The sequence below is a fragment of the Dioscorea cayenensis genome, chromosome 6 (assembly GCF_009730915.1).
Source record: "Dioscorea cayenensis subsp. rotundata cultivar TDr96_F1 chromosome 6, TDr96_F1_v2_PseudoChromosome.rev07_lg8_w22 25.fasta, whole genome shotgun sequence".
Taxonomy (NCBI): domain Eukaryota; kingdom Viridiplantae; phylum Streptophyta; class Magnoliopsida; order Dioscoreales; family Dioscoreaceae; genus Dioscorea; species Dioscorea cayenensis.
In genome coordinates, this window is record NC_052476.1 from 3,556,010 (window position 1) to 3,628,098 (window position 72,089).

The 72,089-nt window shown below is 36.5% G+C and overlaps 1 protein-coding gene and 1 long non-coding RNA gene across 2 annotated transcripts; both read right to left on the reverse strand.

Annotated features, from left to right (window-relative positions):
* Positions 1 to 16,468: 16,468 nt before the first annotated feature.
* On the reverse strand, positions 16,469 to 19,685 carry LOC120263057. The gene is made up of 5 exons (XM_039270978.1): positions 19,656 to 19,685; positions 17,618 to 17,651; positions 17,082 to 17,161; positions 16,929 to 16,991; positions 16,469 to 16,724 (listed from the first exon to the last, which is right to left on the reverse strand). Exons 1-5 carry the CDS (start codon positions 19,683 to 19,685, stop codon positions 16,626 to 16,628), a joined length of 306 nt encoding a protein of 101 aa, XP_039126912.1. The 3' UTR covers positions 16,469 to 16,625.
* Positions 19,686 to 40,382: 20,697 nt separating this feature from the next.
* Positions 40,383 to 41,286, reverse strand: LOC120262820. The gene is made up of 4 exons (XR_005537001.1): positions 41,265 to 41,286; positions 40,729 to 40,808; positions 40,576 to 40,638; positions 40,383 to 40,448 (listed from the first exon to the last, which is right to left on the reverse strand). It is a non-coding gene; the product is annotated as an uncharacterized LOC120262820 (long non-coding RNA).
* Between the last annotated feature and the right edge of the window lie 30,803 nt (positions 41,287 to 72,089).

Sequence of the window (72,089 nt, forward strand, 5' to 3'; positions counted from 1 at the left end):
TTGAACTTTTTCCAATAATTCTATAAACAGCTTTGTTTAATGATGAATTAACCCCTATTTTTTTTTTATTTATATGATAATTTGGACAAGCCATGAACCCTCAACCATTATAGTTAATAGGAGTCAAATTCTCATTCTATCCCTTTCTTCATTCTTTTCACTTTTTTGTGAAAGCGTATTGACAATGTAAGTGGAAAATTGTCAAACATAAGAATTAAAATTAGAGGAAAAAAGAAGGCAAAGGATCGGGGAATATAATGAACATTTTGAAAGTAGGACCAAAAGTGAATAATACTACAAGGTAGAGAGATTAGGTTGCACTAAAGCTTGCAACCAAATGAAACTGTACATGTTATTTTTCAAATGAACTTATCTATCACTTCTATTAAAAAATATCCGCATCTTCAATCCACAACCCCTAAAATTTCTACCCTTAAATCCCAAATTTGATTCCGCTACAGAGAATTATACTCCAACCACAAACCCCAAATTTTACCCTAAAAAGCATATTCTCAAAATATTTTTGATAAAGTGGATAAACCACAATTATTAATAAACAACACAAACAGGAAATAAAAACTGCAGAGCCTACAAAAAGGGCAAGGTCCATTTGAAGAACTAGATTCTGACAATGAGTGGATTACTAAATAAAACGATCAATATGTTTCAACATCATTAAGTCAAAATTGGGTAAATGTGCTTAATAGTCAAAGAAGTGAAGAGAGTAGAGAAGATGGAAGTGATGGAAAATGAAGTAGCATTTAATGATATTGACAACTCATGATAAAGATGTAACTCCTCTTGAAATTCATGACTTTGAGCCTTCGAATGTTGGAGATGATACTGATCTTGGATTTCAAATTGGAGTTAGTGATGATGGCGATGATACCGGTGGTGATGATATGGATGGTTTTTGTTTGGAGAAAAGTTGAATGATTTTTTTTTAAGTTTCACTTTTCATTTATCATTTTGATTGTTGTTAGTCTTTTATGTATTTTTGTTAATGTTGGGAACTTGTTAATGTTGTGAACTCTCAAATGACTAAATGTTGTTATTGTTAATTTTTTTTTGGTGGTGTTAGTCTTATTAATGTTATTTATTTTGTTTAGTGATTTAATTTTATATGCAAGCGTCATATCTAATTTTTGGTTTTGCATATATCTAGAGAAGTTATTTCTATATTTATATATTAGTAGACACAAGGAGGAGAGCATGTACTTTCCTCATTCATTCGGCTTTGTAGGTCCATTACATATTGTAAGTATTTGAATTTTATTTTCTTTGATACTATGCCTTTTGAAGAATTTGAATTTATTAATAAATTCAGTTGTGCCCATTTTAATTGTGGAAGATCATTTCCAAACCGGTTGATTTTTTTAGTTTTTATTTTTAATATGTGTAATTTTAGTTCATAAGTATTTGTGTGTGTGTATTAATACCAATTTTTAGTATAAGTAAGATCTTATGATTTTACGATTAGATCTTACGATACAATTTTATGGACCTCTTACTGATCCTAGTAAAAAAAGCAAGTTTGACAACCTTGAAGGTACCGCCAGCTCCCTCAACAACTTTTTGACTGAGGTCTAGTCACCGACTTTCTTGAGAAGGGTGGTAAGATTAATGATAGAAGCACTGTTGGTAATGAGGAGATCACGGAAGATGATCAAGAGAGAGAGAGAGAGAGAGAGAGAGAGAGAGAGAGAGAGAGATGACAAAGAGATTGTATGGGGACTTGTTTGATGGATTTTTATGTAGGTGGCGCTAGCATGGAGCCGTTAGTGATGGAGGTGAAGGCGACCTTGCCACTAGGGCGTTTTAGAGACGGTAAAGATGTCACGTGGATGTCATACAATTTGTGATGTGGTTACCGCAAGAAATGTTTTCTAGAAAGATATGAGGGACAAATGGTTACTCAAGGTGCATCCCTTGTAATACTAAATCTTAAATGAGTAATGCTAAAACAAACTTAGCAACCTTAATGAAATCGCAGATAATGAATACTCGTGGCATCCACATCATCGATGACATGGAGTCCCCTTCATATACACTCTCTACTAAACTTAAAAATTAATCTCCATCGGGCTAAAGAAGAAGGGATGGCAAGATCCATAAGGCTCTCGATGGAGAAAAAAAAGGCAATGGGGGTTAGATATAGCTTATTCCTTATGATTGCTCTCGGCTGGTATCCCACTGCTTTCTCCTCTTCTCATACACCCCGTAACCGGCACACGGATAAGTGACCATAGTTTTATAGGGTGTGAACCCATTAAGCCTGTAAGGCCTCGAATCTAACCTCGAGTGAACAATGTAACAAACTAACAGAAATACAGAATACAGGTACAACTTAAGAAATACATCATAGGTTCAAATAAAGAAATAGCCAAAATAAAGGAGTCCAAAATATAGGATCATATGTCCCGATAACACAAACAACAACTCAAGATACAATTCCCAAAGGAAAAATACAACTACCGGTAGGTTGCTAAGAAGTCCCCGGATCTCATTACTCCCCGATCCGAAAAAGGTTTAAAAACAATTTCATGAGCTCACTAGCCTAGTAAGTAACCCAAATTTGGAAAACAAAACTCGAATCTGAAAATATACTAGAATAATTATGACCAAAAACATCAGTTTGCACAACATTTTTTAAAAAGAAAAGGTGTAGGTAGCATAATCAGTCAAATGTAATCATTAACCTACAAATATAATAATCGGGGAATACTTAAACTAGTAATGCAAAAACATAAAGGTCACATATTTTTAAATCAAAAAGAATGCCTCCAAATTCACTATAGATGTCAAAGGTCATTTGTTTACCCATAGTGACTCAAGCCAAAAATAATGTAGAGGTCATATATTTATCGTTAGTGACCCAAACTAAATATCAAAGGCTGTTATTATTTCACTAATGGACCGACCTCATCTTTCTAGAATTTCTTGTTGACAAGGTTAATGTTCAACCCCCACTTGAAAGGGTTAAGCACAAAGCTCACTTGGAGACATCATAATTAGAAAAATTTTATGCATGTAATCCAAAAATTATACATATATTCCAAATAACTAGGTGAATACTTCGAAGCAATTTATGTAGGTGCATAAATTGACACAAAATTATGTGATATACATACAAAAATAAGGGAATAGATTAAGGATAAATAAAAAAGATAGACAATTTAATAATCATAAAGAAAAAAATTTGAATTTAATGTTTAGAAATCCAAGATACTGCAGATAACACAAACTCACAATTAAAAATTAATTAAATAAAAGAATAATAAAATAAATAAATATTGTGAGATCAAAATTGCCAATAAATTATTCAATATTTAAAAGAAATAACAACAATAATGAATAATGAACAATTAATTAAGAGGCTAATTATTTTTTTCCAAATTAAGTAAATAAACAAATAGCCCAATAATAGTTGAAAAATGAGTATAGTTTACCCGAAATTAAAAAACACAAAGGCGCTTTAAGTGGATTACTTATCTGAGAAATGTTAGATCTCAACAAAAATTTTCCAATTTGAGCCCCAGAATTAGTCCCTTTGGAGGGTCCTATAAGCAAGTAATGAAATCAACACTAGGCCAAAACACAACAAGCAAATCTACTTGCATGATTAAACAAAGAATCGTGGTGTTTTTGAAAGAACCTCAAGGCTAATTTTATTAAGAAAGAAAGAAAAATAACAACAGCAAAGTTTCAAAAGACTGAAGAGAAAACTGAAAGAAACAAAAAACAACTAGAAAGAAAAGCCAGTAGTGGAAAAAGTCTTCATGACCCAGAATGGTAATTGCCGACCCGACAAGTAAAGAGAGAGAGTGTGGAGGTTGGCGCCAAGAACAGCAAGGTGAGAAACAGGCTCCATCCAAGACAAAGGAATGATGGACACAATCTGTCACGCAGCCAATTCTAGCAAAGTAATAAGATCATGGAGTACAAGGGTCAGGCACCAGATAACTCTGTTATCAGGTTGATTGAGAATAGAGAGGATCTCAGGATTGCTGCTGAAGATATATTGCACATGAATTGATTTCTCGATCAGGAAACGAAGGACTTTGGTCATAGCGTGTAGATCTAATGCAAAGCTAGAATCAGAAGACACTGGACTGCACCCTACAATTGAAATAGAATAGTTAGAATTTGCAATGAAAAAACCCATAGAACCAGACTGGCGATCAGGATTCCAGCGAGTAGAAATGAAGAGGAAAGGGCCATCGGCAGCAAAAAAGTTATTAAGAATGAGCCTTTTGCCCACCATTGTAGCATCTTCCTGCAAAAAATCAGTGACATGGGACATTGCTTTAATGGCAATAAAGTGAAATTCGGGGAGATATTCCTAAAGATAGCATCACACCGGGCTTTCCATAAGAACCAGATTGTGGCAGCTATGATAGAGATAGTATAATTGGGAAGCTCATAATCACTAATCCAAGCACCATAGCAGATATTGTCTGGAAAGAAAAAGTTTAATCCAGTGTTAGTACAAAGGAAATTCCAGACAAATTGGGCTTTGGAGCAGTAAAAAAATAAGTGTTCAGCAGATTCCAGATTGATATTACAAAAGATACAGGTACTCCTAGATTAAGACTGTGAAGATAATCAGTAGTTGCAATTCTCCCATGGAAGAGAAGCCAAAAAAAATGTTTTACTCGAGGAGCCACTGAGATGTGCCAAAGTTTACTCCATCCTGACCAATGCTCAGTGAGGGGATCATTAAGATTGAGTTGGAGATAAACAGTTGATGTAATTTTAAGAGAAGAGGGTTTAGGGAACTAAACCCAATGGTTAACATTTTTAGCATCAATGGATGGCAACCTGGTATTCAAATGAAGCACTGTGTCGCCGAAGAAATCTTGCAAAGCAATATAATTCCAATGGCCCGCCGTGACCAAGTTAGCCGTAAAAACATTCTCAAAGTTGGAATTAACATTAATATAGGTGGGATTGAAGGCAATGGGGATATCGAAGAGCCAGGGATCATAAATAAAAGAAGTATAGGAAGGGTTTATCGATTTGATCCAGCAGAAAGGTTTCATGACAGCAGCAGTACGCCAGAGACCGCGAAAAAACCAGGAACAATTAGGAGGAGCCGAGTCCAACCAAACCTTTAAAGAACCATACTTAAGATACAAAATATCCACCCAGATTGCACTATCTGAATTTAAGTATTTGAAAACATTTTTGGTCATAAGAGAGTGTTTAGCGTGCACAAGATTACGGAAACCAAGGCCCCCTCAGTTTTATTTTCGGTAATACAATTTCAAGCGACATCGTGGGTGCCCTTTGTACTACCACCTTTGAACCAAAAGAAGTCTCTAACGATTTTAGAAATCTCATGGAGGACAGAATCAGGGATTGGATATACTGAGAGGTAGTAGGTGGGAATAGAGAAGATGGAAGATTAGTATGGATTTGGCAGCAGCCGAGAGATTATAAGTTTTCCATCGGGCACAAAGCTTGTGAATTTTATCTATCATAGAATTGAAAATAGAAACCGCAAGTCATTTAGGAGAAATGAGAATGCCTAGGTAGGTCAAAGGGAATGAGGCAATAGAAAAGCTCATGATTGAGCAAATTTTAGAAGAAACTTTTTTGTTGAACCAAAAACGGGTATAGATTTTGGACTTGGAAGGGTTGGGATGTTGGCCAGTATGGTGAGCATATATTGAGAGGTAGAGTTTAATGTTACGGGCAGCTAGACAAGTAGCTCGAGTGATAAGAATGAGGTCATCTGCAAACATCAAATGGTCAAAGTTGGAGCTGAGATTACAATCAAACCCAAGAATCATATCATGAGAAAGGGTGAAATTAAGTAAAGAGGTAAGATTTTGAGAAATGAGGATAAAAAGGAAGGATGAGATAGGATCACCTTGGCGAACTCCACGCGAAGAGGAAAACCAAGGTAAGGGGGTACCATTAATAATAATGGAGAAGGAACTAGATGAGAGACATGTTCTGATCCAGGAAATCCAAACCAAAGGAAAATTCATTCTGGTTATAGTGGCAAGAATTGCACTCCAGCTTAGGGTATCATAGGCCTTTTCTATATCAATTTATATTAACGTCCTAGGGATGCCAGAGCGATCAACCTCCATCGAATGAACAATTTCTTGCACAGCTAAGATGTTATCATAGGAATTTCTATTCGACACAAACCCAGCTTGTTCTCTACCTTCCAATTAAGGAAGAACAGGCTTAAGGCTGTTCGAAAGAATTTTAGAGATGATTTTATAGCACACATTACAGAGGGATATGGGACGAAAGTCCGAAACCAAGCGGGGATTGGGGAATTTAGGAACAAGCATGACATAAGTCTTACCCCAAGAGGGAGGGAGAACAGAGTTGGTGAAGAAGTAGGTGATGGCAGTGACAACCGGGTCACCAACTAACGGCCAAAAGAATCTGTAAAATTCAACATTAAAGCCATCGGGTCCAGGGGACTTACCAAAGGGAAGATCTAAGAGGGCTTTGAAAGATTTCGCCTTTTGGTAATCAGGACGAATGAGGAGAGAACCATCACCTCGTAGAGAGTGGGAAGGTCGGAGGGTAGGGCATTGCGCATAGATCGATGAAGTCCATACCACCAGAATTGGTCCAGAGACCTGTATAGAAGTTAAGAAAAGCTTACTCCACATCGGAGTCATCACTAAAAAAGTTGCCATGAAGATCAGAAATTTGAGAAATATGATTGATATGAGATCGAATACGTACAGAGCTATGAAAAAAAGCCAGTGTTTTTGTCACCATCGTTAACCCATTGTAGTTTCGCGCGTTGGGCCCATTTGATTGATATTTGGCATTGGAGAGCTACAAGATTGGCGTAATGGGCCAGTAAGTTGATTTGAGAGGTACAGGTCAGATTGTCTAACTCTAAGTTGTAAATTTCCGATTTAGTTTTGAGTAAAGATTTTTCAATTGAATTGAGGCCAGAGGAGCACCAGGAGGAAAGCCGATGTCTAGCCCTAGAGAGGAGGTGGGAGAATGCTTGTAAAGGATTGCCGTTGGTGGAGGAGATCTAGGCTTCAGAGACGGCAAAGTGACAGTTAGTATATTCAAGTAAGAAATTTTCAAAGTGGAAGATAGAGTGGGACCGGGATAAATGCCTGCTAAAGGAAAGAAGTAGTGGAGCATGGTCAGAGAAATAGAGAGAGAGAGAGATGTTTAAGTGAGTAATATCTAAAGAAAGAAATCTATTCCAGGTTAACAACACATCGATCAAGCCTTGCCCAATGACTAGCAGAGCATCTTTGATTGTTGCACCAAGTGTAAGGAGAACCTATGAAATTCAAATCAAGGAGATTATTAGCATCAATAAAATTAAGGAAGGAGAGAGCTTTTTGAGAGTAATAGGAGAAAGAACCCCCTTTGTGTTCAGTACGATGAAGGACAGTATTGAAGTCACCTATGATAATCCAGGTGATACGAATATGGGAAAGGTTAGACATCTTGTCCCAAACCAAGGCTTGGGACCGAATCCGACATGAATTATAAACAACAGAGATGAGGAGGTTGACATGTTGGTTAGGAGAGACAATAATATGAAGAACTCAACGAGAGTAAGCAATGAGAGTGATCAGACCAAGATTTTTGTTCCAACAAACCATAATACCTCTGGAGTACCCATCAGCATGAATGGCAGCCCACCCCCAAGAGCAAGGTAGTTTGGAACAAAACCTGTCAAGTTGCTCAGAGTTAGCACGAGTTTCTATAAGACAGAAAAGAGCTAATTTATGTTGACGAATAAGTCAAAAATACACGAGAGAGCGTATCTCTCGTAAGGAGGCTTCTAAAATTCTAGCAAATAATAGTTTTACTCATAAAAAAGAGTGAATGAGAAGATAAAGAGAAGAAACTCCCTGTAAGGAAACAAGGACGTAGGGTAACAAGAGCAAAGAGGAGAACACGGTCAAAAGTTGCCAGTCTCCATACGTCCCTTCTTGTGGGACTCATCAACAATGATATGCCCTTTCCTAATCAAAGCATCCCTTCGAACACCATCTTGATATTGGTTTTACATCATCATGTTATCTGCCTCAAACTGATTTTCTTCTCCGTCTAACATCTGATCATCTGAATCGTCAAGTTCATCGTCTTCACATTCACTGCTTTCATCCATGTGACTACCATCCATAGCCTCAGAGACTTTATCCACCAACAAGGAGTGGGGGTTGGTGGAGGGAGATTAGAAGAGGAAGGGGAATTTTTCTCAAGTGAGGACCTAATGACCAGGGGAGGGAAGATAGAGAGAGAATGTAGAGGGGATTTTCCCTTGTCTTGGGTTATTTCAATGGGAGAGGGGTTAGTGGAGGTAACAATATAGGTAATAATGCTTTGTGGAGAGTTCCGAGGCGAAGCAGTGGGAGTGACGTTACTAGTTGGTGAGTTCCGAGGGGGAGCAGAAGTGATAGTATCTTTAATGGTTGCGTCTTTGTTAGGGTCCCGAGGGTGATTAGAGATATGAACGGGATGATTTGAAGATTCAATGCTGACAAACAGTATTGGCAGGGTCGATGTGACATCAATAGCTTGGGAAGCGGGAGAGAGGACATGCCCCCCGCTGGCACCCCCGCGGAGACCGCTACACAGGCTCATTACAACAGTACCTCGGGTAACATGAGGCCCACTCGTTTCTTCGGTTGTTGAACCAGCTGCCACATGGCTGGCGCGAATGCTACCACCATAACCACGCTGAAGACCTCGCCGGTGAGAGACGAGCAACCAGGGCCCAAATTTGGAATCCGGCATCAAAGGAGGAGATGAGGGAGTGTTTTCATGACCAAATGGATCAGGACGGGGAGGGGGAGGAACTGGACCTGAGATCTCATTACCGTCGTCCAAAGAACACCTAGAGTCTACCGCCGACCCTTGCAAAGAGCAAGGGAGTGGAGTGACTCCGGCATTTCCTGTCATCAGTCTTTGAGAGCAGGCATTAGTTCCATGACCCACCATACCATAGGTGTAGCAAAATGTTGGTAGCTTCATTAAAAACTGATGGATCTTCTCGACTTCTTTCTCTTTCATGTATCTTGAGCAGCTTCACACGTACAAGAAAGTGGTTCAGAGTAGTCATCAAGTTCATCGTACAAACACTTGAGGGTCGTGAAATATTCGGTCACGGACTTTCCCTCTTGTTGTAGAAGACTTAGCTCGGTCTTGATCTGATGCATTCGTGGTGCATTGCCTTGGGAATAGTGCTGATTCATCTCCTCCCAAATGGCCTTGGCGTCACTCGACATGATGCTATTTTGCAACGGCTTGTCAAGCGAATTGCAGATCCATTCCGCTACCATGTTATTGCAGATAATCCACCAATGGCGGTTTGGGTTATCAATTCCCAGTGTCTGGATCGAGCCGCCCATGAACCCAAGCTTGTTTTTCACCACCAAAGCACATCGGATTGTCCGTGACCATCCCGCATAATTGTCTCCCGTGAGCAGCTGTGTGGTCAGTATCATTCCTGTATAATCAGACGGGTGGACGTAAAAAGGTGAGAAAATAGCCATAATCTTGATGTTTTGCTCGACGGCCATGGTTTGTGTTTGATGACAGCTAGGGTTGGCTAGGGTTTCGTGGTTCAGGCAAAAGCTCTGGTACCATATGAAATTCAGAGATTGGTGGAAATTTCACACCTCCGTAGAGGCCGAGGTTACGTGTTAAATAATGCCGGGAACAACCCACGACGTGGCTTACAAGATGGAAGTTACTTGAGAATCAAGCAATATAAAAAACAATACAAGAAAATCACTATTTTCTATCTTTAACAGTTATATTCCTTGAGAATCAAGGAATAACTATAGGATCATGCTATCTCCTAATATGGTACAAATGATAACATAATTACAATTAATTACAACTGATTGATTAATTGATATAATGATGAATTCATTCCTTAATACTCCCCTTCAAGTTGGAGCATGAAGATCCCGAATGCCCAACTTGCGGAGAAGAGAGTGTAAACGATCATGACCCAATGCCTTCGTAAAGATATCAGCGAGCTGGAACTTGGTAGGCACATAGGAAGCAATAAGCTCACCAAACTGAATACATTCCCGAACAAAATGACAGTCAATCTCGATGTGCTTAGTCCATTCATGAGTTTCTATAAGACAGAAAAAGCTAATTTATGCTGACAAATAAGTCGAAAATACACGAGAGAGAGTATCTCTTATAAGGAGGCCTTTACAATTAAAGCAAATAATAGTTTTACTCATAAAAAAGAGTGAATGAGAAGATTAAGAGAAGAAACTCCCTGTAAGGAAACGGGGACGTAGGGTAACAAGAGCAAAGAGGAGAACACGGTAAAAAGTTGCCAGTCTCCATACTCCCTTTCTTGTGGGACTCATCAACAATGATATGCCCTTTCCTAATCAAAGCATTCCTTCGAACACCATATTCATATTGATTTAACATCATCATGTCATCTGCCTCATCCTAATTTTCTTCTTCGTCTAACATCTGATCATTTGAATCGTCAAGTTCATCGTCTTCACATTCACTGCTTTCATCCGTGGAACCACCATCCAGAGCCTCAGAGACTTTATCCACCAACAGGGAGTGGGTGATTGTGGGGGAGGTTAGAAGAGGAAGGGGATTTTTTTCTCAAAGTGAGGACCTAAGGACCGAGGGGAGTGGAGGTAGAGCAGAGAATGTAGAGTGGGCTTTTTCCCTTGTCTTGGGTTATTTTCGATGGGAGTGCGGGTTAGTGGAGGTAACAATATGGGTAATAATGCTTTGTGGAGAGTTCCAAGGCGAAGCAGTGGGAGTGACATTACTAGTTGGTGAGTCCCGATGGGGAACAGAAGTGATAGTATCTTTAATGGTTGCGGCTTTGTTAGGGTCCCGAGGGTGATTAGAGATATCAAGGGGAGGATTTGAAGATTCAATGTTGACAGACAGTATTGGCAGGGTCGATGTGACATCAATAGCTTGGGAAGTGGGAGAGAGGACATGCCGCCTGCTGGCACCCCCGCAAAGGCCGCCATGTAGACTCATTGCGACATCACCTCAGGTAACGCGAGGCCCACTCGTTTCTTCGGTTGACGAACTAGCTGCCATGTGGCTGGCGTGAACGCTACCACCGTGACCACGTTGAAGCCCTCGCCGGCGAGAGACGAGCAACCAGGGCCCAAATTCGGAATCCGGCATCAAAGGAGGAGACGAGGGAGTGTTTTCATGACCAGGTGGATCAGGACGGGGAGGGGGAGGAACTGGACCTAAGATCTCATTACCGTCGTCCAAAGAATACCCAGAGTCTACCGCCGACCCTTGCAAAGAGCAAGGGAGTGGAGTGACTCCGGCATTTCCTGTCGTTAGTCTTCTAGAGCAGGCATTAGTTCCATGACCCACCATACCACAAGTGTAGCAAAATGTTGGCAGCCTCTCATAGAGCACAATTACAAAGACGCGATGCACACCATCTCCTACCTAGAAGCCCTTACACAGAGGTTTGGAAAGGTCTATCTTAATACAAACACAGGCGTATTTGGATCGAGCGAGAGAGCTAGTTAACTCATCAACCTTCAGGAGGTTTCCAAGGTGTCTAGTAATAGAGTCCAGCGTTTCACCGTGCCAAAGTTCCACAGGGAGGTTGTGGAGTTGAACCCAAATGGCTGCAGTGTTTATCTTAGAGAAAGCTGGTTCAAAGAATGGACGCCAAGGGGTGAGCTGTAGGATGATGCCATTGATAGTCCAAGGACCTTCTTGTAGAAGATGATGCATCACCATTTGCGAATCACACCTAATTAGAAGGTATTCATTGGGAAGATCGGAGAGATGGACTTCGCCGATTTTGGCCCATTTGGAAAGCAGAATTAATTTAACTTGCTCAAAGGTCGTTGGTTTTCCAAAGAATTTGCCAAAGAGGGAATGTTGGAAACGTGATCTAGCCCAGGAAAGGGTATCACTATCGATCTTGACAAACTCAGTTGTGGTCTCTTTTTTTTTTTTGAGAACTTGGACATTATGGAGGGGAGATTGATTAATGGAGCGAGTGAGACTGGAGGCGATTTGGGCCCAAAATGGAGGAGAGGGATTCACTAGTGGCTGGGAAGATGGCTGAGAAGATGGCTGTCCCCCACTTGCCACATCAAGGGGAAAAGAGGAAGATTTTTAGCTCTAACAGTAATCGTGTGTTAAACCTAAGCATGCTCTCGAGAGCAAAATATAAGGGCTTGTTTCTCAATATATATATATATATATATATATATAAGTGCCTGTAGGTCAACTCTTAAGTGCAAGTGCAAACCCAAGTGGGTTGCAATTCAAATTATAAGTATATATAAACACACATCTCTCTATTCAAGCCTAAACAATAGCGTATAACATAACTTATACATAAGTACGTACCCCACGGACATTTTAAATATAATGGTTTCCAAAGCATAAACGTAATTAATTATACCCAAAGCTACATGTCATAATCATAGGTGTGTATATATATATGTTCAATAATACATCAGTTAGGTGGCCACGGAACACACATATGATTTGTGAAAGTGGCTGTAGGTTCTCATGCGAGAATCTAATATATATATATACACATATATGATATATCAAACACCTATGCAAGGTTTACAAAACAAAATCACAACAAGCAATTTTGGGGACAACAATGGTACACACACACACACACACACACAACATAATCACTATATAAAGAGTTTGAAAGATAACAGCAACCAATTATACCACTAATGAATGGTTAAAAGGTATGACCTCCACTCAAACTAAGATGGTAGTTTGAAAACAAGGTAGAAGTGCTAAGCTTAGAATTAAGGGATACAAGAGTATTAAAAAATCACAAGTTGCAGTAAAAACACAAGATCAAGCTTCAGAAGAAGCTAACACTAAACCAACAGAAGGTAATGTAGATTTTGAAGGTGCTAACCTTAAGCACTTGCTGATGAACTAGATGTCACTCCGCCCTCACTTCATCATCAACGACTTCAAGGAGCTGCGTCAATTAGTGAGAAGAAACCAAGCCCTCCTCTCGAAGCACTTTAAATGTAAGCAACAACCATTTCGGGAATAAAAAATTCTCATGATTTCATAGAGGTAAGAGAAAGTTCGAAATCCCACTGTTGTCTCTCATAACAAGAGGAAGAAACAAAGGTGGGGTCTACATCTTCCTCCTCCCCTCTTTCTCTAAAGGATGTGAGATTCTTCGACATGTTTTGATTCTTTAGCAGAACTAAGGTTTGTTTTTTTATTTTCTTGATTTGTTTGTTTCCTAGTGCTTTTTAGTGGGATCAGGAAAGAATTGGTTCTGGTGATTCATATTTAATGAAGTTTGTTATGAAAAGTTTTGAATTTGGTGATGAATCATATTATATTTCTAGAATTTGTTGTGGTGAAAGAGATTTTGATAGAAATAGCTAAAATTGTGTGTGTGTGTGTGTGTGTGTGTGTGTGTGTGTGTGTGTGTGTGTGTGTGTTTTATAAAAGTGGATAAACCACTGCTTTATTGAAAATAAAAAGAGTCAAACGAGAAAACATAAGCGGAAAAAGATAACACCACTAATCGAACACAGAGGCTCTCACTAGAGGTGAAGCACTCTTAGGGAAAAAGCAAACAGACATGAAAATAAAGAAAAAGAAAAGCGGAAAGGCTGGCGAAGTCCACCGTCTGGTAACTCAGTCCTACCTAATCTGAAACATGGAGTAGCCTACTCCAGAGCAGTATCTTGGTTCATCTCACCTGCGAGATTCAAAGCCCTTACGCTCATGAAGTCGAGGTAGCACTTAATCCTCTCAGTAGCTTCACTTGGCAGTTGTTGTCATGAGTTAGAAGCTATGGAAAACCAAGATATAAGCATATTAGCAATCTTACAAATAATCGAATTGACAAGTAAAGCGGTTAAATTAAAAACCTGATTATTTCTTTCAAACCAAATGTTCTAAAAGATAGCTCTTGAGGTGAAGCCCCAGAGGGTTCGAATCTAAGAGTTTAACGACGGTAACCAAGAGGTCCATAACTTACTTTTTTTGTTCTTATATGAGTCTTAAATTTTTTGTTTTAATTTTAGAATTTTGTTGAACATGTGAGTAAACTCAAATGTGAAGCTGACAGTGTTCAAAGAAGGCACACCAAAAGAGAGAGACATCTCGATGGTAATTAGTTTTTGTTTTTGTTTTTGTTTTTTTTTTTTTGGAGAAGTTGACTAGGAGAGAGTGTATGTGAAATAGAATCCACGTCTTCTGTCTCATGGTAATTTGGGTTAAAACTCATGAAACTAGAAATAATCAACGCTCTATGTGGTAGAGAGGGTAAAATTGTGGCTTCCTCCCTATTCAAATCCAAATAATAGAAAATAAACTGATTACGGAACTGTTTGTGAATCAAAATTGTGCATTACATTTTTTTCCCATAATTCTATAGATAGTTTTGTTTATTAACCACTTATTTTTATTTCTTTCTTTATTTATTTGATAATTTGGAGAAGCCAAGAACCCTCACCCATTATGTTAAAAGGGAGTCAATGAAAAAAATTTTGAAAGCATGTCGACAATGTAAGTAGAAAAATGTCAACACAAAAAAATAAAAAAATTAAAGGGGAAAAAATAAGGCAAAAATATACGGGACTATAATGAAACATTTTGAAAGTAGGGACTAAAGTGAACAACACTACAAGGTAGAGAGATATTAAAAATAAATAAACAAATAAATAAATAATAATAACAATAATATTAATAAAATGAAATAAAATTAAAAGTTACACTAAAGCCTGCAACAAAACGTTACTTTACGTGCTATTTGCCAAATAAACTTATCTATCACTCCTATTTTAAAATATCCTCTAAGAACTCAAGCCGGCAATAACCTGAACATATGTTTTAGACAAGGCAAACATCGCACAAATTATAATACACTTCATCAGACAACTTTTTATTGACTCATTACAAAAGAAATAACAAGTGTTAACCTTAGCATCCATCTTCCACAAAACAATAACGCAACAAAGGTATAACAAAATACCAGTATACATTCAAATAACAAAATGCACAATAGAGAAAAGCAAACTCTGAGCACCAAACTAATCAGAAAGAATGCAAGAATTTTTTTTTGGGCAATGCATTTCAATGTGCACAAGAAAAAGTTGTTCAGATAAAGGCCTTAGTGCACATCAGATATGTTTGAAGAGTAAAATAGGATAGTCTCTATAATGCAAATTATAACAAATCCTAGGGCACAAAAAAGATGCTAATGTACATGCAACTGAAGAAATGGCTTTCTATGATCCATTCTCCAAATGCAACAGATAAGCAAAACCTAAAATTATACGGCCCCAAGCTCCCGTCACTTAAAGTAATGGTGCAATTGGTGCACGTTAGATATTGTTGCATTCAGGCCTATATGAGAAATGTACAAGTTACATATTCTGAGTCTTTGTCCAGGATATTCGGCATCATAATGTATCTTGGTCACTACCTCTTTGATTGTGTTCAGTATCTCATGTTTTCTATCTGATAGATATATAACAAAGTGTTCACCTGCATGTTAAATTTTCAGGGAATGAATTTCAGTAATATAACACAATGATATTAAACAAATCAAAGGAATTGAAATCAATTACGGTACACTAATGCATTGTAATTATGAGTTTATAGGCCACAAACTCAATTATGCAGGAATTAGGGAAAAAAACCTCACAAGCTACCTGCAATTTGAACAGTAATCAGTTAATTACAAAATACAAATTAGAGGGAAGAAGAGAGTATCCTTAGTTTGTGTCAGATCTATTTCAGTTATAAATTGATTTACTGACATATCGTCAGAGATATACCAGCACAAGAGGAGAAAATGCATTTATTCACCTGAAGAAACAAATTAGATTTTTAGAATATAAGGCATAATTAGCAGAAGGAACAAAGAAGCTTACTTTTGTAGTTCAATCATACAGATGTTAAAAAAGTACAATTCATTTCTAAAGATTTATATAGAGATTAATCATGAACAATGGCTTCCATAGATGTTAAAAGGTTAACATTCAGCGTGTGTACTAAAATGCCAGAAAGGAGATGTGCCTGAAGTTCTCAACATGAAGGGCTAAACAAGATATTGATATAATGATTGTTTCATTTTAAACCACTGAAGGGAAATTCTATTTCAAATCGAGATGCTATTACGACAACCTTGAATATTTAGAATTTCATAAGAATGTGTTAACCTATGAACCCAAATTCAACTTTAGCAAATCATGATTGGGAACACTATTTTCAGAAAGAAAGTCACATATTATGATCTACAAACCAGAAACAATTTACCTTTTTCTTTGCAGGAAAATTAGATTTGGAGTTAGCTCCTTTTTCTCGGTCTGACTTCTTCTCAACCATCATCTTCCTCAACTTCAATAGTTTTTGTATCCTTTGAAAAATCATCATCTTCATAATCTCCATTGGATATAAAAATCATCATCATCATCATCATCACCAAGTACTTCATATTTGCAATAAGAAATTTAGAGAAAGCACCATAAGAACACCAGACTCCCTCAATTCCTTCCCTCCCTTATTTTATTTATTCAATAATTTTTTGAGTACATCTTTTACTGGAGAACATTACAAATATGCCTCATACTACTATCCAAAAAAAGCTTGACTATTTCTATGTTTGTATAGTTTTACAAGGTAACAAATAATGGTGGAATCCTCAGATTTAGAAGCTCCAGCTTGCCTTCCAGGATTTGCATCACCTTCCAAAATGGCATTCCCCAGATCATCTGAAAAATTGCATTCTCATCCATGTCATTGACAGCAGGTAAATCATTGCCACCAAGTTCTTCTAGCATCTGCAGAACTGCATTCTCATCCATATCATTGACAACAGGTAACACATTGTTAGCAGGTAAATCAACCATCTGAATATATAACACTCGCCTGATCAGAAAATCAAAACTATCACCACAAATAGGAAGAAAAATTACCTCCTCTTGAGGACCCCATAAAAACCCAGAGAAATCTAGTATATTTCTCTTTAGATCTTTGTCCTGAAAAGAAATAATTCCATAAAGAATAGCAAACTTGAACAAAATTAAGCAACAATTTTACAAGAAACGCAATCATAATAGAAACTCTACCTTCACCTTCACCCCATAAAGAATAGCATGAAAAATTTTAAGAGCAGCATCAATCTCTCTCTTTCTCAAATTTGAAGACACTAAAGAATTCAATAATATGAACAACATCAAGCCAAGAAAAATCAGAACCATTTTGCAAATATTCAAACTATTATAAATCATACATTCTATGAAAAGATAAAAAGAGAATAACATGAAAAAGCATCAGTCTCTCTTTTTCAAATTTCAAGACACTAAAGAATTCGACATTATGAACAAACATCAGGGCATAAAAAATCAAATCTTTTTGTTAATATTCAAACTACCAAGAATCATCAACTTTGCGAAACGATTAAAAGAGAGTAACTTGAAAAGATCAAAGATCAGCATCAATCTTTCTCCTTTTCAAATTTAAAGACACTAAAGAATCCAACAATTAAGAACGAACATCAGGGCATAAACAATCACATAATTTTGATAATATTCAAAATACCATGAATCATACATTCACGAATTAAAAAAAAATAAAAAGAATTAATCCACAAAGATCAATGTACCCTTCTTGATGTCCCTCAGCTTAATTCCTTTGCCCTAAAAAACCACAAGAAAGATTCCAATTTCAATAGAGAACCATATAACAAGAAAACCATAAGCGATTCACATAGAAAAGAAAACATCAAGAACCCTAATTTACCTCCGGGATGTGAAGGGGCTTCTTCTTCTTCTTCCGTAAATCATCCGTTCGATAACGATCGACGGGTTTTCTCCTTCACTTTGGCCTACCCAGCGCCAGTGCTTCGTTATCTTCAAGATTCTGGTCTCCTTCGTTGGAAATCTTCACCACCTCTCTCTCCTCCGCAGTATTGGCCTACACTTGTTGAGATATCGCCGGAGCTCCGATCATTCATTCGCCGGAGAAGAAAGAGAGAGAGAGAGAGAGAGAGAGAAGGAATTGGTTTAAATAGATGGCGGGTTTCGGTATTCATATCTCGAGGAGGCCCACCAAATGATCTTAACCGTCAAACGTTATCTTCATAATTTGTAAATTTTTTTGGATTTTTTTAATAGCCCCTTTAAAAAAATGGGTTATTTGGACTTTATTCCTCTGAAGATAATATTTTGTCAATATATTCCCCTATTAATCATTTTTACTTATTTACCTATTTAGTTATTTGTTTAATATTTTTTTTCTTTAAATTTTTTGTAAGGGTATAAGGTAAATATGAATTTTTTTATAAAGTTTTATTAGCAATTCACAGTGTTAATAAGGTGTACAAGCTTTCTTTTTCCGCTCTGAAAAAAAAATTTTCATTTAACCTAGTAGTAATTAAAACTTAATTGTAAATAAAAATGTCAATAATTACAACCAGTGTATAATTCTCGAAAATCTTGTTATCAATTTTGTTCGGTTATGGACAAGTTTGTAGAACATTGCAGACCATATAAAGAAGTTTTCAAGACATTGTAAATTATAAAAAGATCCGCACTTTCTCCTTCATCAAACATTGTTCGGTTGCAAACAATTGCATTTGAGTTTTCAAAATGAATTTTGACTCTCTTAATCAAATGTTATTAAGGATCATTGGATTGTTGACACATGCGTTAGAGAAAACTAAAGTAAGTATAGTAACTAATAAAATTCGTGAAAAAACGCATATAGTTCGTTATTTTCCCTCTAATGATGGTTAGCACCAATAAGCAATTCCTTATTTCACCTCTAAAGATAGTAGTCAAAGCATAGAAGTAGGGTAACGAGGAGATCAAGGAAGATGATCAAGAGAGAGAGAGAGAGAGAGAGAGAGAGAGAGAAAGAAGGAATTGGTTTAAATAGATGGCGGGTTTGGGTATTCATATCTCGAGGAGGCCCACCAAATGATCTTTACCGTCAAACGTTATCTTCATTTTTTTTTTAATTTTTAAATTTTTGGATTTTTTAATAGCCCTTAAAAAATGGGTTATTTGGACTGTATTCCTCTAATGATAATATTTTGTCAATATATTCCTATAAATCATTTTTACTTATTTCCTTATTTGTTTATTTTTTTTTCCTTGTAAATGTTTTGTAAGGATATAAGGTAAATAGGATTTTTTTATAAAGTTTTATTAGCAATTCATTGCGTTAATAAGGTGTACAAGCTTTCTTTTTCCGATCTAGAAAAAAAAAATTTCATTTAACTTAGTAGTAATTAAAACTTAATTTTAAATAAAAATGTCAATGATTACAACCAGTGTATAATTCTTGAAAATCTTGTTATCAATTCTAAATAAAAATGTCAATAATTACAACCAAGAGAGAGTGTATGTGAAATAGAGTCTAGGTGACATGGATTTCGTGTCATTCAGAGGTGGTTTTCAGGAAGGTTGTTGGATTTATTTAGCATTACTCATCTAAAAATGTGCTAAGACTAGTAAGAAGACCTTGCGTTCTTGTACAACGCCATGGCCTTCTTGCGACCGTCATCAACCTCTTTGGCTTTCCTCTCCCACTATCCAAGCCCCCAACTAGGATTATGGTTTCAAGCTCCTTGTTCTCTTTCCCCGAAGCTAAATCTGCCAACATTCCTCCCCTCCGCTTCCACCAACGCTCTATCTCACCTCCTCATCCACCACCACAACCCATTCCATGCCAAATTACCTTATTAGTCTAAGGAATTGTTGTAGGCCTAGAAAATGGCAGTTTTGTTGCACATAAAAATATCCTGTTTAGTCTAAAAAAATTATTGAAAACTTGTTAAGGTGTGGTACTTGTAGTTTAAACTCCTGAAATTAGAAATAACTGACTCTCAATCCCTTAAAGATGGTAGAATTGTAACTCCCTCCCATGCAAACCCAAATAATAGAAAATAAAATGATTAAGGTGTTCGTGAATCAAAGATGTGCATTGAACTTTTTCCAATAATTCTATAAACAACTTTGTTTAATGATGAATTAACCCCTATTTTTCTTTATTTGTTTATTTGATAATTTAGACAAGCCATGAACCCTCAACCACTATGTTAACAGGGAGTCAAATTCTCAGTCTATCCCTTTCTTCATTCTTTCACTTTCTTTTTTTCTGTAAAAGAGTATTGACAATGTAAGTGGAAAATTGTCAAACATAAGAATTAAAATTAAAGGAAAAAAGAAGGCAAAGGATGGGGAATATAATGAACATTTTGAAAGTAGGACCAAAGTGAACAATACTACAAGGTAGAGAGATTAAAAAAAAAGGCTGCACTAAAGCTTGCAACCAAACGAAACTGTACATGTTATTTTTCAAATGAACTTATCTATCACTCCTATTAAAAAATAGTTCATTAAAATTTATGAAAGAATATATATAGTTCGTTATTTCCTCCCTAATGATGATTAAAAAAATTTTGACAAAAGAAAAACCAACAAATATAAACACCTAAATACAATAGTAATACTAAAGAAATTAAGGCACTTCAACTTACATGAATGCATCATTAATTATAGAGCGTTTATTATTTGATAATAATTAAAAAAAAATATTAAAACAAACAAGCAGAAAGACAAAGTGTAATTTACAAGCATACTCCAAAAAACACTGATAATAGGTCAAAAGTATAGAATAAATCAGACATGTGCAAAGACGTGAAGCTCTCGCATTCACAATAAAAGAAAGGCAATCAAATGAAGTTACATTGTTGTAATGAGAGAGAATGGAATTTGGATATTTATATAAAAAAAATATAATTGATTTTACTTTGTACAAACATTAGCAGCAACAAACAAGACATGAGACATTGAATACTATTATCTAGAGGTGGATTACATCATTAGTAGGTAAGATCCGTTTTGATAATAGATTAATTAATTTGAAATTAAAGACACAGAAGGCTCAACAACTGGTCTAAGAAACCCACTAATCTCTAGAAAGGTAAGTCAAGGTTAGTAAAAAGAAAGCATTTCTGATGTTTGTAAGAAAGTAGATTAATAGATGGGAAATTAGGGACACAGAAGGCTCAGCAACCAATGTAAGAAACCCACTGGTTTCCACATAAGTAAGTCAAGGTTAGTAAAATCTAAATAGAAAGCAATTTGATCTTTGTAAGAAAGTATAAAATCAAATAAAAAAGAAGCCACGGTTTATAGTGGAAAACACCTCACTTTCTATATCGGTAGATATTAGCAGATAATGACCGTAGGGCACTCGATGAAGAAAAGAAGGGCGATGGAGGTTAGATATACCTCATTCCTTATGCTTGCTCTCAGTTTGTATGCTACTCTGTTTCATCTTCTCCTCTTCCTCCTTCTCCTTCTCTCTCTCTCTAAGAGATTTGAGATTGTTCAACATGTTTTGATTCTTTAGTAGAATTAAAGGTTTTTTTTAGTGTTTATAATGATCTTTGATGGGGGTTTGCAAAGCTAGAACAGTTGGATGGCTTATTAGTGAAATCAGGAAAAAATTGGTTCTAATAATTCACATTTTGTTTGATTTTGTTATGAAAATGTTGAATTTGGTGGTGAATCATACTATATTGCTAAAATTTGTCATGGTGAAAGAGATCTTAACATTATGTGTTTTTTTTTCCTTTTGCTCTTATACAAGTTTAAATTTTTCTATTTTAATTTTAGAAATTTATTGAACATGTGAGTAAACTAAAATGTAAAGATGATTGTGATCGGAGAAGGGAGATGAAGGAGGAGAGGCATCTTGATGGCGGTTAGTATTTTATTTTATTTTATTTATTTATTTTTTGAGAAGCTGACTAGGAGAGAGTGTATGTGAAATACATGGATGTCGTGTCATTCAGAGGTGGTTTTCAGGAAGGTTGTTGGCTTTCTTGCGACCTTCATCAACCTCTTTGGCTTTCCTCTCCCACTACCCAAGCCCCCAACTAGGATTATGGTTTCAAACTCTTTGTTCTCCTGCCCCAAAGCTAACTCTACTAACATTCCTTCCCTCCGCTTCCACCAACGCTCTATCTCACCTCCTCATCCACCACCACAACCCATTACATGCCAAATTACCGTATTAGTCTAAGGAATTGTCGCAAGTCTAGAACATGGCAATTTTGTTGCACATAAAAATATCCTGTTTAGACTAAAAAAATTATTGAAAACTTGTAAAGGTGTGGTACTTGTAGTTTAAACTCTTGAAATTAGAAATAGCTGACTCTCAATGCCTTAGAGAGGGTAGAATTACAACTCCCTCCCATGCAAACAGAAATAATAGAAAACAAAATGATTAAGGTGTTCGTGAATCAAAGATGTGCATTGAACTTTTTCCAATAATTCTATAAACAGCTTTGTTTAATGATGAATTAACCCTTATTTTTCTTTATTTATTTATTTGATAATTTGGACAAGCCATGAACCCTCAACCGTTATGTTAACAGGGAGTCAAATTCTCATTCTATCCCTTTCTTCATTCTTTTACTTTTTTTTTTTTTGTGAAAGCGTATAGACAATGTAAGTGGAAAATTGTCAAACATAAGAATTAAAATTAAAGAAAAAAAGAAGGCAAAGGATGGGGAATATAATGAACATTTTGAAAGTAGGACCAAAGTGAACAATACTGCAAGGTAGAGAGATTAAAAAAAGGGTCGCACTAAAGTTTGCAATCAAACAAAACTGTACATGTTATTTTTCAAATGAATTTATCTATCACTCCTATTAAAAAATATCAGCATCTTCAATCCACAGCCCTAAATTTCTACGCCAAATCCCAAATTTGATTCTACTACAGTAAATTATACTCCAACCACAAACCCCAAATTTTACCCTAAAAAGCATATTCTCAAAATATTTTTTTTTTGATAAAGTGGATAAACCACAATTATTAAGAAACAACACTAACAGGAAATAAAACAGCAGAGCCTACAAAAAGGTCAAGGTCCATTTGAAGAACTAGATTCTGACATTTAGTGGATTACTAAAGAAAATGATCAATGTGTTTCAACATCATCAAGTCAAAATTGGGTAAATGTGCTTAATAGTCAAAGAAGTGAAGAGAGTAGAGAAGATGGAAGTGATGGAAATGAAGTAGCATTTAATGATATTGACAACCATGATAAAGATGTAACTCCTCTTGAAATTCATGACTTTGAGCCTTCTGAATTTTGGACATACTGACCTTGGATTTGAAATTGGAGTTAGTGATGATGGCGATGATACTGGTGGTGATGATATGGAGGGTTATTGTTTGGAGAAAAGTTGAATGATTTTTTTTAAGTTTCACTTTTCATTTATCATTTTGATTGTTGTTAGTCTTTTATGTATTTTTGATAATGTTGGGAACTTGTTAATGTTGTGAACTCTCAAAAGACTAAATGTTGTTATTGTTGATTTTTTCTTGGTGGTTTTAGTCTTATTAATGTTATATATTTTGTTTAGTGATTTAATTTTATATGCAAGCGTCATATCTAATTTTTTGTTTTGCATATATCTAGAGAAGTTATTTCTATGTTTATATTTTAGTAAACACACAAGGAGGAGAGCATGTACTTTCCTCATTCATTCGGCTTTGTAGGTCCATTACATATTGTAAGTATTTGAATTTTATTTTTTTTGATTCTATGCCTTTTGAAGAATTTGAATTTAATAATAAATTCAGTGGTGCCCATTTTAATTGTGAAGATCATTTCCAAACTGGTTGATTTTTAGTTTTATTTTAATATGTGTAATTTTAGCTCATAAGTATTTGTGTGTGTATATTAATACCAATTTTTAGTATAAGTAATATCTTATGATTTTACGATTAGATCTTACGATAAGATTTTATGGACCTCTTATTGATCCTAGTAAAAAAAAGCAAGTTTGACAACCTTGAAGGTACCGCTAGTGCCCTCAACATCTTTTTGACTAAGGTCTAGTCACTGACTTTCTTGAGAAGGGTGGTAAGATTAATGCTAGAAGCACTGTGGGTAATGAGGAGATCAAGGAAGATGATCAAGAGAGAGACAGAGACAGAGACAGAGACAGAGACAGAGACAGAGAGACAGAGACAGAGATAGAGAAAGAGACAGAGATGACAAAGAGATTGTCTGGGGACTTGTTTGATGGATTTTATGTAGGTGGCGTCAAGCATGGAGCCGCTGGTGATGGAGGTGAAGGCGACCTTGCCACTACGGGTTTTTTTGGAGAGGGTAAAGATGTCATGTGGATGTCATATAATTTGTGATGAGGATACTGTTTATATAAAATAAAATAAAAAATAAAAAAAATTTGCATGTCCTAATTCAAATCAAATTAAATTTTTTAAAACCACATGTGACCCAATCATAATCAAATTAGGACAACATGTGGATAAGATAAATAAATTTTATAATATATGGATATATTCAAGATCACCCAAGAATACATATCCTGAGGCGATCTAAATATTAAAATCCAAATATCAGCCTAGAGCACAGATCTCAAGGCGATCTAAATATATATATATATATATATATATATATATATATATATATATATATATATATATATATATATTCAAATTCTGGATAAGCTAAGAGCACCCGATCTCGAGGCGATCTAAAATACTCAAATATCAAGATCTGCCGAGAGCACCGATCTCGAGGCAATCTAAATATTCAAATATCTGGATCAGCTAGAGCACAGATCTCCAAGCGATCCAAAATATACAAAATATCCAAATATTAAGATTAGCTGAGAGCACAGATCTCAAGGCAATCTAAAATAGTCAAAATCCCAAAGATTAGTCGAGAGCACAGATTTCGAGACGATCTAAAAATACTCAAATCTCTAGATAAGCCAAGAGCACCGATCTCGAGACGATCTAAATATTCAAATCTCCGGATAAGCCAAGAGCACCGATCTCGAGGCGATCCAATATACTCAAAATATCAAAATTTGCCGAGAGCACAGATCTCGAGGTAATCTAAAAATATTCAAATATCCAGATCAGCCAAGAGCACAGATCTCAAGGCGATCCAAAATATACAAAATATACAAATATCAAGATCAGCAGAGATAACATATTTCAAGGCAATCTTAAATATTCAAATGCCAGCCGAGAGCATAGATCTCGAGAAGATCCTAAATACTAAAATATCAAGATCTGCTTAGAGCACAGATCTCAAGGTAATATAATAAAGTACTCAAATTTTCAGCTAAGAGCACCGATCTTGAGGCAGTCCAAATTTCAAGACTAGCCTATAGCAGCGATCTTGATGCGACCACAATACCAAGATCAACGGCGAATACAAATCATGAGGCAAATATATATATATATATAACAAATATAATAAATTAAAAGAAAATAAAAATAATAATTAATAAAATAAAAATAGGATAAAAGATAAAAAAAGCAACTAAAATAAAAAAAGCCAATTAAATAATTCAAATCATAAATATATATATATATATATATATAAGATAAATTAAAATAAAATCAGGCAAAATATATATATATATATAATTAAAATAAAATAAAATCCGATAATAAATTAAAAAAAAATCAATCAATCAAATAAAATAATAATCATAAATATATATAAATAATAAATAATATAATATATATAGATATGGATATATATATATATATAATAGCAAATCAATCAATCAAATCAAGTAAAATAAAAAAATAATATAATATATATATATCTTTAAAAAAATAAAATAAATAAAATAAAATAAAATAAAATACATATCTTATAAAACTCAAATCAGATAAAAAAAAAGGATAATGTATAATAATATAAAATAAATAAACAAAATGATATATAATAATATGCATACATAAACCAAACCAAATAAATAAAGTAAGTACATAAACGTATGTATAGATGATAATAATTATATTAAAGATTATAATACATATATAATAAATTAAAATAAAATAATTTATATAAATATATATATATATATATATAATATAAGAAAGGATGACGCGGTCACCCCATGATATGGATAACTTCACCACGTCTCTCCACGATCTGGAAACCGTTCCACGTCGCCACGAAGACATGATGGCTTTTAAAAGGGACAAGGCGGTTCAAAGAACGAGAGGGGAGAAGATCCTGGGGTTCTCTCGGCAAAACATATTATGAAGGAGACGAAGAAGACCTACGGGGAGAGACGGAGATAATAAAGGAGAAGAGGGGATTCTGGGCTTCTCTCGGCCAAAGATATACTCAAGAAGAAGAGGACGGGGACTGATGGGAGAAAGACGAAGGAGAGGTGAAGAGAGGCTGGTTTTCTCTGAGCTAAAAAAATGTATTCAGATAATAAAGAAGAAGATCCCCGTCTAAGGTTGTCTCCTTCGGGGAGAAGAAGCTTCAGAGGAGGAGTCTAACCGGCCAAAGAAGAACTGAAGAGAGCGAGGAAAATAAGAAGAAGGAAGAAGAAGAAGACGACGAGGATGAGCCAGCGGAGGAACCCGCCGGAGAAAAAAAAATTCTCCCTAGAAGAAAAAGAAAGGAAAGAAAGAAGAACGGAAAGACAGAGAAAACTAGCGAGGAAGCGACAAAGAAAGAAGACAAAAGGAAAGAGGGACGAAAGACAAAGGAAGGAGGAAGCGGGAGACTCTGGGTGGAAGAAGCTTCAGTGGAGGCAGAAGCTCAAGATCGAGAAGCATCTCCCGTCCAAGGATGCCACCCTTGTTACTGTTGATGTTGTGCTGTTGCTGCTGTTGTTGATGTGCCACTACTGTTGCCGCTACTGTCATTGTCGTTGCCTGAGATGGAGGAAGGAGGCTGAAAGCAATTAGATTCTTGTCACGAGATTTCAAGAGCGTCAATCGAATGATCCAAGTCAGTGCTTGTTCGTCTTCGTGAAGATCTTCAAGGATGCTGCTGCCGGTGATGGAACTACCTCCGTTATCGTCTCCAACTACCTCCACAAGCTTTCCCTCTCTCAAAGCACTTGAGATTGCCCAAAATCTATGGCGATACCGGTCGAACTCTTTGATCACAAATCCTTCAACAAATTCGCTACAATATCCCTCAATAGCAAGATTGTTAGTCAGTACTCATTTCTGCTCGTGCCTCTTGTTGTCAATTCGGTTCTTCTTGTCGTCGATCCATGCTCAAATCCGATTCTGGAGAAGCAAAGAAGTGAAGGAGATCTTTATGCTAGCAGCAAATAAGTGAAGGAGCACTACGCGGAGGGTGTTGAGCTTATTGTTCGGCGCTTGATGTCGTTCGCAAGGAGGCCAAGAACTGCAATTTCCTGTAAGGTTTCCAAGTATGCTATTTTATGGGAGGAGTATCCTGACCGGATGATGTTCATTTTCTGGGTCTTCCCTTGTGGGGTTATACAATGTTGTTCTTCCTATTCAACAAATGAAGAACTCGCAAGCTTGTTGCGCAACCTATTGTTGATCTGAAATATTCTTTGCTAAGTTTGCTTTGAAACCGATCCCATGCACTCTTGTTTTGGCGATCTCGTCATTGCTTGAAGGAAATTTCAGATGCACATGTGAAAATGTGATGTGAGTTCTTCGAACGCATAAAGATAATGCCATAGCGACGATGTAAGCTTTTGTGCATGATCCAATCATAAATGGGAAGCTTTTCAACTTCAATGAGTCTCGGATCATCAGCATCAAGACCAGTTCCACGCAACAAGTAGCAATTCATAGTCCCTTAATTTGTGATGATACACGTTAAGTAGACCACGAGTTATTTGTGAGGCTTTAAAACTATTTCAGGTGGTGTCCATTTTGGTGAACCCAAGAAGATTTATAAATGGTGTGCATAATGTGCTGTATATACAAGCCTCATGTTTCCTAATTTGAGTGTGATGTGTTTTAGTTTTGTTATGTAAGCGAATGCAGAGCTGAAGATTGGCTTGGTCACCATCTTTGTGCTGGATAATAATTGAAGGTGCAACATTATGGATGTTACTAGATACTAGTAAAAATTATGAGTCTGAGAGGTTGATATAAATATATATATATATATATATATATATATATATATATATATATATATATGTCCAAACAAGCTGGTGGAGTCTCTATCACCCAAATATGAAAGAATCAAAGCATTTATAAAGACACCAGTTTCTCCATATTGTATATATATATATATATATATAAAAGAATGCATTTTTGACTTAAGCATTGAAGTAAATGAATAATAAGAAAAGAATGAGGACCATGCTATAGTATGCATGCATGTTCATGATGTGCAATACCCAGGTGCATGAAACTTTGCAAAGAGGACATTAAGCTTATAAACTTTATCAAGTGGGCCTCCTCTGATGCAATGAAAGCCAAGCTATGACTTATGTCCATGTTTTCACTTAATTAAATATATATAATGACATATCAAAATGATCAAATGTAGGCATCCCTACCCGTATAGCTCATATTAGAAAGAAATTAAAAAGCGGGCCCCACCACGAGATGAACAAATGATAATGAGAATGAGAAACATGCAACGTTCTCGTTCATTAAAAATATATATATATATATAATAGAGCGGGTCCCACCATAAGGGAAATAAATTAAAAGAAAAAAAGGCCCACCTTATACATGGGTATGAAATATGAATATGATGTATGTATATATATATTCATCCCAAAGCAACACCAAGAAGATTCATCTCGAGGCAACAATTAAATTTTTTGTGAGGGGTAATGAGATATATATTTCAAAGTGGCAAAGAGATGCAACGTGGTAACAAGGCACATGCAGCAGTATATCATTATATATATAAATTATATATCCACATATATTTGTATATGATGTCATAAGAAATATATATATATATATATATATATATAATGAAGCAAAAATCAAAACCAAAGCAATCAAGTCAAGATTCAAGATATGAAAAGAGTCAAGGCTTGAAAATTCATACAAATCGACAATTGAACTCAGCAGTGTCAAGACATCATAAGTCGAAAACCTAAAGAGTTTCACAAGTCAATATTCAAAAAAATCCATATAAATCGACAATTGAACTCAGTAGTCTCAAGACATCAAAAGTTGAAGACCCACAAAGTTTCACAAGTCAATATTTGAATATATATATATAAATCGACAATTGAACTCAATAGTTTCAAGACATAAAAAAAAAGTCAAAGGCTCAAGAGTTTCACAAGCAAAGACTGGAAAAAAGCTGCACAAGCATAAAAGTTGAAGCTTATGGAAAGTCAAAAGCAAGTTTATGGTTCATCAACATAGAGAATCAAATTCAAGATAAAAATCAAATTTAGGGCGCAAAACGTCCAAAACACAAGATCACAAGTTTCTAAATCATGTACAAGATTCAAATTCTCAAAATTTGATGAAGACTAGATGCCGTCAAGAGTTAAAGCACGCTTTTTCAGCAAAATAGTTGGAGCGAGATAAAACACTTAATCATTGCTTACTTAGGCCCTTAAACCTAAGTGGCATCAAGATGGTTTCAAATTCTTTCTATTAACAACAAAATCTGTAAATTCATATTTATTGAAATGAATGAAATTTATTATCACAACTTGTTTCCTTTTCACACTTATTTCTTAATCGGAGGTTCCTGCGACAATGCCCAGGGTAATTAACATTAAGGGCTTGCCCCTAATGGAAGTCACGAACCCATAATCTCTTGAAGTCATAAAAAATTAAATTTGATTTGTGATCCATTTATTTTAACCGGTCTAACCCTAATTAAAGGTCTGGTGAGAAAAAAGGAGTCCACAGATACCACAAGATATGTTTTTGAGAAAGCTATGAGGGACAAATGGTTACTCAAGGTGCATCCCTTGTAATACTAAATCTTAAAAGAGTAATGCTAAACAAACTTAGCAACCTTAACGAAATCGCATAATGAATACTGTGGCATCCACGTCATCGATAACATGGAGTGCCCTTTACATACACTCTCTCTACTAAACTTCCAAACACATTAATCTCCATCGGGCTAAAGAAGAAGGGATGGTAAGATCCATAAGGCTCTCGATGGAGAAAAAAAGGCAATGGGGGTTAGATATAGCTTATTCCTTATGATTGCTCTCAGTTGGTATCATACTCTGTTTCTCCTCTTCTGTTACACCCCGTACCCAGCACACGGATAAACGACCATAATTTCACAGGGCATGAACCCATTAAGACTGTAAGGCCTCAGAACCTAACTCGGAGTGAACAATGTAACAAACTAACAGAAATACAGAATACAGGTACAACTTAAGAAATACATCATAGGTTCAAATAAAGAAATAGTCAAAATAAAGGAGTCCAAAATACAGGATCATATGCCCCGATAACACAAACAACTCAAGATACAATTCCCAAAGGAAAAAAAAATACAACTACTGGTAGGTTGCTAAGAAGTCCCTGGATCTACTACTCCAGATCTGAAAAAGGTTTAAAAACAATTTCATGAGCTCACTAGCTTAGTAAGTAACCCAAATTTGGAAAACAAAACTCGAATCTAAAATATACTAGAATAATTATGACCAAAACATCAGTTTGCCAACATTTTTAAAAGAAATCAGGCAGGTAACATAATCAGGTCAAATGTAATCATTAACCTACAAATATAACAGTCGGGGAATACTTAAACTAGTAATGCAAAACATAAAGGTCACATATTTTCAATCAAAAGAATGTCTCCAAATTCACTATAGATGTCAAAGGTCATTTGTTTACCCATAGTGACTCAAGCCAAAATAACAGAGGTCATATATTTATCCTTAGTGACCCAAAACTAAATATCAAAGGCTGTTATTATTTCACCAATGGACCAGTCTCATCTTTCTAGAATTTCTTGCTGACAAGGTTAATGTTTAACCCCCACTTGAAAGGGTTAAGTACAGTTCACTTGGAGACAAAAAAAAAATCATAATCAGAAAATTTTGCAGACAGAATCCAAAATTATACATATATTCCAAATAACTAGGTGAATAATTTCATAAGCAATTTATGTAGGTGCATAAATTGACACAAAATTATGTGATATACATACAATAATAAGGGAATAGATTAAGGATAAATAAAAAGATAGACAATTTAATAATCATAAATAAAAATTTGGAATTTAATGTTGAGAAATCCAAGATAACCAGACAACACAACCACGATTAAAAATTAATTAAATAAAAGAATAATAAAATAAATAAATATTGTGAGATCAAAATTGCCAATAAATTATTCAATATTTAAAGAAATAACAACAATAATGAATAATGAACAATTAATTAAGAGGCTAATTATTTTTCCAAAATCAAGTAAATAAACAAATAGCCCAATAATAGTTGAAAAATTGAGTATAGTTTACCTGAAATTAAAAAAAAAAAACACAGGCGCTTAAGTGGATTACTTATCTGAGAAATGTCAGAACTCAACAAAAAATTTCCAATTTGAGCCCCAGAATCAGTCCCTTTGGAGGGTCCTATAATTAAGTAATGAAATCAACACTAGGCCAAACACAACAAGCAATCTACTTGCATGATTAAATAGTAATCGTGTGTTTTTTTTTTGAAAGAACCCCGAAGGCTAATTTTATTAAGAAAGATAATAAAAAACAACAACAACAAAGTTTCAAAAAGACTGAAAGAAAAGCCAGCAGTGGAAAAAGTCTTCATGCCCCAGAATGGTAATTGCCTACCCGGCAGGTAAAGAGAGTGAGTGTGTGGACGTTGGCGCCAAGAACAGCAAGGTGAGAAGCAGGCTTCATCCAAGACAAAGGAATGATGGATGAAATTTGTCGCGCAGCCAATTCCAACAAAGTAATAAGATCATGGATTATAGGGGTCAGGCGCCAGATAACTCTGTTATCAGGTTGATTGAGAATAGAGAGGATCCCAGGATTGCTGCTGAAGATATATTGCACATGAATTGGTTTCTCGATCAGGAAACGAAGGACTTTGGTCATAGCATGTAGATCCAATGCACAGCTAGAATCAGAAGACACTTGACTACACCCTGCAATTGAAATATTATAGTTAGAATTTGCAATGAAAAATCCCATAGAACCAGACTGGCGATCAGGATTCCAGCAAGTAGAAATGAAGAGGAAAGGGCCATCGGCAGCAAAAAAGTTGTTAAGAATGAGCCTTCTTCCCACCATTGTAGCATCTCCCTACAAAAAATTAGTGACATGGGGCATTACTTTAATGGCAATAAGAGTGAAATTCGGGGAGATATTCCTGAAGATAGCATCACAACGGCTTTCCATAAGAACTAGATTATGGCAGCTATGTAAAGATAGTATAATTGGGAAGCTCATAATCACTAATCCAAGCACTAGAGCAGATATTGTCTGGAAAGAAAAAGTTTAATCCAGTGTTAGTATGAAGGAAATTCTAGACAAACTAGGCTTTGGAGCAGTTAAAAAATAAGTGTTCAGCAGATTCCAGATTGATATTACCAAAGATACAGGTACTCCTAGGACCCAGATTAAGACTGTGAAGATAATCAGTAGTTGCAATTCTCCCATGGAGGAGGAGCCAAAGAAAATGTTTGACTCGGGGAGCCGCAGAGATGTGCCAAAGTTTACTCCGTCCTGACCAATGCTCAGTGAGGGGATCATTAAGATTGAGTTGGAGATAAACAGTTGATGTAATTTTAAGAGAAGAGGGTTTAGGGAACCAAACCCAATGGTTAACATTTTCAGAATCAATGGATGGCAACCTGGTAGTCAAATGAAGCACTGTGTCGCCGAAGAACTCCTGCAAAACAATATAATTCCAATGGCCCGCCGTGACCAGGTTAGTCATAAAGACATTCTCAAAGTTGGAATTAACATTAATATAGGTGGGCTTGAAGGCAATGGGGATATCGAAGAGCCAGGGATTATAAATAAAAGAAGTATAGGAAGGGTTTATCGATTTGATCCAGCAGAAAGGATTCATGACAGCAGTAGTACGCCAGAGACATCAAAAAAGCCAAGAACAATTAGGAGGAGCCAAGTCCAACCAAACCTTTAAAGAACCATACTTAAGATGCATAATATCCACCCAGATTGCACTATCAGAATTTAAGTATTTGAAATCATTTTTGGCCATAAGAAAGTGTGCAGCATGCACAAGATTACAGAAACCAAGGTCCCCTCAGTTTTATTATCGGTAATACAATTCCAAGCGACAGCGTGGATGCCCTTTCCATTGCCACCTTTGAACCAAAAGAAGTCTCTAACGATTTTAGTAATCTCATGGAGGACGGAAATATAGAAGATGGAAGAGTTGATTAGTATGGATTTCACGGCAGCCGAGAGATTATAAGTTTTCCATCGGGCACAGAGCTTGTGAATTTTCTCTATCATAGAATTGAAAATAGAAACCGCAAGTCGTTTAGGAGAAATGAGAATGCCTAGGTAGGTCAAAAGGAAGAAGCCAATAGAAAAGCTCATGATTGAGCAAATTTTAGAAGAAACTCTTTTGTTGAACCAAAAAGGGGTATAGATTCTGGACTTGGAAGGGTTGGGATGTTGGCCAGTAAGGTGAGCATAGATTGAGAGGTAGAGTTTAATGTTACGGGCAGCTAGACAAGTAGCTCGAGTGATAAGAATGAGGTCATCTGCAAACATCAAATGGTTAAAGTTGGAGCTGAGATTACGATGAAACCCAAAAATCATATCATGAGAGAGGGCGAAATTAAGTAAAGAGGTAAAATTTTGAGAAACGAGGATAAAAAGGAAGGATGAGATAGGATCACCTTGGCGAACTCCACGCGAAGAGGAAAACCAAGGTGAGGAGGTACCATTAATAATAAGGGAGAAGGAACTAGATGAGAGACATGTTCTGATCCAGGAAATCCAAACCAAAGGAAAATTCATTCTGGTTAAAGTGGTAAGAATTGCACTCCAGCTTAGGGTATCATAGGCCTTTTCTATATCAATTTTTATTAACATCCTAGGGGGGCCAGAGCGATCAACCTCCATCGAATGAACAATTTCTTGCACACCTAAGATGTTATCATAGGAATTTCTATTCGACACAAACCCAGCTTGTTCTCTACCTACCAATTGAGGGAGAACAGGCTTAAGGAGGTTTGAAAGAATTTTAGAGATGATTTTATAGCACACATTACAGAGGGATATGGGACGAAAGTCCGGAACCAAGCGGGGATTGGGGAAGTTAGGAACAAGCATCACATAAGTCTTACCCAAAGAGGGAGGGAGAACAGAGTTGGTGAAGAAGTAGGTGATGGCAGCAATAACAGGGTCACCAATTAACGGCCAAAAGAATTTGTAAAATTCAACATTAAAGCCGTCGGGTCCAGGGGACTTACTAATGGGAAGATCTAAGAGGGCTTGAAAGATTTCGGCTTTGGTAACAGGACGAATGAGGAGCGAACCATCACTCTCAGAGAGAATGGGGAGGTCGGAGGGTAGGGCATTGCATAGATTGATGAAGTCCATAACACCAGAATTGGTCCAGAGACCTGTATAGAAGTTAAGAAAATCTTTCTAAACATCGGAGTCATCACTAAAAAAGTTGCCATGACGATCAGAAATTTGAAAAATATGATTGATATGAGATCGAATACGTACAGAGCTATAAAAAAAGCCAGTGTTTTCATCACCATTGTTAACCGATTGTAGTTTTGTGCGTTGGGCCCATTTGACTGATACTTGGTGTTGGAGAGCGACAAGCTTAGTGCAATAGGCCAGCAAGTTGATTTGAGAGGTACAAGTCAGATCGTCTAACTCTAAGTTGTAAATTTCTGATTCAGTTTTGAGTAAAGATTTTTCAATTGAATTGAGGCCAGAGAAGCGCCTGGAGGAAAGCCAATGTCTAGCCCTAGAGAGGAGGTGGGAGAATGCTTGTAAAGGATTGCCGTGAGTGGAGGAGATCCAGGCTTCAGAGACGGCATAGTGATGGTTAGTATATTCAAGCAAGAAATTTTCAAAGCGGAAGATAGAGTGGAACTGGGATAAATGCCTGCTAAAGGAAAGAAGGAGTGGAGCATGGTCAGAGAAATAGCGAGAGAGATGTTTAAGTGAGTAATATCTAAAGAAAGAAATCCGTTCCAGGTTAACAACACATCGATCAAGCCTTGCCCAACGACGGGCAAAGCCTCTTTGATTGTTGCACCAAGTGTAAGGAGAACCTATGAAATTCAAATCAAGGAGATTATTGGCATCAATAAAATTAAGGAAGGAGAGAGCTTTTCGAGAGTAATAGGAGAAGGAACCCCCTTTGTGTTTAGTACAAGGAAGGACAATATTGAAGTCGCCTATGATAATCCAAGTGATATGAATATGGGAAAGGTTAGACAGTTCATCCCAAACCAAGGCTTGGGGCCGAATCCGACATGAATTATAAACAACAGAGATGAGGAGGTTGATATGTTGGTTAGGAGAGACAATAATATGAAGAACTCGACGAGAGTAAGCAATGGGAGTGACCAGACCAAGATTTTTGTTCCAGCAAACCATAATACCTCTGGAGTAGCCATCAGCAAGAATGGAAGCCCAACCCTAAGAGAGAGGGAGTTTGGAACAAAACATGTTAAGTTGCTCAGAGTTATCACGAGTTTCTATAAGACAGAAAAAAGCTAATTTATGCTGACAAATAAGTCGAAATACACGAGAGAGCGTATCTCTCATAAGGAGGCCTTTACAATTCCAGGAAATAATAGTTTTACTCATAAAAGAGAGTGAATGAGAAGATTAAGAGAAGAAACTCCCTGTAAGGAAACGGGGATGTAGGGTAACAAGAGCAAAGAGGAGAACACGGTCAAAAGTTGCCAGTCTCCATACGCCCCTTCTTGTGGGACTCATCAACAATGATATGCCCTTTCCTAATCAAAGCATCCCTTTGAACACCATATTGATATTGATTAAACATCATCATGTCATCTGCCTCATCCTAATTTTCTTCTCCGTCTAACATCTAATCATCTGAATTGTCAAGTTCATCGTCTTCACATTCACTCCTTTCATCCTTGGAACTACCATCCAGAGCCTCAAAGACTTTATCCACCAACAGCGAGTGAGCGTTGGGGGGGGGAGGTTAGAAGAGGAAGGGGGATTTTTCTCAAGTGAGGACCTAAGGACCAGGGGAGTGGAGGTAGACAGAGAATGTAGAGGGGCTTTTCCCTTCTCTCGAGTTATTTCGATGGGAGTGGGGTTAGTGGAGGTAACAATATGGGTAATAATGCTTTGTGGAGAGTTCCAAGGCGAAGCAGTGGGAGTGACATTACTAGTTGGTGAGTCTCGAGGGGGAGCAGAAGTGACAGTATCTTTAATGGTTGCGGCTTTGTCAGGGTCCCGAGGGTGATTAGAGATATCAATGGGAGAATTTGAAGATTCAATGCTGACAGACAGTATTGGCAGGGTCGATGTGACATCAATAGCTTGGGAAGCGGGAGAGAGGACATGCCGCCCGCTGGCACCCCCGCAAAGGCCGCCACGTAGACTCATTGCAACATCACCTCGGGTAACGCGAGGCCCACTCGTTTCTTCGGCTGACGAACCAGCTGCCATGTGGCTGGCGCGAACGCTACTACCGTGACCACGCTGAAGACCTCGCCAGCGAGAGACGAGTAACCAGGGCCCAAATTCAGAATCCGACATCAAAGGAGGAGACGAGGGAGTGTTTTCATGACCAGGTGGATCAGGATGGGGAAGGGGAGGAACTGGACCTGAGATCTCATTACCGTCGTCCAAAGAACATCCAGAGTCTACCGCCGACCCTTGCAAAGAGCAAGGGAGTGGAGTGACTCCGGCATTTCCTGTCGTTAGTCTTCGAGAGCAGGCATTAGTTCCATAACCCACCATACCACAAGTGTAGGAAAATGTTGGCAGCCTCTCATAGAGCACAATGACAAAGACGTGATGCACATCATCTCCTACCTAGAAGCCCTTATATAGAAGTTTGGAAAGGTCTATCTTAATACAAACACGGGCGTATTTGGATCGAGTGAGAGAGCTAGTTAACTCATCAACCTTCAGGAGGTTTCCAAGGTGGCTAGTAATAGAGTCTAGCATTTCACTGTGCCAAAGTTCCACAGGGAGGTTGTGGAGTTGAACCCAAATGGCTGCAGTGTTTATCTTAGAGAAAGCTGGTTCAAAGAATGGACACCAAGGGGTGAGCTGTAGGATGATGCCATTGATAGTCCAAGGACCTTCTTGTAGAAGACGATGCATCACCATTTGAGAATCACACCTAATTAGAAGGAATCCATTGGGAAGATCGGAGAGATGGACTTCGCCGATTTCGGCCCATTTGGAAAGCAGAATTAATTTAACTTGCTCAAAGGTCGTTGGTTTTCCAAAGAATTTGCCAAAGAGGGATGTTGGAAACGTGATCTAGCCCAGGAAAGGGTATCACTATCGATCTTGACAAACTCAGTTGTGGTCTCTTGAGAACTTGGACATTATGGAGGGAAGATTGATTAATGTGAGCGAGTGAGACTGGAGGCGATTTGGGCCCAAAATGGAGGAGAGGGATTCGCTAGTGGCTGGGAAGATGGCTGAGAAGATGGTTGTCTCCCACTTGCCACAGCAAGGGGGAAAGAGGAAGATTTTTAGCTCTAATAGTAATCGTGTGTTAAACCTAAGCATGCTCTAGAGAGCAAAATATGAGGGCTTGTTTCTCAATATATATATATATATATATATAAGGGCCTGTAGGTCAACTCTTAAGTGCAAGTGCAAACCCAAGTGGGTTGCAATTCAAATTATAAGTATATATAAACACACATCTCTCTATTCAAGCCTAAACAATAGTGTATAACATAACTTATACATAAGTACGTACCCCCAGGGACATTTTAAATATAATGGTTTCCAAAGCATAAACGTAATTAATTATACCCAAAGCTACATGTCATAATCATAGGTGTGTATATATATATATATATATATATATATGTTCAATAATACATTAGTTAGGTGGCCACAGAACACACATATGATTTGTCAAAGTGGCTGTAGGTTCTCATGCAAGAATCTAATATATATATATACACATATATGATATATCAAACACTTATGCAAGGTTTACAAAACAAAATCACAACAAGCAATTTTGGTGACAACAATGGTACTTACACACACACACAACATAATCACTATATATAGAGTTTGAAAGATAACAACAACCAATTATACCACTAATGAATGGTTAAAAGGTATGACCTCCACTCAAACTAAGATGGCAGTTTGAAAACAAGGTAGAAGTGCTGAGCTTAGAATTAAGGGATGCAAGAGTATTAAAAAATCACAAGTTGCAGCAAAACACAAGATCAAGCTTCAGAAGAAGCTAACACTAAACCAACAGAAGGTAATGTAGATTTTGAAGGTGCTAACCTTAAGCACCTGCTGATGAACTAGATGTCACTCCGCCCTCACTTCATCATCAACGACTTCAAGGAGCTGCGTCAATTGGTGAGAAGAAACCAAGCCCTCCTCTCGAAGCACTTTAAATGTAAGCAACAACCATTTTGGGAATAAAAAATTCTCATGATTTCATAGAGGTAAGAGAAAGTTTGAAATCCCACTATTGTCTCTCATAACAAGAGGAAGAAACAAAGGTGGGGTCTACATCTTCCTCCTCCCCTCTTTCTCTAAAGGATGTGAGATTCTTCAACATGTTTTGATTCTTTAGCAGAACTAAGGTTTGTTTTTTTATTTTTTTGATTTGTTTGTTTCCTAGTGCTTTTTAGTGGGATCATGAAAGAATTGGTTCTGGTGATTCATATTTAATGAAGTTTGTTATGAAAAGTTTTGAATTTGGTGATGAATCATATTATATTTCTAGAATTTGTTGTGGTGAAAGAGATTTTGATAGAAATAGCTAAAATTTTGTGTGTGTGTGTGTTTTATAAAAGTGGATAAACCACTGCTTTATTGAAATTAAAAGAGAGTCAAACGAGGAAACATAAGCAGAAAAAGATAACACCACTAATCGAACACAGAGGCTCTCACTAGAGGTGAAGCACTCTTAGTGAAAAAGCAAACAGACATGAAAAGAAAAAAAAAAGAAAAGCATATTAGATATTGTTGCAAAAGTCACTTAAAGTAATGGTGCAATTGGTGCACATTAGATATTGTTGCATTCAGGCCTATATAAGAAATGTACAAGTTACATATTCTGAGTCTTTTGTCCAGGATATTCGGCATCATAATGTATCTTGGTCACTACCTCTTTGATTATGTTCAGTATCTCATGTTTTCTATCTGACAGATATATAACAAAGTGTTCACCGCATGTTAAAATTTCAGGTAATGAACTTCAGTAATATAACACAATGATATTAAACAAATCAAAGGAATTGAAATCAATTACGGTACACTAATGCATTGTAATTATGAGTTTATAGGCCACAAACTCAATTATGCAGGAATTAGGGAAAAAAACCTCACAAGCTACCTGCAATTTGAACAGTAATCAGTTAATTACAAAATACAAATTAGAGGGAAGAAGAGAGTGTCCTTAGTTTGTGTCAGATCTATTTCAGTTATAAATTGATTTACTGACATATCGTCAGAGATATACCAGCCCAAGAGGAGAAAATGCATTTATTCAGCTGAAGATGCATGGTTAGATTTTGAGAATCTAAGGCATAATTAGCATAAGAAACAAACAGGCTTATATTTGTAGTTCAATCATACAAATGTTAAAAAAGTACAATTCATTTCTAAAGATTTATATAGAGATTAATCATGAACAATGGCTTCCATAGATGATAAAAGGTTAATATTCAGAATGTGTTAACCTATGAACCCAAATTCAACTTTGGCAAATCATGATTGGGAACACTTTTTTCAGAAAGAAAGTCACATATTATGATCTACAAACCAGAAACAATTTACCTTTTTCTTTGCAGGAAAATTAGATTTGGAGTTAGCTCCTTTTTCTCGGTCTGACTTCTTCTCAACCATCATCTTCCTCAACTTCACCAGTTTTTTTATCCTTTGAAAAATCATCATCTTCATAATCTCCATTGGATATAAAAAGCATCATCATCGCCATCACGATCACTATCCTCAGATGCATCATTTGCCTCAGCAGCCATATTCTGATCAAAATTTTCATTATTGTTGTCATCATCAGTTGCATTATTTATCTCAGCAGGCATATTGCCACCAAGTTCTTCATATTTGCAATAAGAAATTTAGAGGAAGCACCATAAGAACACCAGACTCCCTCAATTCCTTCCCTCCCTTGTTTTATTTAATCAATAATTTTTGAGTACATCTTTTACTGGAGAACATTACAATATATATAGAGAAGTCAAAGACAAGAAGGCCATAATCTGCCTCATACTACTATCGAAAAAATCTTGACTATTTCTATGTTTGCATAGTTTTACAATGCAGCAAACAATGGTGAAATCGTCAGATTTAGAAGCGCCAGCTTGCCTCCCAGGATTTGCATCACCTTCCAACCTGGTATTCCCCAGATCATTTGTGGCACTTCAACAATGACTTGGTGCAGGATTCGTCAATACTTCAATCATCTGAAGAATTGCATTCTCATCCATGTCATTGACAGCAGGTAAATCATTGCCACCAAGTTCTTCTAGCATCTGCAGAACTGCATTCTCATCCATATCATTGACAACAGGTAACTCATTGTTAGCAGGTAAATCAACCATCTGAATATATAACACTCGCCTGATCAGAAAATCAAAACTATCACCACAAATAGGAAGAAAAATTACCTCCTCTTGAGGACCCCATAAAAACCCAGAGAAATCTAGTATATTTCTCTTTAGATCTTTGTCCTAAAAAGAAATAATTCCATTGATCAATACAAACTTGGACAAAATTAAGCAACAATTTTACAAGAAACGCAATCATAATAGAAACTCTACCTTCACCTTCACCCCATAAAGAATAGCATGAAAAATTTTAAGAGCAGCATCAATCTCTCTCTTTCTCAAATTTGAAGACACTAAAGAATTCAATAATATGAACAACATCAAGCCAAGAAAAATCAGAACCATTTTGCAAATATTCAAACTATTATGAATCATACATTCTATGAAAAGATAAAAAGAGAATAACATGAAAAAGCATCAGTCTCTCTTTTTCAAATTTCAAGACACTAAAGAATTCGACATTATGAACAAACATCAGGGCATAAAAAATCAAATCTTTTTGTTAATATTCAAACTACCAAGAATCATCAACTTTGCGAAACGATTAAAAGAGAGTAACTTGAAAAGATCAAAGTTCAGCATCAATCTTTCTCCTTTTCAAATTTAAAGACACTAAAGAATCCAACAATTAAGAACGAACATCAGGGCATAAACAATCACATAATTTTGATAATATTCAAAATACCATGAATCATACATTCACGAATTAAAAAAAAATAAAAAGAATTAATCCACAAAGATCAATGTACCCTTCTTGATGTCCCTCAGCTTAATTCCTTTGCCCTAAAAAACCACAAGAAAGATTCCAATTTCAATAGAGAACCATATAACAAGAAAACCATAAGCGATTCACATAGAAAAGAAAACATCAAGAACCCTAATTTACCTCCGGGATGTGAAGGGGCTTCTTCTTCTTCTTCCGTAAATCATCCGTTCGATAACGATCGACGGGTTTTCTCCTTCACTTTGGCCTACCCAGCGCCAGTGCTTCGTTATCTTCAAGATTCTGGTCTCCTTCGTTGGAAATCTTCACCACCTCTCTCTCCTCCGCAGTATTGGCCTACACTTGTTGAGATATCGCCGGAGCTCCGATCATTCATTCGCCGGAGAAGAAAGAGAGAGAGAGAGAGAGAGAGAGAGAGAGAGAGAGAGAGGAATTGGTTTAAATAGATGGCGGGTTTCGGTATTCATATCTCGAGGAGGCCCACCAAATGATCTTAACCGTCAAACGTTATCTTCATTTTTTTTTTAATTTGTAAATTTTTGGATTTTTTTTAATAGCCCCTTTAAAAATGGGTTATTTGGACTTTATTCCTCTGAAGATAATATTTTGTCAATATATTCCCCTATTAATCATTTTTACTTATTTACCTATTTAGTTATTTGTTTAATATTTTTTTCTTTAAATTTTTTGTAAGGGTATAGGTAAATATGAATTTTTTTATAAAATTTTATTAGCAATTCATAGTGTTAATAAGGTGTACAAGCTTTCTTTTTCCGCTCTGAAAAAAAAAAAAATTTCATTTAACCTAGTAGTAATTAAAACTTAATTCTAAATAAAAATGTCAATAATTACAACCAGTGTATAATTCTCGAAAATCTTGTTATCAATTTTGTTCGGTTATGGACAAGTTTGTAGAACATTGCAGACCATATAAAGAAGTTTTCAAAACATTGTAAATCATAAAAAGATCCGCACTTTGTCCTTCATCAAACATTGTTCGGTTGCAAACAATTGCATTTGAGTTTCCAAAATGAATTTTGACTCTCTTAATCAAATGTTATTAAAGATCATTGGATTGTTGACGCGTGTGTTAGAGAAAAATAAAGTTAAGTATAGTAACTAATAAAATTCATGAAAAAATGCATATAGTTCATTATTTTCCCCTTAATGATGGTTAGCACCAATAAGCAATTCCTTATTTCACCTCTAAAGATAGTAGTCAAAGTATAGAAGTAGGTGAATGCATGTTGAACTACAAAATATCATGAGAGAAATATATCATTAATATTATGCTTGGGCAAAATAACAACAATTATGATTAAAATTTTTTTGAGAAAATAAAAACCAACAAATATAAACACCTAAATACAATAGTAATACTAAAGAAATTCAGGTACACTTCAACTTACATGAATGCAACATTAATTATAGAGCGCTTATTATTTGATAACAATAAAAAAAATATTAAAACAAACACGGAGAAAGACAAAGTGTAATTTACAAGTAGATTCCAAAAAACACTGATAATAGGTCAGAAGTATAGAATAAATCAGACATGTGCAAAGACGTGAAGCTCTTGCATTCACAATAAATGAAAGCCAATCAAATGAAGTTACATTGTTGTAATGAGAGATATTGGAATTTGGATATTTATATAAATATAGTTGATTTTACTTTGTACAAACATTAGCAGCAACAAACAAGACATGAGACATTGAATACTATTATCAAGAGGTGGATTACATCATCAGTAGATAAGAAACTGTTTTGATAATAGATTAACTACTTTGAAATGAAAGACACAGAAGGCACAACAACCAGTCTAAGAAATCTACTGATTTCTACAAAGATAAGTCAAGGTTAGTAAAAAGAAAGCATTTTGATGTTTGTAAGAAAGTAGATTAATAGATGGGAAATTAGAGACACAGCAGGCTCAGCAACCAATCTAAGAAACCCACTGGTTTCCACAAAGGTAAGTCAAGGTTAGTAAAACCTAAAAATAAAGCATTTGGTCTTTGTAAGAAAGTATAAAATCAAATAGAAAAGGGGCCACGATCTGTAGTGGAAAACACCTCACTTTCTATATCGGTAGATATTAGCAAATAATAACCGTAGGGCACTCGATGAAGAAAAGAAGGGCGATGGAGATTAGATATACCTCATTCCTTAAGCTTGCTCTCAGTTTGTATGCTACTCTGTTTCTTCTTCTCGTTTTCCTCCTCTCTCTCTCTCTCTCTCTATAAGGGATTTGAGATTATTCAACATGTTTTGATTCTTTAGTAGAATTAAAGGTTTTTTTTAGTGTTTTTGATGATCTTTGATGGGGGTTTGCAAAGATAGAGAAGTTGGATGGCTTATAAGTGAAATCAGGAAAAAAATTGGTATTAATGATTCACATTTTGTTTGATTTGTTATGAAAATGTTTGAATTTGGTGGTGAATCATACTATATTGCTAAAATTTGTCATGGTGAAAGAGATCTTAACATTGTGTTTTTTTTTCTCTTCTACTCTTATATGAGTCTAAAATTTTCAATTTTAATTTTAGAAATTTATTGAACATGTGGGTAAACTCGAATGTAAAGATGATTGTGATCGGAGAAAGGAGATGAAGGAGGAGAGGCATCTTGATGGTGGTTAGTATTTTATTTTATTTTAGTTATTTAATTTTTGAGAAGCTGACAAGGAGAGAGTGTATGTGAAATAGAGTCTAGGTGACATGGATGTCGTGTCATTCAGAGGTGGTTTTCAGGAAGGTTGTTGGATTTATTTAGCATTACTCATCTAAAAATGTGATAAGACTAGTGAGAAGACCTTGCGTTCCGCCAACATTCCTCCCCTCCGCTTCCACCAACGCTCTATCTCACCTCCTCATCCACCACCACAACCCATTCCATGCCAAATTACCTTATTAGTCTAAAAAAATGTTGTAGGCCTAGAAAATGGCAGTTTTGTTGCACATAAAAATATCCTGTTTAGTCTAAAAAAATTATTGAAAACTTGTAAAGGTGTGGTACTTGTAGTTTAAACTCCTGAAATTAGAAATAACTGACTCTCAATCCCTTAAAGAGGGTAGAATTGCAACTCCCTCCTATGCAAACCCAAATAATAGAAAATAAAATGATTAAGGTGTTCGTGAATCAAAGATGTGCATTGAACTTTTTCCAATAATTCTATAAACAGCTTTGTTTAATGATGAATTAACCCCTATTTTTCTTTATTTGTTTATTTGATAATTTGGACAAGCCATGAACCCTCAACCACTATGTTAACAGGGAGTCAAATTCTCATTCTATCCCTTTCTTCATTCTTTCACTTTCTTTCTTTTTTTTTTTTTGTGAAAGCGTATTGACAATGTAAGTGGAAAATTGTCAAACATAAGAATTAAAATTAAAGGAAAAAAGAAGGTAAAGGATGGGGAATATAATGAACATTTTGAAAGTAGGACCAAAGTGAACAATACTTCAAGGTAGAGAGATTAAAAAAAAAGCTGCACTAAAGCTTGCAACCAAACGAAACTGTACATGTTATTTTTCAAATGAACTTATCTATCACTCCTATTAAAAAATAGTTCGTTAAAATTTATGAAAGAATATATATAGTTCATTATTCCCTCCCCCCAATGATGATTAAAAAAATTTTGACAAAAGAAAAACCAACAAATATAAACACCTAAATACAATAGTAATACTAAAGAAATTCAGGCACTTCAACTTACATGAATGCACCATTAATTATAGAGCGCTTATTATTTGATAATAATTAAAAAAAATATTAAAACAAACAAGAAGAAAGACAAAGTGTAATTTACAAACAGACTCCAAAAAACACTGATAATAGGTCAAAAGTATAGAATAAATCAGACATGTGCAAAGACGTGAAGCTCTCGCATTCACAATAAATGAAAGCCAATCAAATGAAGTTACATTGTTGTAATGAGAGAGAATGGAATCTGGATATTTATATAAAAAAAAATATAGTTGATTTTACTTTGTACAAACATTAGCAACAACAAACAAGACATGAGACATTGAATACTATTATCAAGAGGTGGATTACATCATCGAGAGATAAGATCCTTTTTTTATAATAGATTAATTAATTTGAAATTAAAGACATAGAAGGCTCAACAACCAGTCTAAGAAACCCACTAATCTCTAGAAAGGTAAGTCAAGGTTAGTAAAAAGAAAGCATTTCTGATGTTTGTAAGAAAGTAGATTAATAGATGGGAAATTAGGGACACAGAAGGCTCAGCAACCAATGTAAGAAACCCACTGGTTTCCACAGAAGTAAGTCAAGGTTAGTAAAATCTAAATAGAAAGCAATTTGATCTTTGTAAGAAAATATAAAATCAAATAAAAAAGAAGCCACGGTTTATAATAGAAAATACATCACTTTCTATATCGGTAGATATTAGCAAATAATGACCGTAGGGCACTCGATGAAGAAAAGAAGGGCGATGGAGGTTAGATATACCTCATTCCTTGCGCTTGCTCTCAGTTTGTATGCTACTCTGTCTCATCTTCTCCTCTTCCTCCTTCTCTCTCTCTCTCTCTCTCTCTCTCTCTCTCTCTCTCTAAGAGATTTGAGACTGTTCAACATTTTTTGATTCTGTAGTAGAATTAAAGGTTTTTTTTTAGTGTTTTTGATGATCTTTGATGGTGGTTTGCAAAGATAGAGTAGTTGGATGGCTTATTAGTGAAATCATCAAAAAATTGGTTCTAATAATTCACATTTTGTTTGATTTTGTTATAAAAATGTTTGAATTTGGTGGTGAATCATACTATATTGCTAAAATTTGTCATGGTGAAAGAGTTCTTAACATTATGTGTTTTTTTCCTTTTGCTCTTATATGAGTCTAAAATTTTCTATTTTAATTTTAGAAATTTATTGAACATGTGAGTAAACTCAAATGTAAAGATGATTGTGATCGGAGAAGGGAGATGAAGGAGGAGAGGCATCTTGATGGTGGTTAGTATTTTATTTTTGAGAAGCTGACTAGGAGAGAGTGTATGTGAAATACATGGATGTCGTGTCATTCAGAGGTGGTTTTCAGGAAGGTTGTTGGATTTATTTAGCATTACTCAGCTAAAAATGTGATAAAACTAGTGAGAAGACTTTGCGTTCTTATACAACACCATGGCCTTCTTGCGACCTTCATCAACCTCTTTGGCTTTCCTCTCCCACTACCCAAGCCCCCGACTAGGATTATGGTTTCAAACTCCTTGTTCTCCTACCCCGAAGCTAACTCGGCCAACATTCCTCCCCTCTGCTTCCACCAACGCTCTATCTCACCTCCTCATCCACCACCACAACCCATTCCATGTCAAATTACCGTATTAGTCTAAGGAATTGTCGTAGGCCTAGAACATGGCAATTTTGTTGCACATAAAAATATCCTGTTTAGACTAAAAAAATTATTGAAAACTTGTAAAGGTGTGGTGCTTGTAGTTTAAACTCTTGAAATTAGAAATAGCTGACTCTCAATGTCTTAGAGAGGGTAGAATTGCAACTCCCTCCCATGCAAACAAAAATAATAGAAAAAAAAATGATTAAGGTGTTCGTGAATCAAAGATGTGCATTGAACTTTTTCCAATAATTCTATAAACAACTTTGTTTAATGATGAATTAACCCCTATTTTTCTTTATTTATTTATTTGATAATTTGGACAAGCCATGAACCCTCAACCATTATGTTAACAGGGAGTCAAATTCTCATTCTATCCCTTTCTTCATTCTTTCAATTTTTTTTTGTGAAAGGGTATTGACAATGTAAGTGGAAAATTGTCAAACATAAGAATTAAAATTAAAGGAAAAAAGAAGGCAAAGGATGGGGAATATAATGAACATTTTGAAAGTAGGACCAAAGTGAACAATACTGCAAGGTAGAGAGATTAAAAAAAAAAAAAGGCTGCACTAAAGCTTGCAACCAAACGAAACTGTACATGTTATTTTTCAATTGAACTCATCTATCACTCCTATTAAAAAATATCTGCATCTTCAATCCACAACCCTAAATTTCTACCCCAAATCCCAAATTTGATTCTACTACAGTAAATTATACTCCAACCACAAACCCCAAATTTTACCCTAAAAAAGCATATTCTCAAAATGTTTTTTTTTTTTTTTTGATAAAGTGGATAAACCACAATTATTAAGAAACAGCACAAAAATGAAATAAAACAGCAAAACCTACAAAAAGGTCAAGGTCCATTTGAAGAACTAGATTCCGACAATGAGTGGATTACTAAAGAAAACGATCAATGTGTTTCAACATCATCAAGTCAAAATTGGGTAAATTTGCTCTTTATATATAAATAATATAATGCATGTCCTCATAAAATTCAATGTCCTAATGGAAACCAAATTCCAATTTAATGTTAATTCTAATATATCCTAACCATAGATATATTTAGAATTAAAATTTAAATGTCCTAATCTTAATCTTAATTGATTATTTGGTTGTCTTGGACTAGAATGCAAATTCCAAGGTAAATACAAAATGCAAATTACAAAATTGCCCTAGAGAACATATCTCGAGGCATAAATGCAAAATTTACAAAATTGTCTTTGAGACCATATCTTGAGAATACATATCTCGAGGCAATCTCAAATCGTAGGATAGCCCAAATGCACATCTCAAGGCGATCCTAAATTTCATATAGCCTGAAAACAGATCTCCAGGCAACTTGAGAAAGTGCAAATCCCGAAGTACCCCAGACACGTATCCTGAGGCAAATTGAATTTTTAAATTAAAATTTTTAAAAAATTTAATTTTTATTAATTTAATTAAATTTTGAAAATTTAATTTAAAAAAAATTAATTAAATTTGAATTTTTTAAATTTGAATTTTACATTTGGTCTTATCTTATCCTGATTGAGTCCAAGTGATTTTACAGGGATAAGAACAGACGAAGTTTTTAAAAGGGGAGATCAACAAAAAAATAAAAAAAAATAAAAAAAATAAAAAGAAATAAAAGAAATAAAAAATTAATAAAAAAAGGAAATTGGAAAAGAAAAAAAGGGGGAGACCAACAAGAAAAAAATTAAAGAAATAAAAAAAATTTCAAATTTCAAATTTTCGAATTTGAAATTAAAAAAAAATATATAAAATAAAATAATATATATATAATAATGATGATGAAAAAAATTTTAATTTAAAAATTTAAATTTTATCATTTGTTGTGATCTCTCAGGATAAGAATGGGAGATGATCTCTGTGGATGAGAATAAAAAAAGCGGTCAAAGTTTAAAAGGAGGCAAAAAAAAATAATAATTATACTAAAAAAATTTAAAATAAAAAATTAAAAGAAAATTTCAAAAATTTGATTAGATTTGATCGTTGTGATTTGACGGGAGGCCGTTGAAGAGATAAGATCCATTTAAGGGACTGGCAATGGAGAGAGGAGACGGAAGAAAAAAAAAGAATCTGAATGAAAAAAAAAAGGAGTATAAGGTTTTTCTCGTCCCCATACTATATATATATATATATATATATATATATATATATATATATATATATATATATATATATATATATATATATATATATATATAAAAAAAAGAAGAAGAGAATTCCCATCATCGCTGCTGCCGACACCGCCCTTCGCTTGCTCACCACTGCTTGTCTGTTGCTGTGCCTGACACCATTGATGTCGCCATTGCTGCTTGTCAAGGAAGCCGTCATCGATGCTGAGTGGCTGAGATAATGCCGCCCAAGATGTCTCGATGCCTTTGTCGGCGCTACGCCGACTGTCGTCGCCGCTGTCGCTTGTCATCAAAGCCGCCATCGATGCCGAGGCTCGAGTGGTCGAGATAATGCCGCCAAAGATGTCTCGATGCCTTTATTGTCGTCGCTGCCCCCGTTTCCATCGTTGTTGTTGTTGTCGCTGTTTTTTAGAGAAATGGAAAAGGTGAAGATCATGGTGGCTGATCGCACATCGTCTATAGAAACATTAATGAATCATCTGCAGGAGACCACACTCTCCTCCGGATGTCTTGGATCATGATGAGCTCTGTTTGTGTGGCAAGGTGTTCTTGGTGTTGTGATGTGGAGAGCTGCTGGTTAGAGGTGTTCGACGAAATGTCTCTGGATTCTCTAGTATTGTAAAAACATACATTCAAAGAGTCAAAGCATAAAGTGGGAGACAGAGGAATTTCTCAGCCAATCCAATAAGTCCATTAGCATTTGAATATATATATATATATAACAACAGACAAGTAGACACTTAACTCAATGACTATTGGGCGAGACACCAAAACGATCTCCTATTGGTCTGTCCGTAATCCCGACTCACCCAACCATTGGACCAACACAAACACCCAGAGATTCAAACATTAAAATACTAATACATCAAAAGGTTTTCAACTACTTAAACTACCCCCAAGGCTCAGTATCCATGCCCTGCAATCTCTGAACAAAATGGTTCTCCATCCTCTCTGGTACAGCACCATGCTAGTTTGCTTCTCCACAAGCGCACCAGCCCTTCCCCCACACCACACGCCTCACTTGCTCACTATGCCCACTGTCTGGGTCTTGTCTTCAATCACCATCTCAACATCCCCTCTTGATTGAAACTCGTGGACTCCTATCATACTCCTCATCATGGCATGCTTCTCAGGCGGAAGGGGTTTTGTGAACAAATCTGCAAGTTGGTCATAGGTAGAGCAGTGTTGAATGGCGATTACCCCATCACTCACCAGGCCCCTGATGAAATGGTAACGAACGTCGATGTGCTTGGTCCTTCCGTGGTGTGACGGATTCTTTGCCACAGCTATAGCTGATTGGTTGTCACACCAGAGGCAAATTGGTTTGTTGAAAACATGCCCGCATTCCTCTAGTAGTCTCCTGAACCATACAACTTGACAGGCAGCTGTGGTGGCCGCTATGTACTCAGCTTCCGTGGTCGACAATGCCACCACATCTTGCTTTCTAAAGCTCCAGGATATGGTGCTTTGCCCCAACCGAATTACCACCCCGGTTGTGCTCTTCCGGTCAGGCATGGATCCTCCCCAGTCACTATCTAAAAAGGCTTCAAGCATTCCACCACTATCTCGAGAGAACCACAGACCAAGATCTTTGGTACCAGCGAGCTACCTCACTACACGTTTGGCTGCAGTGAAGTGTGAATTGCAGGGTGAATGCATGAACCTTGCTAGGTAACTTACAGCAAAGCAAGTGTCTGGTCGTGAATGTGTAAGATACAGCAGCTTCCCAACAAGGCTTCTATACATCATTGGATCAGTGAGCTCGGCATCAGTGCTTCTGAGTGTCTTCTCATTCACTCCCATAGGTGTCATCATGGGTTTACAATTCACCATATTGAGTTGGTGCAGAATCACTTCAATGTAGCTTTTCTGTCTGATAAATATCCCACTTGATTCTTGTTTAATCTCAAGCCCGAGAAAGAAACTTAGCTCACCCAGGTCTGACATGTCAAAGGTCTTCATCATGTCTGTCTTAAACTGTTTCACAAGAGCACTGGACGAACTAGTGTAGATGATATCGTCCACATAGAGACTCAACAACAGACTATCTCCATTCTTCAATACCTTCCTATACAAAGTATGCTCGAATTCACTTCGAATGAAGCCATGATCACGAAAGTGTTGATCAATTCTTCCGTACCAAGCACGGGGGGCTTGCTTCAACCCATACATGGCTTTCTTCAATCTATAAACTTGATTTTCCTTCCCTTTAATCTCATAGCCCTCCAGTTGCTGTACATATACCTCCTCTTGTATGTCCCCGTTCAAGAAGGCCGACTTCACATCGAAATGATGAACTGTCCACCCTGCATGAGCTGCGAGCGCGAGCACTAGCCTTACTGTTTCCAACCTAGCTACTGGAGAGAACACCTCCTCATAATCCATACCTTGCCTCTGTGAGTATCCCTTGGCGACCAGTCTGGCTTTCAATTTGGCAACCTCCCTTTGTGCATTCATTTTAGGCTTGAATATCCATTTCAACCCCACAAAGATAGCTTCCCTGGATGGTAGCCGACATAGCTCCCTGTGTGCAATTCTTCTCGATTGATGCCATCTCAGCATTCATAGCCTCCTGCCACCCCTTGTGCTTCACAGCTTCTTTAAAATTTCCTGGAGCACCTGCACATAATGCAAAGGTACACCTGTTGTATATCTCCTCCAGTGAGCGGGTTTTCTTTGATGGTGTTTCATCAGCTTGTGTCCCCAGCTCATCTTGTCCTCCTATAGGCTGAGTTGCAACCTCTCCAGATTCGCAATCTGCATCACCCGCGGCATCATGTGCATTATCAATTGAGATTTCTGGGCCTCCATGAGCACGGCCATCCCGGGGCCCACCGTGAGTCCTCATGAAACATTACATCCCCTGCCATAATGACTTTTACAAGTGATGGGATTAAATAACTTATATGCCTTTGGATTCAAGGCAATACCCAATGAACACACATTTTTTTCAAACTTTTATCACTAAGTTTCTTCAACTTAAGTGATGGAATTAAGGTGAAAGCAATGCAACCAAACACACGGATATGTTTCACAGATGGTTTACCTCCATGCCAAACCTCGTAGGGGGTCTTGTCTCGCAGTCATGCAGTCGGTGATCGATTGATAAGGTGCACCGCAGTGGACACCGCCTCCCCTGCACTCTTTACGGGCAGCCCTCCACTCTTGAGTAGTCCTCCGCCATTTCAACAACAAAGGCGGGTTCTTGCGCTCGACGACGCCCATTCGTCTGAGGTGTGTAGGGGTCAGAATTCCCTCCGAATGCCAAACTCATTGCAGTAGTCCTCGAATTCTTTTTGATGAGAACTCGCCTCCACGATCACTTCATCGCCTTTGAGCTTCATGCCGATCTGTCTTTCTACAGATGCATGAAAGATGTGAAACTTGGCAAAGGCCTCGGACTTATTTTTGATGAAGAACACCGTGCACCATCTGCTATAATCATCCACCAACAGATAGAAATACATGTTACCTCCCAACGAATCCTCGCTCATTGGACCACAGAGGTCCATATGAACCAACTGAAGACATACATTGGCCCTCCGAGACCCTCCACTGGGAAATGAGTTTCTTGACAGTTTCGTCAATGCACATCCTTCGCACTGCACTCCTTGCTTCAGCTCAGTATCCCGAATGCCAACTTCTTACGAGCCATGGTCATCGGGATCGTTATAATTTAGATGACTCCATCCTTAGGTGCCACAACCCTCTAGTGTTTGACACCGGTATTCAAAGACTAAACTTCCCATCTTCGCAATGTCGAGTGGAAACATGTTGCTCGATCTCGGAATGCATATTGCTTGACCCTTCACATGATTATCAGAGATAACACATTGGTTCTTCTCGAACACCACAGAGTACCCTCTGGTAAGCAACTGCCCCACGCTCAAGAGGTTATGTGCCAACCCCGGCACATATTGGACTCCATGTAATTTCTTCAAAGCTGCTGAACAATGACTCATCAAAGCTGCTGAACAAGGATTTGTCCCCAGTCATATGGTTTGAACACCCGGAATCTATGAGCCAAACGGAACTGGATTGTTCTCCTGTGGAGTAGCTGGCCATTAAGAGATTCTCGGTACATTCCTCCTTTGCAACAAGCCCAAAGACCGCCGTAGTTGCTTTTTCACGTGCTCGCATTCGCTTTTTACGCGGGTCGAATTTCTTGCAGTGATAACACTGGATGTGGCTTTTATTATCGAAGCCCCTTTCTCATCCGCCTCGGCCTCAACCTCTCCCGCGTACGAATGATCTCACACGGCCCCGCCCAGCTCCCCATGAGCTCCCAGCACTCCCACCTTTGTTGTGATTTGAGGTTGAGTGCTCGGTCTTGACGTAGAGGGCTTTCATGCTTTTCCCGGCACTGATTCACCCCTCACCTCGTGAGCTTGCAGCTGCTCCACGTAGATCATCCAGAGTGAGCTTCGCGATCTCCTTCGACTCTTCAATCGTGACAGCAACCCAGTCGAACTTCGGCGCCAGACTCCGCAGCACCTTGGAGACAACCTCTGGCTCCTTGAGCTTGTGCCTTAGAGCTTTAATCTGGTTAGTGATCGTGATGACACTCGAGATGTAAGCCTGAACACCCTCGTCGTCACCCATTTGTAGTGTCTCAAAGTCCTGTCGGAGGGCTTGGATCCTCACTAACAACACTTTGGACGTTCCCAGGCAGTGCTTCCTCAATATCTCCGAAGCATCATGCGCCGATTTGGCCTTAGCTATCCGGTCGAGATTTGGCCTCGCCCACCGCCTCGGATCAAGCACAGCGCCTCGCGATCTCGCCTCGGGTTTTTCCCTCTCGACCGCCTCGGCCCTTCGACTGGCCACCCCATTCTCCACCAAGTCCCACGCCTCCCCGGGACCTTAATAAGCTTTATCTCCGAGATTCCACCGCCTGTACTCCCCGCCCAGTGAACACCGGAACTCGACGGTCGGGAGAGACACACTGAGACCCCTCCCGTGCCGACTGAGTCACCGGGTTGCCATCGCTCTCCAGAGCCTCGATACCGCATTGTTGTGATGTGGAGAGCTGCTGGTTAGAGGTGTTCGACGAAATGTCTCTGGATTCTCTAGTATTGTAAAAACATACATTCAAAGAGTCAAAGCATAAAGTGGGAGACAGAGGAATTTCTCAGCCAATCCAATAAGTCCATTAGCATTTGAATATATATATATATATAACAACAGACAAGTAGACACTTAACTCAATGACTATTAGGGCGAGACACCAAAACGATCTCCTATTGGTCTCGTCCGTAATCCCGACTCACCCAACCATTGGACCAACACAAACACCCAGAGATTCAAACATTACAATACTAATACATCAAAAGGTTTTCAACTACTTAAACTACCCCCCAAGGCTCAAGATCCATGCCCCGCAATCTCCGAACAAAATGGTTCTCCATCCTCTCCGGGTACAAAGACCATGCTAGTTTGCTTCTCCACAAGCGCACCAGCCCTTCCCCCACACCACACGCCTCACTTGCTCACCATGCCCACTGTCTGGTTCTTGTCTTCAATCACCATCTCAACACTTGGCCACAGTTGAAGATAAGACAACAGCGCCGGTCTACCACCTCCATGCCATTGGCATCAACTTCAGGTTCTTGATCTTTGAGAACCAAGAAGTCTACTTAAAGTGTAGTTTCTTCAATTGCCTGAAAGGCTTTGAGAAGTCTTCCCAGCTCCATGTCAACACCGAGTGGAAGCTGATCACTTGCTGCAATGGTGGACTGTGACCTCTGGCACAGTCCTTAGAGAAAGGCCAACACCACTGCCATGATCTTCTTCAGCTTAACAACTCCAGCCACAAGTCTCAACTCTCAACCTGAAAATAAGTGTTATAAATGACTGGAGAGTCGCTGGTTTTCTTTGTTTGAGTATTCAATTCATGCCAATTAACAGGTTGAATTTTCCAAGCTGATGCATATATATGCTTATTTTTAAAATCCAACTTGCTTGTTTGGTGGTTCCAGCTTGCCCAGATTTATATATTGCTTCTTATCTTGTTACCAAGTGGATGTGTGGAAGCTGCATCAAAGTCTCTGCTACTAAAATTCAACACTAATATTGTCCTATCCTGTATTAATCCCATGACCTCCTTTCATTTCAGATACTATACTGTCCTATACTCATAATGCAGATGAGGCTTTGCTTCTCACTATTATTTTGGAGTAGCCAGTCAAGCAACAGTTCAATCTGCAATTGAGTATAATGCTTTTGTGGATTAACCCGGGAACTTGCTTCTTATTTATTTCTTTTTGTAATATGGAAAACAAAGTTCAGCATTCAACTCCATTGTTGACTTGTTCTGTTACAGATCCAATCCTAAAAATGAATGATAAAAAAAATTGATGAGAAGCATGCTTACATATTTAAAGAAGTATTTAAAAATTTTAAAATATATATATATATAATAAAAATAAAAAATAAAATAAAATAAATCGTGGGACACTCAAGGACAATGCAGAACTATTCATTCTATCATAATTATGCTTGAAAAAAAATATACATGAAGTCAGTTATGGTGATGCTGCATTCTCAGAAATAAAATAAAATTGATTAAAGAGAAAAGCATGCATACGTTTGAAAAGCATGTCATGCATAAATGAGGTAAAAAAAATCATGCAGATAATAACCCAAAAAAAAAAAATGCACATACATATCTATTCATGTGTATATAATAAAAAAAAGGGACTGGACCCACCATGAAAAAAGACATATATGCAAGGCCCACCATGAAAAGGGCATATAAAAAAACAGAAAAAAACAAACAAACAAACAAAAAATTTTAAATAAAAAAAATAATAATTTTTTTTTGATGAATGATGAGATTCACGTGCATAAGAAATAAAATAAAAAAATAAATAAATAAAATAATAATAATAAAAATAATAATAATGAGAAAGCGTGCATACGTGCATGTAAAAAATATATATATATATAAATAAAAATAAAAAAAAAAATAAAAAATATGATGATAATAAATAAAAATGAGAAACATTAAGTGTGTCTGAAAAGCATGTTATGCATGCATATGAGCATTTGAGAGTAATGCATACGCGCATAATAAAAAAGTCAAAAACATGCATAAAAAAAAAGAAATTTGGAAATATGCACTCAAAGCAACGATAAGAGTGCTTATCTCGAGGTAGTGGCTAGGTTTATCTCAAGGCAGCAATGAGATATATATTGCAAGGCGATGATAAGGCACAGGCAATGGTAACTTATTCATTTTGAGACGACAACAAAAAAAGATTGTTATGGCAATCAGGTAGGCAAAGCAGTGGTAAGGCACAGGCAGCCGCAACAATATATATATATATATATAAAGTCATATATTGACATATAAATGATGTATTAAATATATGTAATAAAATAATAAAATTTATAATTAGCAAATTTTCTTGCCCTTTTACTTGTATTAGCAAATATGATATTTGTGCTTCGATATATCATCTGGTGTCTTCTACATGATGCCAGACGTGTATTTTCGATCCCACATGTGCTTAATAGTCAAAGAAGTGAAGAGAGTAGAGAAGATGGAAGTGATGGAAATGAAGTAGCATTTAATGATATTGACAACCATGATAAAGATGTAACTCCTCTTGAAATTCATGACTTTGAGCCTTCTGAATTTTGGAGATGATACTGATCTTTTATTTGAAATTGGAGTTAGTGATGATGGCGATGATACCGGTGGTGATGATATGGAGGGTTATTGTTTTGAGAAAAAGTTGAATGATTTTTTAAGTTTCACTTTTTTTATTTATCATTTTGATTGTTGTTAGTCTTTTTATGTATTTTTTTGTTAATGTTGGGAACTTGTTAATGTTGTGAACTCTCAAATGACTAAATGTTGTTATTATTGATTTTTTTTTTTGGTGGTGTTAGTCTTATTATTGTTATGTATTTTGTTTAGTGATTTAATTTCATATGCAAGCGCCATATCTAATTTTTTTGGTTTTTGCATATATCTAGAGAAGTTATTTCTATGTTTATATATTAGTAGACACAAGGAGGAGAGCATGTACTTTCCTCATTCATTCGGCTTTTGTAGGTCCATTACATATTGTAAGTATTTGAATTTTTATTTTTCTTTGATACTATGCCTTTTTGAAAAATTTGAATTTATTAATAAATTCAGTTGCAGCCCATTTTAATTGTGAAGATCATTTCCAAACTGGTTGATTTTTAGTTTATTTTAATATGTGTAATTTTAGTTCATAAGTATTTGTGTGTGTGTGTGTGTGTGTGTGTGTGTGTGTGTGTGTGTTTGTGTGTGTATTAATACCAATTTTTAGTATAAGTAAGATCTTATGATTTTACGATTAGATCTTACGATACGATTTTATGGACCTCTTATTGATCCTAGTAAAGAAAAGCAAGTTTGACAACCTTGAAGGTATCGCCAGTGCCCTCAACAACTTTTTGACTGAGGTCTAGTTACCGACTTTCTTGAGAAGGGTGGTAAGATTAATGCTAGAAGCACTGTGGGTAATGAGAACTCAAGATACAATTCCCAAAGGAAAAAAAAAATACTCAAGATACAATTCCCAAAGGAAAAAAAAATACAACTACTGGTAGGTTGTTAAGAAGTCCCTGGATCTACTACTCCTGATCTGAAAAAGGTTTAAAAACAATTTCATGGGCTCACTAGCTTAGTAAGTAACCCAAATTTGGAAAACAAAACTCAAATATGAAATATACTAGAATAATTATGACCAAAACATCAGTTTGCCAACATTTTTAAAAGAAAGCAGGCAGGTAACATAATCAGGTCAAATGTAATCATTAACCTACAAATATAACAGACGGGGAATACTTAAACTAGTAATGCAAAACATAAAGGTCGATATTTTTCAATCAAAAGAATGTCTCCAAATTCACTATAGATGTCAAAAGGTCATTTGTTTTACCCATAGTGACTCAAGCCAAAATAACAGAGGTCATATATTTATCCTTAGTGACCCAAAACTAAATATCAAAGGCTGTTATTATTTCACCAATGGACCGCCTCATCTTTCTAGAATTTCTTGCTGACAAGGTTAATGTTTAACTCCCACTTGAAAGGGTTAAATACAGTTCACTTGGAGACAAAAAAAAAATCATAATCAAAAAAATTTTTGCGTATGTAATCCAAAAATTATACATATATTCCAAATAACTATGCGAATAATTTCAGAAGCAATTTATGTAGGTGCATAAATTGACACAAAAATTATGTGATATACATACAATAATAAGGGAATAGATTAAGGATAAATAAAAAGATAGACAATTTAATAATCATAAAGAAAAATTTGGAATTTAATGTTGAGAAATCCAAGATAACCAGCCAACACAACCACAATTAAAAATTAATTAAATAAAAGAATAATAGAATAAGTAAATATTGTGAGATCAAAATTGCCAATAAATTATTCAATATTTAAAGAAATAACAACAATAATGAATAATGAACAATTAATTAAGAGGCTAATTATTTTTCCAAAATTAAGTAAATAAACAAATATCCCCATAATAGTTGAAAAACAATGTATAGTTTACCTTAAATTAAAAAAAAAACACAAGCTCCATCAAAGACAAAGGAATGATGGACACAATCTGTCGCGCAGCCAATTCCAGCAAAGTAATAAGATCATGGATTACAAGGGTCAGGCGCCAGATAACTCTGTTATCAGGTTGACTGAGAATAGAGAGGATCCCAGGATTGCTGCTGAAGATATATTGCACATGAATTGATTTCTCGATCAGGAAACGAAGGACTTTGGTCATAGCGTGTAGATCCAATGCAAAGCTAGAATCAGAAGACACTGGACTACACCCTGCAGTTGAAATAGTATAGTTAGAATTTGCAATGAAAAAACCCATATAACCAAACTGGTGATCAGGATTCCATCGAGTAGAAATGAAGAGGAAAGGGCCATCAGTAGCAAAAAAGTTGTTAAGAATGAGCCTTCTGCCCACCATTGTAGCATCTCCCTGCAAAAAATTAGTGACATGGGACATTGCTTTAATGGCAATAAGAGTGAAATTTGGGGGAGATATTCCTGAAGATAACATCACAGCGGGCTTTCCATAAGAACTAGATTGTGGCAGATATGATAGATATAGTATAATTGGGAAGCTCATAATCACTAATCCAAGCACCAGAGCAGATATTGTCTGGAAAGAAAAAGTTTAATCCAGTGTTAGTACGAAGGAAATTCCAGACAAACTGGGCTTTGAAGCAGTAAAAAAATAAGTGTTCAACAGATTCCAGATTGATATTACAAAAGATACAGGTACTCCTAGGACCCAGATTAAGACTGTGAAGATAATCAGTAGTTGCAATTCTCCTATGGAGGAGGAGCCAAAGAAAATGTTTGACTCGGGGAGCCACATAGATGTGCCAAAGTTTACTCCATCTTGACCAATGCTCAGTGAGGGGATCATTAAGATTGAGTTGGAGATAAACAGTTGATGTAATTTTAAGAGAAGAGGGTTTAGGGAACCAAACCCAATGGTTAACATTTTCATCATCAATGGATGCTAACGTGGTAGTCAAATGAAGCACTGTGTTGTCGAAGAACTCCTACAAAGAAATATAATTCCAATGGCCCACCGTGACCAGGTTAGTCATAAAGACATTCTTAAAGTTGGAATTAACATTACTATAGGTGGGCTTGAAGACAATGGGGATATCGAAGAGCCAGGGATCATAAAAAAAAGAAGTATAGGAAGGGTTTATCGATTTGATCCAGCAGAAAGGTTTCATGACAGCAGCAGTACGCCTGAGACCGCAAAAAAGCCAAGAACAATCAGGAGGAACCGAGTCCAACCAAACCTTTAAAGAACCATACTTAAGATGCATAATATCCACCCAGATTGCACTATCGGAATTTAAGTATTTGAAACCATTTTTGGCTATAAGAGAGTGTTTAGCATGCACAAGATTACGGAAACCAAGGCCCCCTCAATTTTATTATCGGTAATACAATTTCAAGTGACAGCGTGGGTGCCCTTTCCATTGCCACCTTTGAACCAAAAGAAGTCTCTAACGATTTTCGAAATCTCATGGAGGACAGAATTAGGGATTGGATATACTGAGAGGTAGTAGGTGGGAATAGAGAAGATGGAAGAGTTGATTAGTATGGATTTGGCAGCAGCCGAGAGATTATAAGTTTTCCATTGGGCATAGAGCTTGCGAATTTTATCTATCATAGAATTGAAAATAGAAACCGCAAGTCGTTTAGGAGAAATGAGAATGCCTAGGTAGGTCAAAGGGAATGAGGCACTAGAAAAGCTCATGATTGAGCAAATTTTAGAAGAAACTCTTTTGTTGAACCAAAAAGTGGTATAGATTTTGGACTTGGAAGGGTTGGGATGTTGGCCAGTAAGGTGAGCATAGATTGAGAGGTAGAGTTTAATGTTACGGGCAGCTAGACAAGTAGCTCAAGTGATAAGAATGAGGTCATTTGCAAACATCAAATGGTCAAAGTTGTAGCTGAGATTACGATCAAACCCAGGAATCATATCATGAGAGAGGGTGAAATTAAGTAAAGAGGTAAGATTTTGAGAAACGAGGATAAAAAGGAAGAATGAGATAGGATCACCTTGGCGAACTCCACGCGAAGAGGAAAACCAAGGTGAGGGGGTACCATTAATAATAAGGGAGAAAGAACTAGATGAGAGACATGTTCTGATCCAGGAAATCCAAACCAAAGGAAAATTCATTCTGGTTAAAGTGGCAAGAATTGCACTCCAGCTTAGGGTATCATTGGCCTTTTCTATATCAATTTTTATTAACATCCTAGGGTGGCCAGAGCGATCAACCTCCATCGAATGAACAATTTCTTGCACAGCTAAGATGTTATCATAGGCATTTCTATTCGACACAAACCCAGCTTGTTCTCTACCTACCAATTGAGGGAGAACAGGCTTAAGGCGGTTCGAAAGAATTTTAGAGATGATTTTATAGCACACATTACAGAGGGATATGGGACGAAAGTCCGAAACAAAACGGGGATTGGGGATTTTACGAACAAGCGTGACATAAGTCTTACGCCAAGAGGGAGAGAGAACAGAGTTGGTGAAGAAGTAGGTGATCGCAGCGACAACCCAGTCACCAATTAACGGCCAAAAGAATCTGTAAAATTCAACATTAAAGACGTCGGATCCAGGGGACTTACCAGTGGGAAGATCTAAGAGGGCTTGAAAGATTTCGGCTTTGGTAACAGGACGAATGAGGAGCGAACCATCACTCTAAGAGAGAGTGGGGAGGTCGGAGGGTAGGGCATTGCATAGATAGATGAAGTCCATACCACCAGAATTGGTCCAGAGACCTATATAGAAGTTAAGAAAAGCTTGCTCCACATCGGAGTCATCACTAAAAAAGTTGCCATGAAGATCAGAAATTTTAGAAATATGATTGATATGAGATCGAATACGTACAGAGCTATGAAAAAAGCCAGTGTTTTTGTCACCATCGTTAACCCATTGTAGTTTCGTGCGTTGGGCCCATTTGATTGATATTTGGCGTTGGATAGCGGCAAGCTTGGCGTAATGGGCCAGTAAGTTGATTTGAGAGGTATAGGTCATTCGTCTAACTCTAAGTTGTAAATTTTCGATTCAGTTTTGAGTAAAGATTTTTCAATTGAATTGAGGCCAGAGGAGCGCCAGGAGGAAAGCCGATGTCTAGCCCTAGAAAGGAGGTGGGCGAATGCTTGTAAAGGATTGCCGTGAGTGGAGGAGATCCAGGCTTCAGAGACGGCAGAGTGACAGTCAGTATATTCAAGCAAGAAATTTTCAAAGCGGATGATAGAGTGGGACCGGGATAAATGCCTGCTAAGGAAAGAAGGAGTGGAGCATGGTCGGAGAAACATCGAGAGAAATGTTTAAGTGAGTAATATCTAAAGAAAGAAATCCATTCCAGGTTAACAACACATCAATCAAGCCTTGCCCAACAACGGGCAAAGCCTCTTTGATTATTGCACCAAGTGTAAGGACAACTTATGAAATTCAAATCAAAGAGATTATTAGCATCAATAAAATTAAGGAAGGAGAGAGCTTTTCGAGAGTAATAGGAGAAGGAACCCCCTTTGTGTTCAGTACGATGAAGGACAGTATTGAAGTCGCCTATGATAATCCGGTGATACTGAATATGGTAAAGGTTAGATGACTCATCCCAAAACCAAGGCTTGGGACCGAATCCGACGTGAATTATAAACAATGAGATAAGGAGGTTGATATGTTGGTTAGGAGAGACAATAATATGAAGAACTCGATGAGAGTAAGCAATGCGAGTGACTGCACTCAAGATTTTTTTGTTCCAACAAAACCATAATACCTCCCGGAGTAGCCATCAGCAAGAATGGAAGCCCACCCCCAAGAGCGAGGGAGTTTGTTACAAAACCTGTCAAGTTGCTCAAAGTTAGCACGAGTTTCTTTAAGACAAAAAGAGCTAATTTATGCTGATGAATAAGTTGAAATACACGAGAGAGCGTATCTCTCTTAAGGAGGCCTCTACAATTCCCAAAGAAATAATAGTTTTACTCATAAAAAAAGAGTGAATGAGAAGATCAAAAAGAAGAAACTCCCTCAGAATAAAACGAGGGACGTAGGGTAACAAGAGCAAAGAGGAGAACACGGTCAAAAGTTGCCGCCTCCATACGTCCCTTCTTGTGGGACTCATCAACAATGATATGCCCTTTCCTAATCAAAGCATCCCTTCAAACACCATCTTGATATTGATTTAACATCATCATGTCATCTGCCTCATCCTGATTTTCTTCTCCGTCTAACATTTGATCATGTCAATCGTCAAGTTCATCGTCTTCACATTCACTGCTTTCATCCATGGAACTACCATCCAGAACCTCAGAGACTTTATCCACCAACAAGGAGTGGGGGTTGGGGGGGAGGTTAGAAGAGGAAGGGTGATTTTTCTCAAGTGAGGACCTAAGGACCAGGGTAGGGGAGGTAGAGAGAGAATGTAGAGGGGATAGTGTAGTTAACAATATGGGTAATAATGCTTTATGGAGAGTTCCGAGGCGAAGCAGTGGGAGTGACGTTACTAGTTGGTGAGTTCCGAGGGGGAGCAAAAGTGATAGTATCTTTAATGGTTGCGACTTTGTTAGGGTCCCGAGGGTGATTAGAGATATCAACGGGAGGATTTGAAGATTCAATGCTGACAGACAGTATTGGCAGGATCGATGTGACATCAATAGCTTTGGAAGCGGGAGAGAGGACATGCCGCCCGCTGGCACCCCCGCGGAGGCCGCCACATAGGCTCATTGTAACAGCACCTCGGGTGACACGAGGCTCACTCGTTTCTTCGCCTGCCGAACCAGCAGCCACGTAGCTGGCACGAACGCTACCACCGTGACCACGCTGATGACCTCGCCGGTGAGAGACGAGCAACCAGGGCCCAAATTCGGAATCCGGCATCAAAGGAGGAGACGAGGGAGTGTTTTCATGACCAGGTGGATCAGGACGGGGAGGGGGAAGAAACCAAACCCTCCTCTCGAAGGACTTTAAATGTAAGCAACAACCATTTCGGGAATAAAAAATTCTCATGATTTCATAGAGGTAAGAGAAAGTTTGAAATCCCACTATTGTCTCTCATAACAAGAGGAAGAAACAAAGGTGGGGTCTACATCTTCCTCCTCCCCTCTTTCTCTAAAGGATGTGAGATTCTTGGACATGTTTTAATTCTTTAGCAGAACTAAGGTTTGTTTTTTGATTTTCTTGATTTTGTTTGTTTCCTAGTGCTTTTTAGTAGGATCAGGAAAGAATTGGTTCTGGTGATTCATATTTTATGAAGTTTTTTATGAAAAGTTTTGAATTTGGTGATGAATCATATTATATTTCTAGAATTTGTTGTGGTGAAAGAGATTTTGATAGAAATAGCTAAAATTGTGTGTGTGTGTGTGTGTGTGTTTTTTTTTTATATATAAAAGTGGATAAACCACTGCTTTATTGAAAATAAAAGAGAGTCAAACGATGAAACAAAAGCTGAAAAAGATAACACCACTAATCGAACACAGAGGCTCTCACTAGAGGTGAAGCACTCTTAGGGATAAAGCAAACAGACATGAAAAGAAAGAAAAAGGAAAGCAGAAAGGCTGGCGAAGTCCACCGTCTGGTAACACAGTCTTACCTAATCTGAAACATGGAGTAGCCTACTCTAGAGCAGCATCTTGGTTCATCTCACCTGCGAGATTCAAAGCCCTAACGCTCATGAAGTCGAGGTAGCACTTAATCCTCTCAGTAGCTTCACTTGGCAGTTGTTGTCATGAGTTAGAAGCTATGGAAAACCAAGATATAAGCATATTAGCAATCTTACAAATAATCGAATTGACAAGTAAAGTGGTTAAATTAAAAACCTGATTATTTCTTTCAAACCAAATGTTCTAAAAGATAGCTCTTGAGGTGAAGCCCCAGAGGGTTCAAATCTAAGAGTTTAACGACGGTAACCATGAGGTCCATAACTTACTTTTTTTTTGTTCTTATATGAGTCTTAAATTTTTTGTTTTAATTTTAGAATTTTGTTGAACATGTGAGTAAACTCAAATGTGAAGCTGACAGTGTTCAAAGAAGGGACAGCAAAAGAGAGAGGCATCTCGATGGTAATTAGTTTTTGTTTTTGTTTTTGTTTTTTGTTTTTTGTTTTTTTTTTGGGAGAAGTTGACTAGGAGAGAGTGTATGTGAAATAGATTCCACGTCTTCTGTCTCATGGTAATTTGGGTTAAAACTCATGAAACTAGAAATAATCAACGCTCTATGTGGTAGAGAGGGTAAAATTGTGGCTTCCTCCCATTGAAATCCAAATAATAGAAAATAAACTGATTACAGTACTGTTTGTGAATCAAAATTGTGCATTACATTTTTTTCCCATAATTCTATAGATAGTTTTGTTTATTAACCACTTATTTTTATTTCTTTCTTTATTTATTTGATAATTTGGAGAAGCCAAGAACCCTCACCCATTATGTTAAAAGGGAGTCAATGAAAAAAATTTTGAAAGCATGTCGACAATGTAAGTAGAAAAATGTCAACACAAAAATAAAAATTAAAGGAAAAAATAAGGCAAAATATGCGGACTATAATGAACATTTTGAAAGTAGGACTAAAGTGAACAACACTGCAAGGTAGAGAGATATTAAAAATAAATAAACAAATAAATAAATAAATAATAATAACAATAATATTAAAAAAATGAAATAAAATTAAAAGTTACACTAAAGCCTGCAACAAAACGTAACTTTACGTGCTATTTGCCAAATAAACTTATCTATCACTCCTATTTTAAAATATCCTCTAAGAACTCAAGCCTGCAATAACCTGAACATATGTTTTAGACAAGGCAAACATCGCACAAATTATAATACACTTCATCAGACAACTTTTTATTGACTCATTAACCTTAGCATCCATCTTCCACAAAACAACAACGCAACAAAGGTATAACAAAATACCAGTATACATTCGAATAACAAAATGCACAATAGAGAAAAGCAAACTTTGAGCACCAAACTAATCAGAAAGAATGCAAGAATTTTTTTTGACCAATACATTTCAATGTGCACAAGAAATAGTTGCTCAGATAAAGGCCTTAGTGTACATCAGATATATTTGAAGAGTAAAACAGGATAGTCACTATAATGCAAATTATAACCAGGCCTATGGCACAAAAAAGATGCTAATGTACATGCAACTGAAGAAATGACTTTCTATGATCCATTCTCCAAATGCAACAGATAAGCAAAACCAAAAAGTATACGGCCCCAAGCTCCCGTCACTTAAAGTAATGGTGCAATTGGTGCACATTAGATATTGTTGCATTCAGGCCTATATGACAAATGTACATGTTACATATTCTGAGTCTTTGTCCAGGATATTCGGCATCATAATGTGTCTTGGTCACTACCTCTTTGATTATGTTCAGTATCTCATGTTTTCTATCTGACAGATATATAACAAAGTGTTCACCGCATGTTAAAATTTCAGGTAATGAATTTCAGTAATATAACACAATGATATTAAACAAATCAAAGGAATTGAAATCAATTATGATACACTAATGCATTGTAATTATGAGTTTATAGGCCACAAACTCAATTATGCAGGAATTAGGGAAAAAAAACCTCACAAGCTACCTGCAATTTGAACAGTAATCAGTTAATTACAAAATACAAATTAGAGGTAAGAAGAGAGTATCCTTAGTTTGTGTCAGATCTATTTCAGTTATAAATTGATTTACTGACATATCGTCAGAGATATACCAGCACAAGAGGAGAAAATGCATTTATTCAGCTGAAGATGCATGGTTAGATTTTGAGAATCTAAGGCATAATTAGCAGAAGAAACAAACAGGCTTAAATTTGTAGTTCGATCATACAAATGTTAAAAAAGTACAATTCATTTCTAAAGATTTATATAGAGATTAATCATGAACAATGGCTTCCATAGATGATAAAAGGTTAACATTTAGCATGTCTACTAAAATGCCAGAAAGGGGAGGTGCCTTATAGTTCTCAACATGAAGGGCTAAACAAGATATTGATATAATGATTGTTTCATTTTAAACCACTGAAGGGAAATTCTATTTCAAATCGAGATGCTATTACGACAACATTGAATATTTAGAATTTCATAAGAATGTGTTAACCTATGAACCCAAATTAAACTTTGGCAAATCATGATTGGCAGTACCTTTTTCAAAATGAAAGTCACAAGAGAAGTTCTTCTTACATATTCTGATCTACAAACCAGAAACAATTTACCTTTTTCTTTGCAGGAAAATTAGATTTGGAGTTAGCTCCTTTTTCTCGGTCTGACTTCTTCTCAACCATCATCTTCCTCAACTTCAATAGTTTTTGTATCCTTTGAAAAATCATCATCTTCATAATCTCCATTGGATATAAAAATCATCATCATCATCATCATCACCAAGTACTTCATATTTGCAATAAGAAATTTAGAGAAAGCACCATAAGAACACCAGACTCCCTCAATTCCTTCCCTCCCTTATTTTATTTATTCAATAATTTTTTGAGTACATCTTTTACTGGAGAACATTACAAATATGCCTCATACTACTATCCAAAAAAAGCTTGACTATTTCTATGTTTGTATAGTTTTACAAGGTAACAAATAATGGTGGAATCCTCAGATTTAGAAGCTCCAGCTTGCCTTCCAGGATTTGCATCACCTTCCAAAATGGCATTCCCCAGATCATCTGAAAAATTGCATTCTCATCCATGTCATTGACAGCAGGTAAATCATTGCCACCAAGTTCTTCTAGCATCTGCAGAACTGCATTCTCATCCATATCATTGACAACAGGTAACTCATTGTTAGCAGGTAAATCAACCATCTGAATATATAACACTCGCCTGATCAGAAAATCAAAACTATCACCACAAATAGGAAGAAAAATTACCTCCTCTTGAGGACCCCATAAAAACCCAGAGAAATCTAGTATATTTCTCTTTAGATCTTTGTCCTAAAAAGAAATAATTCCATTGATCAATACAAACTTGAACAAAATTAAGCAACAATTTTACAAGAAACGCAATCATAATAGAAACTCTACCTTCACCTTCACCCCATAAAGAATAGCATGAAAAATTTTAAGAGCAGCATCAATCTCTCTCTTTCTCAAATTTGAAGACACTAAAGAATTCAATAATATGAACAACATCAAGCCAAGAAAAATCAGAACCATTTTGCAAATATTCAAACTATTATGAATCATACATTCTATGAAAAGATAAAAAGAGAATAACATGAAAAAGCATCAGTCTCTCTTTTTCAAATTTCAAGACACTAAAGAATTCGACATTATGAACAAACATCAGGGCATAAAAAATCAAATCTTTTTGTTAATATTCAAACTACCAAGAATCATCAACTTTGCGAAACGATTAAAAGAGAGTAACTTGAAAAGATCAAAGTTCAGCATCAATCTTTCTCCTTTTCAAATTTAAAGACACTAAAGAATCCAACAATTAAGAACGAACATCAGGGCATAAACAATCACATAATTTTGATAATATTCAAAATACCATGAATCATACATTCACGAATTAAAAAAAAATAAAAAGAATTAATCCACAAAGATCAATGTACCCTTCTTGATGTCCCTCAGCTTAATTCCTTTGCCCTAAAAAACCACAAGAAAGATTCCAATTTCAATAGAGAACCATATAACAAGAAAACCATAAGCGATTCACATAGAAAAGAAAACATCAAGAACCCTAATTTACCACCATGATGTGAAGGGGCTTCTTCTTCTTCTTCCGTAAATCATCCGTTCAATAACGATCGACGGGTTTTCTCCTTCACTTTGGTCTCCTTCGTTGGAAATCTTCACCACCTCTCTCTCCTCCGCAGTATTGGCCTACACTTGTTGAGATATCGCCGGAGCTCCGATCATTCATTCGCCGGAGAAGAAAGAGAGAGAGAGAGAGAGAGAGAGAGAGAGAGAAGGAATTGGTTTAAATAGATGGCGGGTTTCGGTATTCATATCTCGAGGAGGCCCACCAAATGATCTTAACCGTCAAACGTTATCTTCATTTTTTTTTAATTTGTAAATTTTTGGATTTTTTTAATAGCCACTTTAAAAATGGGTTATTTGGACTGTATTCCTCTGTAGATAATATTTTGTCAATATATTCCCCTATTAATAATTTTTACTTATTTACCTATTTAGTTATTTGTTTAATATTTTTTTCTTTAAATTTTTTGTAAGGGTATAAGGTAAATATGAATTTTTTTATAAAGTTTTATTAGCAATTCATAGTGTTAATAAGGTGTACAAGCTTTCTTTTTCCGTGCTGGAAAAAAAAAATTTCATTAAACCTAATAGTAATTAAAACTTAATTCTAAATAAAAATGTCAATAATTACAACCAATGTATAATTCTCAAAAAAATTGTTATCAATTTTGTTCGGTTATGGATAAGTTTGCAGAACATTGCAGACCACATAAAAAAGTTTTCAAAACATTGTAAATCATAAAAAGATCCGCTCTTTGTCTTTCATCAAACATTGTTCAGTTGCAGACAATTGCATATGAGTTTCCAAAATGAATTTTGACTCTCTTAATCAAATGTTATTAAGGATCATTGGATTGTTGACACGTGTGTTAGATAAAAATAAAGTAAGTGTAGATCCAAAGCCTTTGCTCTCATGAAGTCGAGGTAGCACTTATCCTCTGAGTAGCTTCACTTGACAGTTGTTGTTGTGAGTTAAAAGCTATGGAACATCAAGATATAAGCATATTAACAATCTTACTAATAATCGTATTAACAGGTAAAGCAGTTAAATTAAAAATCTGATTATTTCTTTCAAGCCAAATGTTTTAAAAGATAGCTCTTAAGGTGAGGCCCCAGAGGGTTTGAATCTGAGAGTTTAATGACGGTAACCGGGAGGTCCATAACTTATTGATGGTTTCGGAAGGGTAGGTGTGTTTAGAATAGACACTCAATCTCATAAGAAATCAAACACACACACACACACACACACACATACACACAAGAGAAAGAAGACACACAAGTTGGTAACCCAGTTCGGCACAACCTTACCTACATCAGGGGGTCAAGCCAGGAGAAACAATCTACTAAAAGAGGTAATAGAATAAATAGTACAACACTCCCTTACTCACTCAAGACAAAGAATACCCTCTTAAGATTGCCTGATGCACACTCTCCTCAACTCTCATTGAAGAGTCTCTCTCTTGTGGCTCATCCTAAATCTTCAAGCAAAATATCTTATATAAACGCACTGACGTCCAAATAAATCTTCCTCTTTTAGAATTCTCCGCGACTTCCTAACTTGGACATCTTCCACAGTTAGATGTTGCAACACCCAATTGCAACACGGTCCACCTTACTGAACATGACTAAGTTCTAGCCAGTTGCACAAGAATCTGCGACCTTCAACTTTCCCGGTTCTTTTAGCCCACCTCGTAACAGTTGACTCGACCCGAGCTCCTCCTTCCTGCAGCTGCTTCTTTCCTCACATCAGCAGGTCTTCTCTCGAGGAACGCACCTGACAAGGCACACACAACCATCTCACCAAAGATAGTCACTGAAGATCTCCCGATCTTTTTTCCAAACTTGGTCCAAGTTTAGTCTTCCCAAATAATCTTTGTTTGACTTATGGAAATACTGTTACTAAACTTGATCTCATCTCATCCAAGTTTAGCTTTCAATATCTTCAAACATGATCTCCAATCATCCATGCTTGGATTTTCAAATCTTCAATCAATCTCCTATATGTGATTTGTTTCCTTGAATAGCTCCGCCCATAATTAGCTCTTGAATCTTCCTTCAAATTGTGTTGCTAAATATGGTCTTGATAATCACATTGGCTTGTCCTTGCCTTTCTTAGTTTGTGTCTTCAAATAGCTTCTCACCAAACTAAGTTTGTCCTTGCCTATCTTAGTTTGTGTCTTCAAATAGCTTTACACCAAACTAGGCTCCATGCAATCTTCATGATGATCTTTTATTCTTGCAACAATAGAATATTTCTCTCTCTTTAAGATAGATCTGTCCTAAAAAGTGTTCTACCAAAGATATGATTTATCATCCCGGATCTTACCAAAGACAGATCAAATCATACCTAAGATAGAACTTGCCCTTCTTGAAGAGATACTTTTAACTTGATGAGCTTTTTAAAATTAGTTGGTCATTACATGAACCATTGAGAGGAATTTCTTCTAAACATGGTCTCCCACCATGATCTTCTAGCCCTCATATCTTCACATGACATGTCACCAAGCTTTAGCCACATCATCATCCTAGTCACTTCTCCTTTTTGCCAAGTCATCATTACCACGCCATCTTCCTTTGTCATCATCTTCCTTTTTGACATGTCACCTCTTGGCTTGTCACACAATGGCAGTGAAAGTAACGATCTTTTCAGGTGCTTCTGTGAATATGGACAAACGTTGCCATTGACGGCATTCATGGTTGCTGGACTAGACTCCCGCTTGCGAAAGGGATGACCTGGACCTTTGAAGTTCTTCAATAGACTTTTGTTTGTCACCAGACTTCTTGCTGGACAATAAACAGCGATGTGGACGGCACCCTTGCATCTACGACAAGTAGTAGAGTAACGGCACTCTGACGTCGTGTGTCCTACTCGAAGACAATAGACACAACGAGTTGGTTCCGGGGAGTTTTTCTGATCACCCCCACGACCCATGCCATCGTAACGTCCTTTTTGACGGATGACTGTCCAACCCGACTGAGTATCCGCCATGTTGTCCGAAGCCTTCACAGCCTGCACGTACGAAACATCAGTCCTCACTTGCCTTTTCTTCGATTTGGCCTTCGGTCCTTTATCTGGAGGTTGCGGGTTATCGCCGCCACCACCTCCGCCTTGAGCACCGCCAAGGAGAAGGTCCAGAGGTGACTCCATTTTCAAATACAAAAGAGTTTTTCCGTTCTTTGTATAAAAAAAAAATATATCATCTATTTCTTGATATTAACATACTCTTGTTATATGCTGAGTTTTGATATTAACATACGCTTGTTTTAAACTAAGTTTTTTCTCAAAATATTCCTTCCACATTCTTTTTTTAATTATTATTACTATTTAATAAAAAATACTTGAAATTAATCATTTTAACAATAATTTAATTAAATATTTATTACAATTTAATAATTTACTAATAAAACTAATTAAAAAATTTTATAACTAAAATTTTTTAATTATGATTTAATGTATTTAAAAATTGAATTATGAATTTCTTAATTGTCTTGATAAATAATGAGAGGAAAATATTTAATACTTAAACACATGATTAATTACAATTTTAACAACAAGAAAATTACTTTAATTAGATATTTTACATTGAAAATCATAGACAAACATATAACAAATACTTAATATTTCAATCTCGAATGCCTATGAAAACTATTTCGACAATCTAGGCGGAAGTGGTGTTGATTTACTAGAAAATTAGTTTTAATATAATTAGTTTTTACATTGTATTAACTTTTATTAAGGTTATTTTTCAATAAAATTTTAACTATTCCAATTTCATAAATTTATCATAATTAATTTTATAATAATTTTATTATTAATTAATTAAACAATTTCACACAAATTAATATTGTTGGTATATAATGACTACTTATAATTATATTAATGAATTATTAACTTTAAAATTTTAATTACAATAATATAAAAATAAAAAATTTTATTTAAAAACTAATATTTATGTGGGACCCCATAGTGTGACAATGTGACTCCGAATTGGGGTCATACTATGCCAAACCCCAAATTTGTGGCCAAATTTAGGTGTGGTTGGAATTTGGGATTGTATTGGAGATGGTCTAAGGCATCTCCAATTCACAACCCTAAA

Bases quoted from the DNA above. Each gene is read 5' to 3' on its own strand.
- LOC120263057 (XM_039270978.1), bottom strand. From the start codon at position 19,685: ATGGAATGGGTTGTGGTGGTGGATGAGGAG. The intron at 17,162-17,617 runs GTACATTGATCT...TGAATTCTTTAG, and splicing joins GCTGAGGGACATCAAGAAGG to TGTCTTCAAATTTGAGAAAG. The intron at 16,725-16,928 runs GTAATTTTTCTT...GCAATTTTTCAG, and splicing joins TATGGGGTCCTCAAGAGGAG to ATGATCTGGGGAATGCCATT.